General features: G+C 53.6%; 17 protein-coding genes across 18 annotated transcripts; 8 read left to right on the top strand and 9 right to left on the bottom strand.

The window, feature by feature from the left end:
- Positions 1-10,370: 10,370 nt before the first annotated feature.
- IUM83_11845 (Pectinesterase) lies at positions 10,371-11,351 on the bottom strand (the record flags this gene model as incomplete). Its single annotated transcript, XM_067936431.1, has 1 exon — positions 10,371-11,351. The coding sequence occupies one exon, from the start codon at positions 11,349-11,351 to the stop codon at positions 10,371-10,373; it is 981 nt and encodes a 326-aa protein (XP_067792084.1).
- Positions 11,352-13,574: 2,223 nt separating this feature from the next.
- On the top strand, positions 13,575-14,592 carry IUM83_11846 (CMGC/CDK/CDC2 protein kinase; the record flags this gene model as incomplete). Its single annotated transcript, XM_067936432.1, has 2 exons — positions 13,575-14,366; positions 14,455-14,592. 2 exons carry the CDS (start codon positions 13,575-13,577, stop codon positions 14,590-14,592), a joined length of 930 nt encoding a protein of 309 aa, XP_067792085.1.
- Positions 14,593-15,165: 573 nt separating this feature from the next.
- On the top strand, positions 15,166-15,993 carry IUM83_11847 (Kinetochore protein mis18; the record flags this gene model as incomplete). The annotated part of the gene is made up of 1 exon (XM_067936433.1): positions 15,166-15,993. The coding sequence occupies one exon, from the start codon at positions 15,166-15,168 to the stop codon at positions 15,991-15,993; it is 828 nt and encodes a 275-aa protein (XP_067792086.1).
- Positions 15,994-16,162: 169 nt separating this feature from the next.
- IUM83_11848 (ribosomal protein L17) lies at positions 16,163-16,869 on the bottom strand (the record flags this gene model as incomplete). Its single annotated transcript, XM_067936434.1, has 4 exons — positions 16,163-16,250; positions 16,328-16,417; positions 16,501-16,698; positions 16,805-16,869. 4 exons carry the CDS (start codon positions 16,867-16,869, stop codon positions 16,163-16,165), a joined length of 441 nt encoding a protein of 146 aa, XP_067792081.1.
- Positions 16,870-17,118: 249 nt separating this feature from the next.
- IUM83_11849 (NAK/BIKE protein kinase) lies at positions 17,119-18,850 on the top strand (the record flags this gene model as incomplete). The annotated part of the gene is made up of 2 exons (XM_067936435.1): positions 17,119-17,522; positions 17,605-18,850. 2 exons carry the CDS (start codon positions 17,119-17,121, stop codon positions 18,848-18,850), a joined length of 1,650 nt encoding a protein of 549 aa, XP_067792082.1.
- A 227-nt stretch (positions 18,851-19,077) lies between these two features.
- On the bottom strand, positions 19,078-20,856 carry IUM83_11850 (putative glucosidase; the record flags this gene model as incomplete). The annotated part of the gene is made up of 2 exons (XM_067936436.1): positions 19,078-20,613; positions 20,743-20,856. 2 exons carry the CDS (start codon positions 20,854-20,856, stop codon positions 19,078-19,080), a joined length of 1,650 nt encoding a protein of 549 aa, XP_067792211.1.
- Positions 20,857-20,937: 81 nt separating this feature from the next.
- On the bottom strand, positions 20,938-21,297 carry IUM83_11851 (uncharacterized protein; the record flags this gene model as incomplete). The annotated part of the gene is made up of 1 exon (XM_067936437.1): positions 20,938-21,297. One exon carries the CDS (start codon positions 21,295-21,297, stop codon positions 20,938-20,940), a length of 360 nt encoding a protein of 119 aa, XP_067792210.1.
- Positions 21,298-21,637: 340 nt separating this feature from the next.
- IUM83_11852 (putative glucosidase) lies at positions 21,638-22,312 on the bottom strand (the record flags this gene model as incomplete). Its single annotated transcript, XM_067936438.1, has 1 exon — positions 21,638-22,312. One exon carries the CDS (start codon positions 22,310-22,312, stop codon positions 21,638-21,640), a length of 675 nt encoding a protein of 224 aa, XP_067792239.1.
- Positions 22,313-24,407: 2,095 nt separating this feature from the next.
- Positions 24,408-24,914, bottom strand: IUM83_11853 (Secreted protein F2; the record flags this gene model as incomplete). The annotated part of the gene is made up of 1 exon (XM_067936439.1): positions 24,408-24,914. One exon carries the CDS (start codon positions 24,912-24,914, stop codon positions 24,408-24,410), a length of 507 nt encoding a protein of 168 aa, XP_067792209.1.
- A 4,751-nt stretch (positions 24,915-29,665) lies between these two features.
- Positions 29,666-30,175, top strand: IUM83_11854 (Diacylglycerol kinase; the record flags this gene model as incomplete). Its single annotated transcript, XM_067936440.1, has 1 exon — positions 29,666-30,175. The coding sequence occupies one exon, from the start codon at positions 29,666-29,668 to the stop codon at positions 30,173-30,175; it is 510 nt and encodes a 169-aa protein (XP_067792208.1).
- A 349-nt stretch (positions 30,176-30,524) lies between these two features.
- On the top strand, positions 30,525-31,560 carry IUM83_11855 (ATP synthase F1, gamma subunit; the record flags this gene model as incomplete). The annotated part of the gene is made up of 2 exons (XM_067936441.1): positions 30,525-30,562; positions 30,690-31,560. The coding sequence occupies 2 exons, from the start codon at positions 30,525-30,527 to the stop codon at positions 31,558-31,560; spliced, it is 909 nt and encodes a 302-aa protein (XP_067792207.1).
- A 440-nt stretch (positions 31,561-32,000) lies between these two features.
- Positions 32,001-33,613, bottom strand: IUM83_11856 (Mitochondrial Carrier (MC) Family; the record flags this gene model as incomplete). Of its 2 annotated transcripts, XM_067936442.1 has the most annotated exons (2): positions 32,001-32,007; positions 32,172-33,613. In XM_067936442.1, 2 exons carry the CDS (start codon positions 33,611-33,613, stop codon positions 32,001-32,003), a joined length of 1,449 nt encoding a protein of 482 aa, XP_067792206.1. The 2 variants fall into 2 exon arrangements, with proteins under 2 accessions (XP_067792206.1, XP_067792205.1); XM_067936443.1 differs by lacking the exon at positions 32,001-32,007 and having other exon boundaries at positions 32,114-33,613.
- A 2,542-nt stretch (positions 33,614-36,155) lies between these two features.
- Positions 36,156-37,495, bottom strand: IUM83_11857 (uncharacterized protein; the record flags this gene model as incomplete). The annotated part of the gene is made up of 2 exons (XM_067936444.1): positions 36,156-36,682; positions 37,444-37,495. 2 exons carry the CDS (start codon positions 37,493-37,495, stop codon positions 36,156-36,158), a joined length of 579 nt encoding a protein of 192 aa, XP_067792158.1.
- A 191-nt stretch (positions 37,496-37,686) lies between these two features.
- Positions 37,687-38,204, top strand: IUM83_11858 (uncharacterized protein; the record flags this gene model as incomplete). Its single annotated transcript, XM_067936445.1, has 2 exons — positions 37,687-38,066; positions 38,162-38,204. 2 exons carry the CDS (start codon positions 37,687-37,689, stop codon positions 38,202-38,204), a joined length of 423 nt encoding a protein of 140 aa, XP_067792157.1.
- A 218-nt stretch (positions 38,205-38,422) lies between these two features.
- Positions 38,423-38,668, top strand: IUM83_11859 (TKL protein kinase; the record flags this gene model as incomplete). The annotated part of the gene is made up of 1 exon (XM_067936446.1): positions 38,423-38,668. The coding sequence occupies one exon, from the start codon at positions 38,423-38,425 to the stop codon at positions 38,666-38,668; it is 246 nt and encodes an 81-aa protein (XP_067792204.1).
- A 20-nt stretch (positions 38,669-38,688) lies between these two features.
- Positions 38,689-53,285, top strand: IUM83_11860 (Iojap-like ribosome-associated protein; the record flags this gene model as incomplete). The annotated part of the gene is made up of 4 exons (XM_067936447.1): positions 38,689-38,773; positions 38,838-38,926; positions 48,881-49,012; positions 52,911-53,285. 4 exons carry the CDS (start codon positions 38,689-38,691, stop codon positions 53,283-53,285), a joined length of 681 nt encoding a protein of 226 aa, XP_067792111.1.
- A 2,716-nt stretch (positions 53,286-56,001) lies between these two features.
- On the bottom strand, positions 56,002-56,931 carry IUM83_11861 (neutral zinc metallopeptidase; the record flags this gene model as incomplete). Its single annotated transcript, XM_067936448.1, has 1 exon — positions 56,002-56,931. The coding sequence occupies one exon, from the start codon at positions 56,929-56,931 to the stop codon at positions 56,002-56,004; it is 930 nt and encodes a 309-aa protein (XP_067792112.1).
- Positions 56,932-60,948: the final 4,017 nt, after the last annotated feature.

Here is a 60,948-nt window from a genome sequence, read left to right on the forward strand (position 1 = left end):
GACAATGTTGTAGTTGCCACAGTCAGGATAGGTGGTCAGGTCAGGGCACCGACCCACGAACTGCTTACTACCGGCATTGCAAGCAGTAACGCCGAAGTTGTAGTCGGTAATGTCACCGGCCGTGCCAGCCTGCGTCTCCAAGCTGTTGACCTTGTAGACGCAGAGGAACGTGGCGACGCCGGAGCTGTAGGTGCTCACGTCGCCTACCGCCGAGAGTAGCAGTGTGGTGTCTGCGTCAGTCACGGTGGCCTGGGTCCACGCGTCTGCTTGAGCGCCCGGCACACTCAGGCTCACGAAGGCCAGAGCGAAGACGGAGGAAGTGATGGCACGCAGGTACGCCATGGTGGGGTTGAGGAAAGTGGTGGTCTTGGACTTGAGAGGATGCGAGGAAGTTCGGGAATGAAAATACTGTGGGGCTGTTGGTCGCTGCTACTTGAGCAAGGTAAGTTGAGCAGCATTTTGACAATCCTGCCTGGGGTAGGTGCCACCCGCCGAGTATCCAGAGGTGCCTGCGGATCCCGCATGTGCACTATGGTACTCCAAATTGGAGTTGTTGGAAGGAATGGAGTCCAATCTGTGCATTGCTTCCAACAACTGCTGTTTTTCCAAACGTCTGCAGCAAATATGAATATAAGTAATGGGTCTGAGGAGGAGAACCTACCTACCTACTGCAATCATGGCATGGCGATTGTTCTCGTCGTTGGACACGATACCTGCTGGAAAGCGATACATGAACAACGTATCCATGTAACTTAAGCATATCCGAACGGTAGGGTCACGTTTCGACAGTCTGTTTCTACAAGAAACAACTATATATTCTATACATACGAGATGAAGTCTATCGACTGAATGTGGTTGGCTGGTGTGGTCGCTGATTTCTGTGACTGCCAGCCTATACGTGATCGGTATACGATGCAGCAAACTGGTGGGAAGTAATCGGGCTACCGAAGCATCCGCATCATCCTGTTGCTCTCACAACGTCGGTGCCACCCTGCTTACTCGGTTCAAATCGTGGGTATGTAATGATCGTTGCTCATTATGTACAATAGGTTATAGCAAGCAAGTGGTACTAGCTTAAAAGCGTCCCAGGGGAGATCGCAGCTCGAAACGTTTCAGAGCATCTGATCAATATGGAAATGCTTGGAAAATATTTTTTTTTCGCGCATTGAATATGCTAAAAACAAAACTGTATCAGTAGAATTCTTCCAAACCTGCAAGTTTACAATTTACTTTACGTTGTACTTGATATCAGACCTTATAAGTTAAGTGAAGCGAAGCGAAAGTTCGCAACATGTTTCTCCAAGGCGATCCAAGTTGTGGTATCTAGATCGTTACCTTCGGGTTGCGGTGGCTTGTGCAATCCTAAACTTTGAAACCTTGAAACTAATCCAGCCTTTTTGAAAGGTATAACTGTAAAATATTACCGTACTAGTATTAGCAATTCAATAATCACGCTGAGCAAATAGTGGTGAATCGACTGTATTGTGAACACACTGAACTGCATTTGGATGACAGCGTAGATGCTCCGAGGCAATAAAGGATGCGATCAGGAAAATTCACTTGGAAGTTGTTCAGTCGTGGCGGAGGAATCGAACTTCAGGGGGCGTTGACGTCGCCATTGCAGTGAAATTCTAGACGCAAGAGGCCAACGCTACATGTAGGCGATTGTGCAACTTTGAAAGACGAGGGCGTCAAATGGTTTCGTATTGCTATCATCAAGTACGCGAAAGTACAGCACTACTATGTCAGACGTAACGTTAGTGAGTCGAGACATCACGATCCGTTTGGTGCGAACTCAGCTCACGAAGTCACATCTTTGTGTACATGAATTGTGGTCGATGTAGATCAGTGCAAACGTCTCGATCTCGCGCATGGTCACCGCGATGGGGGTGTGGCCGACACGAGATTCTTAATGCGATATGCGCTGTGTTTCCTGCGGCGAATCCTCCGTCGATGTCTGCTGAGACGTGCGCAGTGTTCTCTGCTGTGAATCCTTCGTCGATGTCTGCTGAGACTCCGGCTTGCTGACCGTGGTCACCCTCGGCTTCCCGGAATTCGGTGAAACGACAATGTTGTAGTTGCCACAGTCAGGATAGGTGGTCAGGTCAGGGCACCGACCCACGAACTGCTTACTGCCGGCATTGCAAGCAGTAACGCCGAAGTTGTAGTCGGTAATGTCACCGGCCGTGCCAGCCTGCGTCTCCAAGCTGTTGACCTTGTAGACGCAGAGGAACGTGGCGACGCCGGAGCCGTAGGTGCTCACGTCGCCTACCGCCGAGAGTAGCAGTGTGGTGTCTGCGTCAGTCACGGTGGCCTGGGTCCACGCGTCTGCTTGAGCGCCCGGCACACTCAGGCTCACGAAGGCCAGAGCGAAGACGGAGGAAGTGATGGCAGGCACGCAGGTACGCCATGGTGGGGTTGAGGAAAGTGGTGGTCTTGGACTTGTGGGGATGCGAGGAAATTCGGGAATGAAACTATTGTGGGGCCGGTGGTTGCTGCTACTTGAGCAAGGTAAGGTGAGCAGCATTTTGACAATCCTGCCTGGGGTAGGTGCCACCCACCGAGTATCCAGAGGTGCCTGCGGATCCCGCATGTGCACTATGGTACTCCAAATTGGAGTTGTTGGAAGGAATGGAGTCCAATCTGTGCATTGCTTCCAACAACTGCTGTTTTTCCAAACGTCTGCAGCAAATATGAATATAAGTAATGGGTCTGAGGAGGAGAACCTACCTACCTACTGCAATCATGGCATGGCGATTGTTCTCGTCGTTGGACACGATACCTGCTGGAAAGCGATACATGAACAACGTATCCATGTAACTTAAGCATATCCGAACGGTAGGGTCACGTTTCGACAGTCTCTTTCTACAAGAAACAACTACATATTATATACATACGAGGTGAAGTCTATCGACTGACTGTGGTTGGCTGGTGTCGTCGCTGATTTCTGTGACTGCCGGCCTATACGTGATCGGTATACGATGCAGCAAACTGGTGGGAAGTGATCGGGCTACCGAAGCATCCGCATCATCCTGTTGCTCTCACAACGTCGGTGCCACCCTGCTTACTCGGTTCAAATCGTGGGTATGTAATGATCGTTGCTCATTATGTACAATAGGTTATAGCAAGCAAGTGGTACTAGCTTAAAAGCGTCCCAGGGGAGATCGCAGCTCGAAACGTTTCAGAGCATCTGATCAATATGGAAATGCTTGGAAAATATTTTTTTTTCGCGCATTGAATATGCTAAAAACAAAACTGTATCAGTAGAATTCTTCCAAACCTGCAAGTTTACAATTTACTTTACGTTGTACTTGATATCAGACCTTATAAGTTAAGTGAAGCGAAGCGAAAGTTCGCAACATGTTTCTCCAAGGCGATCCAAGTTGTGGTATCTAGATCGTTACCTTCGGGTTGCGGTGGCTTGTGCAATCCTAAACTTTGAAACCTTGAAACTAATCCAGCCTTTTTGAAAGGTATAACTGTAAAATATTACCGTACTAGTATTAGCAATTCAATAATCACGCTGAGCAAATAGTGGTGAATCGACTGTATTGTGAACACACTGAACTGCACTTGGATGACAGCGTAGTTGCTCCGAGGCAATAAAGGATGCGATCAAGAAAATTCACTTGGAAGTTGTTCAGTCGTGGCGGAGGAATCGAACTTCAGGGGGCGTTGACGTCGCCACTGCAGTGAAATTCTAGACGCAAGAGGCCAACGCTACATGTAGTCGATTGTGCAACTTTGAAAGACGAGGACGTCAAATGGTTTCGTATTGCTATCATCAAGTACGCGAAAGTACAGCACTACGATGTCAGACGTAACGTTAGTGAGTCGAGACATCACGGTCCGTTTGGTGCGAACTCCGCTCGCGAAGTCACATCTTTGTGTACATGAATTGTGGTCGATGTAGATCAGCGCAAACGTCTCGGTCTCGCGCATGGTCACCGCGATGGGGGTGTGGCCGACACGAGATCCTTAATGCGATATGCGCTGTGTTTCCTGCGGCGAATCCTCCGTCGATGTCTGCTGAGACGTGCGCAGTGTTTTCTGCTGTGAATCCTTCGTCGATGTCTGCTGAGACTCCGGCTTGTTGACCGTGGCCACCCTCGGCTTCCCGGAATTCGGTGAAACGACAATGTTGTAGTTGCCACAGTCAGGATAGGTGGTCAGGTCAGGGCACCGACCCACGAACTGCTTACTGCCGGCATTGCAAGCAGTAACGCCGAAGTTGTAGTCGGTAATGTCACCGGCCGTGCCAGCCTGCGTCTCCAAGCTGTTGACCTTGTAGACGCAGAGGAACGTGGCGACGCCGGAGCTGTAGGTGCTCACGTCGCCTACCGCCGAGAGTAGCAGTGTGGTGTCTGCGTCAGTCACGGTGGCCTGGGTCCACGCGTCTGCTTGAGCGCCCGGCACACTCAGGCTCACGAAGGCCAGAGCGAAGACGGAGGAAGTGATGGCACGCAGGTACGCCATGGTGGGGTTGAGGAAAGTGGTGGTCTTGGACTTGTGGGGATGCGAGGAAGTTCGGGAATGAAAATATTGTGGGGCCGGTGATCGCTGCTACTCGAGCAAGGTAAGGTGAGCAGCATTTTGACAATCCTGCCTGGGGTAGGTGCCACCCACCGAGTATCCAGAGGTGCCTGCGGATCCCGCATGTGCACTGTGGTACTCCAAATTGGAGTTGTTGGAAGCAATGCACAGATTGGAGTCCAAGCTGTGCATTGCCTCCAACAACTGCTGTTTTTTTTCAAACGTCTGCAGCAAATATGAATATAAGTAATGGGTCTGAGGAGGAGAACCTACCTACCTACCTACCTACTGCAACCATGGCATGGCCATTGTTCTCGTCGATGGACACGATACCTGCTGGAAAGCGATACATGAACAATGTATCCATGTAACTTAAGCATATCCGAACGGTAGGGTCACGTTTCGACAGTCTGTTTCTGCAAGAAAAACTACATATTCTATATAGCGATGAAGTCTACCGACTGACTGGTGTGGTCGCTGATTTCTGCGACTGCCGGCCTATACGTGATCGGTATACGATGCAGCAAACTGGTGGGAAGTAATCGGGCTACCGAAGCATCCGCATCATCCTGTTGCTCTCACAACGTCGGTGCCACCCTGCTTACCCGGTTCAAATCGTGGGTATGTAATGATCGTTGCTCATGATGTACAATAGGTTATAGCAAGCAAGTGGTACTAGCTTAAAAGCGTCCCAGGGGAGATCGCAGCTCGAAACGTTTCAGAGCATCTGATCAATATGGAAATGCTTGGAACATTTTTTTTGTTTCGGGCATTGAGTTTGCTAAAAACAAAACTGTATCAGTAGAATTCTTCCAAACCTGCAAGTTTACAATTTACTTTACGTTGTACTTTATATCAGACCTTATAAGTTAAGTGAAGCGAAGCGAAAGTTCGCAACATGTTTCTCCAAGGCGATCCAAGTTGTGGTATCTAGCTCGTTACCTTCGGGTTGCGGTGGCTTGTGCAATCCTAAACTTTGAAACCTTGAAACTAATCCAGCCTTTTTGAAAGGTATAACTGTAAAATATTACCGTACTAGTATTAGCAATTCAATAATCACGCTGAGCAAATAGTAGTGAATCGACTGTGTTTTGAACACACTGAAATGCATTTGGATGACAGCGTAGATGCTCCGAGGCAATAAAGGATGCGATCAAGAAAATTCACTTGGAAGTTGTTCAGTCGTGGCGGAGGAATCGAACTTCAGGGGGCGTTGACGTCGCCACTGCAGTGAAATTCTAGACGCAAGAGGCCAACGCTACATGTAGGCGATTGTGCAACTTTGAAAGACGAGGGCGTCAAATGGTTTCGTATTGCTATCATCGAGTACGCGAAAGTACAGCACTACTATGTCAGACGTAACGTTAGTGAGTCGAGACATCACGATCCGTTTGGTGCGAACTCAGCTCACGAAGTCACATCTTTGTGTACATGAATTGTGGTCGATGTAGATCAGCGCAAACGTCTCGGTCTCGCTCATGGTCACCGCGATGGGTGTGTGGCCGACACGAGATTCTTAATGCGATATGCGCTGTGTTTCCTGCGGCGAATCCTCCGTCGATGTCTGCTGAGACGTGCGCAGTGTTCTCTGCTGTGAATCCTTCGTCGATGTCTGCTGAGACTCCGGCTTGCTGACCGTGGTCACCCTCGGCTTCCCGGAATTCGGTGAAACGACAATGTTGTAGTTGCCACAGTCAGGATAGGTGGTCAGGTCAGGGCACCGACCCACGAACTGCTTACTACCGGCATTGCAAGCAGTAACGCCGAAGTTGTAGTCGGTAATGTCACCGGCCGTGCCAGCCTGCGTCTCCAAGCTGTTGACCTTGTAGACGCAGAGGAACGTGGCGACGCCGGAGCTGTAGGTGCTCACGTCGCCTACCGCCGAGAGTAGCAGTGTGGTGTCTGCGTCAGTCACGGTGGCCTGGGTCCACGCGTCTGCTTGAGCGCCCGGCACACTCAGGCTCACGAAGGCCAGAGCGAAGACGGAGGAAGTGATGGCACGCAGGTACGCCATGGTGGGGTTGAGGAAAGTGGTGGTCTTGGACTTGTGGGGATGCGAGGAAGTTCGGGAATGAAAATATTGTGGGGCCGGTGATCGCTGCTACTCGAGCAAGGTAAGGTGAGCAGCATTTTGACAATCCTGCCTGGGGTAGGTGCCACCCACCGAGTATCCAGAGGTGCCTGCGGATCCCGCATGTGCACTGTGGTACTCCAAATTGGAGTTGTTGGAAGCAATGCACAGATTGGAGTCCAAGCTGTGCATTGCCTCCAATAACTGCTGTTTTTTTTTTCAAACGTCTGCAGCAAATATGAATATAAGTAATGGGTCTGAGGAGGAGAACCTACCTACCTACTGCAATCGTGGCATGGCCATTGTTCTCGTCGTTGGACACGATACCTGCTGGAAAGCAATACATGAACAACGTATCCATGTAACTTAAGCATATCCGAACGGTAGGGTCACGTTTCGACAGTCTGTTTCTACAAGAAACCAGAGGTCGAAAAAAAATAGTGCAATACAATAAATAATCAGTTTTTTCAATATAATATTTTATTACTTGGGTATACTGACCTCAATACAATATAAAATTGACTCAATTATTGGCAATAAATTTGTAAAAAGTGCCCCACTGGCAAATACCGAAAGTCTAGCCAATAAACCTCCAGTCTATAGGCCAGGGTCACTTGAGTGCAGTATCACCGCTGGCGCAACACTGTGTGCGCCCTGGCTGCCGGGCTATAGAGGCTGCTACGTATTGCTTCTTCGAGTGTGACCCCGTCCAGGTGTTGTGACAGAACCATGGGCTCCAGATTTTCGATGCTCCCTGGGGTGGAAGCTGCTGATCTTCCCGTACGACCGCGATGTCCATGACGAATGGCGCCATTTTGGTGAGATCCTTCTATGGCGCATCTACGCAGCCATGTGCCTCCGGAACGATATTTATTTCCACGTGTGCGTGCGATCAGCCCATACATTCCCCGTTTGAGCTGCTCATTTGACACCACTACCAGCACCTCTATCACCGATCAACCGAGTTTAATCTTAATAGTGACGGGATCAGGACAGTTTTGCGCCTGGGGTTCCCTGAACCTGTTGATGGCGCCGTTCAACTCCCAGCTAGCACCAATAGATTGAGCAAATTGCGATCTCAACTCCTGTATCCCTCTGTAAAGTGATATAAGTTGTACCAGTTCTGTACTAATACAATATAAATTGCGGCAATTTTTATTATTGTTTAGCTTAAAATTGCAGTTTTTATTAGTGGCAGCCGGTCAATATCATACTGTATTGGCGGACCTCTGCAAGAAACAACTACATATTTTATACATACGAGATGAAGTCTACTGGCTGAATGTGGTTGGCTGGTGTGGTCGCTGATTTCTGTGACTGCCGGCCTATACGTGATCGGTATACGATGCAGCAAACTGGTGGGAAGTAATCGGGCTACCGAAGCATCCGCATCATCCTGTTGCTCTCACAACGTCGGTGCCACCCTGCTTACCCGGTTCAAATCGTGGGTATGTAATGATCGTTGCTCATTATGTACAATATGTTATAGCAAGCAAGTGGTGCTAGCTTAAAAGCGTCCCAGGGGAGATCGCAGCTCGAAACGTTTCAGAGCATCTGATCAATATGGAAATGCTTGGAACATTTTTTTTTTGTTTCGGGCATTGAATATTCTAAAACAAAACGTTATAGGCAGAATTCTTTCAAACCTGCAAGTTTACAATTTACTTTACGTTGTACTTTATATCAGACCTTATAAGTGAAGTGAATCGAAAGTTCGCAACATGTTTCTCCAAGGCGATCCAAGTTGTGGTATCTAGCTCGTTACCTTCGGGTTGCGGTGGCTTGTGCAATCCTAAACTTTGAAACCTTGAAACTAATCCAGCCTTTTTGAAAGGTATAACTGTAACATATTACCGTACTAGTATTAGCAATTCAATAATCACGCTGAGCAAATAGTAGTGAATCGACTGTGTTTTGAACACACTGAAATGCATTTGGATGACAGCGTAGATGCTCCGAGGCAATAAAGGATGCGATCAAGAAAATGCACTTGGAAGTTGTTCAGTCGTGGCGGAGGAATCGAACTTCAGGGGGCGTTGACGTCGCCACTGCAGTGAAATTCTAGACGCAAGAGGCCAACGCTACATGTAGGCGATTGTGCAACTTTGAAAGACGAGGGCGTCAAATGGTTTCGTATTGCTATCATCAAGTACGCGAAAGTACAGCACTACTATGTCAGACGTAACGTTAGTGAGTCGAGACATCACGATCCGTTTGGTGCGAACTCAGCTCACGAAGTCACATCTTTGTGTACATGAATTGTGGTCGATGTAGATCAGCGCAAACGTCTCGGTCTCGCTCATGGTCACCGCGATGGGTGTGTGGCCGACACGAGATTCTTAATGCGATATGCGCTGTGTTTCCTGCGGCGAATCCTCCGTCGATGTCTGCTGAGACGTGCGCAGTGTTCTCTGCTGTGAATCCTTCGTCGATGTCTGCTGAGACTCCGGCTTGCTGACCGTGGTCACCCTCGGCTTCCCGGAATTCGGTGAAACGACAATGTTGTAGTTGCCACAGTCAGGATAGGTGGTCAGGTCAGGGCACCGACCCACGAACTGCTTACTACCGGCATTGCAAGCAGTAACGCCGAAGTTGTAGTCGGTAATGTCACCGGCCGTGCCAGCCTGCGTCTCCAAGCTGTTGACCTTGTAGACGCAGAGGAACGTGGCGACGCCGGAGCTGTAGGTGCTCACGTCGCCTACCGCCGAGAGTAGCAGTGTGGTGTCTGCGTCAGTCACGGTGGCCTGGGTCCACGCGTCTGCTTGAGCGCCCGGCACACTCAGGCTCACGAAGGCCAGAGCGAAGACGGAGGAAGTGATGGCACGCAGGTACGCCATGGTGGGGTTGAGGAAAGTGGTGGTCTTGGACTTGTGGGGATGCGAGGAAATTCGGGAATGAAACTATTGTGGGGCCGGTGATCGCTGCTACTCGAGCAAGGTAAGGTGAGCAGCATTTTGACAATCCTGCCTGGGGTAGGTGCCACCCATCGAGTATCCAGAGGTGCCTGCGGATCCCGCATGTGCACTATGGTACTCCAAATTGAAGTTGTTGGAAGGAATGGAGTCCAATCTGTGCATTGCTTCCAACAACTGCTGTTTTTCCAAACGTCTGCAGCAAATATGAATATAAGTAATGGGTCTGAGGAAGAGAATCTACCTACCTACTGCTTCATGGCATGGCGATTATTATCCGGATATCGTCGTTCGACCTGGAAAGCGATACATCCACGAACTATTGATGTAACTTGGAATATTCGTAATGATGACTGTGTCACGGCACTCTGTATCAATGTCAGCAGCACCTCACAACACAGGTGTTCCCAGCCAGCCAAATCGCAGACGACCTAGTTACCGAATTAATACTTCGTGTATCGTCATTTTCGTTCTCGTCGATGGGTTTTCGGTCCCGAAACAGTGAGAAAAATGAGCATCAGTCCAGCTACTGCACGTTCTTGCAGCAAAAGCGCTATAATCGAAACGTATCCGGCAAGCGTACTCACTTGACTAGTTGAACATAACAGCACATTGCATGTAAGAATGCACAGATTGAGTCTTCAGCTACGCAGCCAAATCACCGAACTTCTGCTGTTCCTTTGAAAAGCGTACGAATCGGTTTTAGGAACGCCGACAACGAGTGAACTGGAAATATGTGAAAGTCTACCGTGTGTAGCCTGGAAAAGCTCTGTACAAGCTCCAGGAGAACATCTATTTGACTTTACCACTGATGAGGCCTTCGCCTGCTACAAACTTGAAGACTCTTTATGCCCTCACAAGAACATGGTGTCCACCCACCACTCGGTCTTGTAGTTCGAGCCAAGGGTGCTTTCGATAGTCACGGGCCCACTCAGTCGTCCGCTGAAGCTCACTCGCTGAGTAGTAGCCGCACCACGGCCTGTGTTGTTGAACTCCCTGAAGAAGATGTTGCTCGTGCTAGCGTCCCACGTTTGCCAGCCTTCGGGGTTGATAACATTGCCAAGCAGACTGTTCTGCCAGACAACACGCGCATAAGGACGCCACGGGCGGCCTAGGTACGCAGTTTGACGGCCGGATCCGTACACGCGCGCCTTGTTGAATACGTACTCCGACGGGTTGGAATTTCCCGTGTTGCCGTTGGCAGTGATGCAGCCCGCTCCAACTGACTCAATATCACAAGACTCGAACCACGCCATGGCCTCAAGACCGAAGATAAAGTCAACAGCACCACTGATGAACGATCGAGCGTAAAGCTCTCGGCCCTTGTTCGCGCATAGGGTATCCTGATAGCCCATGAACTTGCAGGCGTAGAAACCGTAGGTAGCGCCGTCGACGTACGTAGCCACTGCCTGCCCGACGTTGCCCGCGGTGTTAGCGACGTTAATATTGTACACTTTCACACCACTGTCTGACTTGAGGTACAGCGTGCTAGCTACCACGTTGGGACTTTGGACGTTGGCGGCGAGATCCTTCTGCGCCATTGAGTGGGTGATCGTAACTTGGTTGGCGGAGTACGACATGGTATTACACGTGTAGCCCTGCACCACGAGTGGACCATTAAGCTGTGGAATCGCTACTTGTTCGCGGTAGGTCCCCGGGAAAATGAAAAGTGTCTGCTCTGCCGTCGTGTCGCTCAGTTTTGCCGCGCCCTGCGCTACCGTCTTGACACTGCCCGTGTAAGACCCCGAGGCATCGACGACGATGGCACCACTTGGGGGCTGGGTGCGTGTGTGGGATCCACTGCACGAGGCTTCGACCGCGGCGAGAACACTCATCGCGAGCAAGAGGACTGATAATGCAAATGCGCGCATCTCCTTTCTTGGTCCTGTCGAGCTGAGTTGGGCCGAGCTTGTTTGAGTGTTGAGGAGGAAAACGAATAGTGACCGGTCTCCAGACACCTTCTAATACCGCGGCAGTAAACTATGATACTAAGCCTGCTACGAGATTCGCTGAGGCAGCGAGCTTACGTTGCTTGTCTATTTGTCTCGTGGTATGTGCAGACATTGCAGAGCATGTTGAAGCACGTGACGTGTAGCTTCTTTCCGCTAGCGAAATGGGGATGAGGAAGATAGGTTTTGTCAGCTACTGAGTATTGCATGCTAAAGATAATTTTGATATACGGAGAGCTTTCTGTACTTGATCGCTACCATATGAAGTGTTTACAAACTTCATATGCTGCTCGTCAACAGCATGGTGAAGGTCAGGTGCTGGTATTGTAGCTTTTCATTGTACTAGCTTTCCCAAGCGAGAAGCAGTACATACCTAGCTGGTCAATACGGAAGTACCTGCAAATAATAATTTCTCGCATTGAGTAGATTAACGTAGTACAGAAATCTTCCAAATTTGTAAGTTTATTTTTTATTATGGCGAGAGTCGTCTAACTAAATACGGGTTAATTTATTAATATACGATCTGCGCAATCTTTCTTGGTGTAGGAGTTATGGTATGAGTGCTCAAATATTTCTTCAACTCGTTGCTAGTTACGGGCTGGTAATTGATGTCCATGTCCAATTAATTGTCTCGAGTGCCATTCGCACTTTCATTATAATGTATTTCATACTCATACACACAGTAAACGTAGTACCTTATGAGTCTATCAGTGGAATTCATAATCTTGAACCTAGTGCGCGTGAGTCGAATTGAAGACCGATCTCAATGAAGTCGTGCGGAACAGCTTTAGTTTTGAGAACACGAGGAGTAGTTCTGGGAGGAAAATGAGTACTTAGTATAACTGACCAGTCTCATATGGAATTACATCATTTGTGGCAGCACTGACTTCTGAGGAAGGCTGTCTTTTCTTGAGCTTGTGCTGCTCCACACTGGTGCTGCTTCATCGACGAACCGAACGTTTGGAGGCGAAGTACAGACACGGAACTCCTACGTAGTCCTACTTTCCTACCTCCGTCTGTGATCTGCGTTCCTATGGATAGTTATTTAATATTAGATACCGCAAGTCCTGTTTAGGGGGTCCGTCGGTGAGCATGTTGCGCCCGCACCACCACTGCACCTGTCTTCCGTTGGTTGTTGCTCGTCATTCCCAAAACTTAATGGTGAGCGCTCTATTGCACCACAAACAGCTCCCTGCAAAAGAAGCGTAGTTGTTTGTGAATAGGTTACTTGCACTACGCTGGTTTGTTGCAAAAGAAGCGTATTATAAGTATACAGTTATGTCATCTCCATCGTTCTGCTGGTTACAGCTGTATCTACAGGACTGTGTGCGGCAATGAGAAAGAAAAACTAATGAAAGTTGCACAGAAAAATGGTGCAGTAAGGGACGCGACCTGTTGCAAGACGCAGATATCCACAGGAGTCCCGGTGGCTGTCACAAGACCGCTCTTTCCACCTTGTCACTACCTCAGAAGTTAGCTCGTGTAGAAACCAGGCTGAGGACTTTCAGTGCTTTCCAAGCTACATTGATACATGTACTAGATGACCTGTCCCAGTACGAGTGTCGGTATAAATCGGGGAACACCACCTTGCAAATACGGTGTTATTAACTCACTCGCCAACGAGCCGATCTCCTACGCCCGTTGCGATGGGTGTTGGCACTATTTTAATGCCAATCTCGTGCCAATGCCAAGCTTTCGATGTGCAGCCACTTCAACCTGGAAATCTAGCTCAATCTGCAATCTAGGACGTTCCTTGAGCAGCTTGTCTCAAAACACGGTGAACCATATTCCATTTTCCGATGTTCTGAATCGCATAGTGAGCCCAAGTCAACTCGCGGTCAGGTGTTCAGCCACGACAGTCCTCGATTCTTGGTGGCCTCGAGGACTCACTCGCCCTGCCGCACTTCCCTTCCGCCGCCGCGCGCGTGCACCAGCCAGCCAACGTCTCTAGCTCCCAACGCCGGCCCAAGACCCATCGCACACCCGCTCTCGTCGCTCCAACGGCGCGTTTTCGCCCGCAACAGCTAGACCGCGTTTAACACCTCCTAACCTGCAACGCTTTTAACTTCCCTTAAAGTTGGAACTTTAAGTGAACAACTTTAAACCAACATGGAAAACTACCAGAAGGTGGAGAAGGTGGGCGAGGGCACCTACGGCATCGTGTACAAGGCCCGGGACCTGACCACGGGCCGCATCGTGGCCCTCAAGAAGATCCGCCTGGAGCCCGACGAGGAGGGCATCCCGTCCACCGCCATGCGCGAGATCTCGCTGCTCAAGGAGCTGTCCTCGCACCCGAACGTCGTGTACCTGTACGACGCCGTGTACCAGAAGAACAAGCTCTACCTGGTCTTCGAGTTCGTGGAGCAGGACCTCAAGCGCTGCCTCGAGAAGCTGCCGGCCAGGATGGAGGTGTACCAGGTCAAGAGCTACCTGTACCAGTTGCTGGCGGGCATCGCCTTCTGCCACGCCAACCGCGTGCTGCACCGCGACCTCAAACCGCAGAACCTGCTTATCGACCAATACGGCAACCTTAAGCTCGGTGACTTCGGGCTGGCCCGGGAGTATGGCGTCCCGCTGAGACGCTACACGCACGAGGTCGTGACGTTGTGGTACCGCGCCCCAGAGGTGCTACTGGGCGCGAAACACTACTCCACGCCCGTGGACTCGTGGTCCATTGGGTGTATCTTTGCCGAGATGGTCAACAAGCAGCCGCTCTTTCCTGGAGATTCGGAGATTGACGAGTTGTTCAGGATCTTCAGGGTGCTGGGCACCCCCAATGAGGCGCTTTGGCCTGGGGTGTCGACGCTGCCCGATTACAAGACGTCGTTCCCGCAGTGGCGGCCGCAGCCGCTGTCCAAGGTTGTGCCGCAGCTGGACCGCGTTGGACTCGATCTGCTTTCGGTGAGTTCAAGCCCAGATTTTGTTGTGGTTGGATTGTACTGTTTGGTGCTAACTTTCTTGTTTGGGTGTGTGTTTATACTTGATGCAGCGTCTTCTTGTGTACGACCCCAGCAGCCGCATTTCGGCCCGTGCTGCGATGTCGCACCCATGGTTCGCCGACCTGCACCCGCAGTACGCTTCCTTCCGCAACAACGGCAATGGCAACGGCACTCAGACGTTCTTCTAAGTCTGGATGGCGTATGGGCTATTGCGGAGGAGAGCGTAAAAGAAAACCAGAAGAAGAAAAAGGAGACCACGATGCACACTTTCGACAGCATCAACACCAACAGCCAACAGAACAGATTCAAGCGGTGAGGCCAACAGCCACGATGTTGCTTACCCGCCACGGATACATGACGACATAACAGCAGCAAGAAGGACGAGATCGACGGGCTTCGCTTCGACTTGCTGGGGTATATCAGGACTCAGCTGGGCCATTTTTCACGTATGAGTGGCATAGATTTCGACGGTTCCACGCGGAACAACCGAGGACGCACACGCAGAGCAATAGGGCTCCGTCGGCGACCTCACTAACCACAAACAAAGACACATCACAGAGCGTCCTCCTCGGACGCAACCATTTTTGCCAAAAAAAAAAACGAAAGTGTCCATTCCCCACTGCATAGTTGCCCTTTTCAATCCAGCCAATCACATCTTTTGGCGCCATCGTTCCCAATCTCCAGCATACAAAAACCAAGACAAGCGTGCGACCCATGTCAAGCATGGCACAAAACTTCACCAACAAACGTCACCAAACAGCATGAATGGAGCTCCTCGTAAACGCCACCACGCCGAGCGCGACGCGGGCGTGGAGATGTCCCGCACGCCCTCCCACAAGAAAGCGCGGATGCTAGTGACGCCACAGACGGCGCCGCGCGTCGCCGTGAGCAGCAGAAGCCACAGCAGCAGCCACTTCCGACGACATGCAGTCGCCAATCCGGAGTCCGAGGAGATCGAGGAAGAGGACGAGCTGGGGGAGGAGGCAGTGCAGGAAACGCAGAGCCAGGAGACCGAGGAGGAAGAGGAGGTGGCCATGCCCCTCGTGGTGTTCCAGTGCAGCACCTGCCGCTCCATCTTCGGAGACTCCTACGCCTTCGTGTGCTCCACCGAGGATCTGTGGCTGGTGACGCTGAGCCACGTGACCAACGTGGCTCTGGCCCCGGAGGTGCAGACGGCCAACACGGGGCTGGACGCGGGCAGTTCGTACCACGAGCTGCTGTGTCACAACTGCCAGGCCGTGCTGGGCCGCAAGTATTTAACGACGCCCGTGGCGTTGGACGGCATCAGAGACCTCTTCAGCTTCTCGACGGAGGCCATCACGTCGTACACGCTGGGGGACCCGATGCAGCAGAGTGAGGCTGGCACTGATCAGAACATGCAGCAAGCTGCGGCGGCCTGCAATGCCACGATGCAGAAGCTCGCGGCTGATCGGAATGAACTCGCGAGGCTGAGAGACGAGATGGAGAAGGTCAAAGGCCTCATGGTGACGGTGGACGACCGACTGGCACACCTGGAAGGAGCGGAGTCCGAGGAGGAGGCAGACCCGGAGCACGCAACAGAGGACCAAAGCCCAGGACAGACCCGTTGACTGTAGCATGAAGGCGTTTAGATATGTTTTTCGGCGTTGATTGTCTTGTCTAGCGGGGGGTGGGTCGTATGGAGTCTCGGCAATCAAAAAGACACTTGCGCAGAGCTTCACCGACTGAAGCACTGTGCACCAAGTGTCGGCATCTCGGCCTTCCTCACACATCCAGAGCTTACTGCGTAGCCTCGGCCTGGGCCTCAAAGGCCGCGCGCGCAGCCTCGATGCCCGTGGGCGGCTTGGCCTTGCGCATCTCACCGGGTCTGCATCAAAACCCCACCACCAACCGTCAGTACAAAGCCTCCAACCTCTCCTAGTAGCAGCTACTGCAACTGCGTACCGGTCCACGTATTCAATGACAGCCATCTCGGCGCCGTCGCCCTTGCGGAAGTCGGCCTTGAGGATGCGCGTGTAGCCGCCCTCACGCAGCCTGTCACCACCAATACCATCACCTCCTAATTAGCACTGGTAGTCTCCTTTAAACCTCCTCTAAAAGCCTCAAGCAACACGCACGTGTAGCGCGGGCCCACGACGTCGAAGAGCTTGGTCACAGCCTCGGGCGTGCGCAGGATGGACTGCGCGCGCTTGCGGGCCGGCTCGTCGCCCTGCTTGGCCAGCGTCACCACCTGCTCCGCCACACGGCGCAGCTCCTTGGCCTTGGGCAGTGTCGTGCGGATGCGCTCGTGCTCGATGAGCTGCGTCACCATGGTGCTGCAGAGCGAGAGGGCACCGTTAGAGGCTGATACTGAGGGGTCTAGGGCGAGTTCGGCGGCGAGAAAGCCATGCATCTGTGCGCGAGAGAGATGGGAACACGTACCGCAGCATGGCCTGGCGGTGGGCCGACGTGCGGTTGAGCTTGCGGAAGGCGACGCGGTGCTTCATCCTGCAGCAGAGTGGTCAAATGCTTCCTGTGGTCACGAATGCGTCCCCCTGACGGGATAATGTTGCACGAAGGTATGGTGTGCACCACACTGGATTGGAATGTTGCTGGAAGATGGAGATACCTTCGTGCGACAGTCCAAGTTGAAGTTGTCCGTTACATCCGCGCACTGAAGCGACGCCCCAAGGTCGCAGTGCCATATTTTCCGCCGCGAGCACAGGAGTCGAACGCTATCTTGAGTATCTGTCGGTATGGGCAACGTGCAGCAGCAAGTCGGCAAGCGCATGGTGGTGGGGCGCCACGAAGTGGAGGCCGTGCAGTATCTGGGCGAAGGGGGCTCGTCCTTCATCTTCCTGGTCAAGGATGTGCGCGCGCCGCCGACCGCAGTGCCGCTGGTGCTCAAGCGCCTCGTGGCGCACAACGAGCAGACGGCCGACTGGATTGCCAGCGAGATCCGACTGCACCAGCGGCTGAGCCACCCGCAGGTGGTGCAGTTCGTGTCCTCGCAGACCAGCAAGGCCAGGGGCGACAAGAGCGAGGTCTTCATCCTCATGGAGTACTGCCCCGGCGGACACCTGCAGGAGAACATGGTCAAGATGGGCACCAAGCGCTTCGCACAGCACGAGTTGCTACGCACGTTTAGGAGCCTCTGCGAGTACGTAGTGAAGGAGAAGGTAGTAGTTTTTTTTGGTATGTGAGTATTGACTGACAACGTGTTTTCCTTTTGTTGGTTGCAGGCCGGTCGCTATGCTGCACGCGCAGAATCCTCCCATTGCGCACCGCGATCTCAAGCTTGAGAACTTTTTGTTGGGAAAAGAAGGCGTGTACAAACTGTGCGACTTCGGGTCCTGCGTGGAAGGTCCTCAGTCACTGGCAACCAAGGCGGATCGCATGCGCGAGTCCGACAATGTGTCGAAGCGTACGACCGCTATGTATCGCTCCCCTGAGTTGGCTGATGTGGAGGGTACCGCCATGTTCGGCTCGGGTGAGCTGACGGAGGCTGTGGACGTCTGGGCTATGGGCTGTGTGCTCTACAGCATGGCGTTCTTCAAGTCGCCGTTCCCGCTCGAAGGACTGCGCACTGACCGCTACACAATCCCATCAAACTCGCCGTACTCGCCGGACGTTCACGCCATCATTGCTCGCATGCTCACGGCTGACGTTGAGAAACGTGCGACCATCGAGCACATCATGGACTGCATCGATGAAGTGGTTTGCGGCCGTCCACTGCCGCCGCTACCTGGAGCATCGAAGAAGAAGAAAGAGAAGGCCAAGGATGAAGCTGAAAAAGTATCAGCAACCAAGAAGACTGAGGCTCGAAAGGAAGCGGTGGCTAGCAAATCGGCTGATGCGGGAGACCTGCTTGGCATGGACTTCAACCCCACCATTTCGGACAGCAAACCTCCAGCCGCGAAGGCTGCAGCACCCAGCGCGTTCGATACGACTTGGACGGCACCGACAGAAGGGTTTGCTGACTTCGCGAGCTTCCCGTCACCAACGTCTTTCGGTCAAAGCGGGGGAAATGACGCTTTTGCTCCTGGGCCAGCAAAAGTGGATCCGTTTAGCCTTCCTCCGAACCCCGTCAAGCAGCAAGCTCCTGCGGGTGCTCCAGCTACCAGTGTTTTCGATTTCGACGCACCCCCTGCTTCGTCAGCCCCCACACCACCACCAGCTATGGTGCATCATGCACCAGAAGTGGACCCGTTTGCAGAAATTGATGCTCCGCCTCCTGCTCTGCTTTATGGTGGCATGCCGAGACAGCGCATGGGTCAGCAGCAAATGGGCCAGCCTCACATGGGCCAGCCTCACATGGGCATGGGTCAGCCGCACATGGGCATGGGTCAGCCGCACATGGGTTTCCAACAGCCTCAGCAAGGATTCCCCGGAGGATTCCCAATGCAACAGCAACAGCAGATGCCTCAGCAAATGTGGGGTGGGGCTGCCCCAGCTAACCAAGGCTATCACTCTTCCAACCCATTCTAGACCATTACAACAATGGGCAGCCTGGATTCCATTTGCATATCTTGAAACAACATCCATAATTCTCGACAAAACTAAACGGATCCACCATTCTCCGTGTGCTTTGTTTTATCTGTATTCATGACAATCTTCACTTCGTATCGAGTGAGTGGCACGGGTGCAAGGCACCACGACCAAAACGCTAATCCAGTTCCCAGACTCGCTAAAATTCACAGCGACTCTAAATCTACTCACAGCGTGGCCGGGACCTCGATTTCAATGTGGTGCGGAGTCACCGTCGCCGAGTCGAACTTCATGATCCGCTCGCGATCCCCCTCGCTACACACCGCAGGTGTGCGCAGCTTCGCCGAATAGACGCAGGTGCTGGGCTCCTCAATGTTGAAAAGTTCCATCGGCTCCGGACCACACTCCAGCTTCACCGTTAGCGATCGGTTCGGGCCGTTCCAGCACTTCTGTCCATTCGAGAACTTGATCTCCTCAACAACGGGATCAACCGAGGCCGAGGCATCATCAGCGGATCCCTCGTCATCTGACGGTTTGGGCTTCTCGAAATCCTCCATCTCGCCAAGCTTGGTGTGGTCCTGAGTCGCCTTGCCGAAGAAGCAGATCTTGTACTGGTACTGGCCCGCGTCCGACTCCACGCACTTGTCACGCAAGGCGAAGAACACGTGGTCGACGCCGTAGTCCTTCTCCAACACCTTCTGGGCGTCGGACAGTTCCTTCTCCTTCTCCTCCAGCTCCTTCTTCGTGTCTTCGTGCTGCTTACGGGTCACCAGCGCTTGACTGCGTTCATAGCGCTCGCTAGCTGACAGCTCCTCGTACAGCTTATCAATAGGGCGCGTCTCCACTTCAGGCAACGTCAGGTCTTCCTCCTCCTTCTGCTCCTCGTCAACAGCGACGGGTGCCTCCGTCTCCGGCGCTGCAGTTTCAGCAGCTTCCCCCGCTTCAGCTGCCTCGGCCGCCTTCTCCAGCGCCTCCTTGGCCTCCTGCGCCTTCCTCTCCTCTTCCTTCTCCTTCTCCTCAATGAGTTTCTCGATGCGGCGCGTCTCCTTCTGCCTCGCCTCATCCCTCACCTTAAACTCCTCGTCCTGCTGCTCCATGGGCGTCTTGGGCAGCTCCTCATCACCCTCACGAGCCGCCTCCCGCTCCTTGCGGATGATCGGCAGCAGCTCGTGCTTGGCCGAGACGCCGCTGCGTCCGACCTCCAAGATAACGGCGGCCAGCTGCTCCTTGGACAGCTCCAGCAGCCCCAGTTGGCTCAGAATCTCGCGCTTGCTGGCCTGGACGCGGCTCTGCTTCTCCTCCCGCTCCAGCTTCTCCTCCTGCTCCTTGCGGGCCTCCAGCTGCTCCGCCATGACGCGCAGCGACGCGGCCGCGGCCTCCATCTCCTTCTGCTTCTGCTGCTGCTCGTCCCAGAGCTTCTGCGCCTCCGCGGCCAGCGCCACGCGGTCCTTGAGCCCGGCCTCCACCTGCTCGATCAGGCCCTTCTTGCCAGCCCGGAAGCTCTCCATGCGCGCGGCGCAGTCCGGAGCGCAGCCGGCGCCGCTCGCGTACTCGTCCGAGCCGTCGCAGCAGTCGCAGACGCCGTCGTTCACGCGCGAGGTCGGCACGTCCGCCGCGAAGAAGCCGGCGTTGGCGCAGTGGAACACGGCGGCCGTGTGCGAGCAGGCGGACGTGCCGGGCTCGTCGCTGCCGTCCGCGCAGTCGCAGTAATTGTCATTGATGCGGGACAGTTCCAGGCGCTGCAGACCGTCGTCGCAGGTGAACTATATGGTGTATGATATTGGCAGTGTTAGAGAATTATCGGCAGGAGCGTTTAGGCTAGTGTTAACACTAGCGTAAAAACAAAAAATGCAATAGGAGACGGGGGGTTATGGTAGGGGGTGGATACGTACGCTAGAGGCGGCGCTGAGCTTGAGCTGCAGTTCCGGAGAGATGCCGCGCCAGTCCGAGGCGCGCACGCCGAGAGAAAGCAGCGCCAGCGACGTCGCGAGGCGCTGGAGAGCCATGGGCAGCGAGGTGACGTGTCAGCAAGTTGGATTCTGGCAAATACGAAATTAACGCTTGGATCTGAGCAACTTATTGGGCTGTTAAAGCAACTTAAACGTGAAATAGGCAACTTCAAGCTCGATGCCATACGTTGTTGGTGACGCCACCTGCTGGTCGACTCTCTGCTGCTCGAGCGCGGCAGCTTCCTTGTCGGTCAACTCTTGGAACCTGTCCTCGTTCTCCTTCTCGGCCGCCTCGGCTGCCATACGCTTCATCATCTCCGCCTCGAGTGACGCGAGTATCTTGCGGTTCCGCTTGCGCGAGGGTGACCAGCCTCTGCCAGCCGCGATGAGGTTAACGTTGCCCCGAACGAGGAAAAAGCGAGCAGCAACGCGCTGTGGCGTGGAGATCCATAGTGCAGCACGAGCAGCAGCGTTGCCAGCATTCGCAGCTGGAGGCATACAGGGCCACTTCAACTTAGTGTCGATTCGAGTGGTATAATGTACCGCTTGCCGATAATGGGTACACTGTAGACGAAGCTTCTCAACTGTAGACAGCAACACTGTTGCTTGATATTGATATTATGGACTTGCGCTGTCTACGGCTGGCTTCCTGCGGCCAGCTCTTGTATCTACGACTAAATACTTTATACTTTTTAGGCTATATACTTACTATCTATCGATTTGGGCACGCGCAGGGCCTGCGCTAGAAAAACTGTGCGTCGGACACGTTCGGGAACTCGGTATTCGCGCCGCCCGGATCCGGATCTGCATCGGGGGAAGCCGCGGCGGCGCCGCGCCTTCAAACGTTCACGAAAGACGGCGAGCGGAAGAACTGCGGCGTGCTGCAGTGCACGGCCGGGGCGGCGTCGCTCTGCTCCTCGTCGCTGCTGAACAGCATTGCCTCCAAAATCTCCAGGTCGTGTTGGTCGAACAGCGGAATGCTCGGCGCCGGCTGCTGCTGTTGTTGAGGCTGCTGCGGCTGCATCTCCACCGTCGGGTACACGGGCATGTTCATGCTGATCGTCATGTTGGGCGGCGACATGGGCTTGACGCCGGCCGGACAGCGCATGGCGCCGACGGGGCTGCGCTGCATCCTGTTGTAATGGAAGTTCTGTCCTGCCGCCATGGCCGCGGCGTGACTGTGCCTCATCTGCATCTGCTGCTGCCGTGCCTGAATCTGCTGCATCTGCTGGGCCTGTTGCTGCCGCTGGAGCTCCTTCTGCTGCTGCTTCATGACGCGGCGCCGGTGGTCCAGGCGCATCTGGTTGCGGTTGGCCTTCTCGCGGTGCATGGCGCAGAACTTGTGCAGGCCGCCGCTCTTCTTGTGCGTGCGCTGGTTCTCGCAGCGCTTGCTCGAGTACTGGCAGCGCAGCTCCTCGGGCACGGCAGGTGAGCCACCGCTATTGCTGCTGCTGAGCTGCTCGGAGAACGAGCTCTCCATCAGATCCACCACGCTGGGGAACTTGTCGGTCATGTTGATTTGTATGGTCTGTTGTTCTTCGGTGCGAGCTGTCGCTGGCACTGGGCAAATTGGGGTGTGAGCTGCTGATGAGCTCGAGCCGTGCCTCCTCAAGAGCGCCGTAGGACAAGTGCCGAACCGTAAACACCGAAAGGAGCCCTCGTCATTACCTCGAGAGACGAAGAAGACGCATACAGGCGGCGGAACGTCACGGTCGCCGCGATATCCAGCGGAAAATTTGCGCTGCGAAAGCGGCTCTTTCCTGCGCTGTGACTGGTCCAAATCCAGCTGGCGAATGCATGAGTGATGGTCCGCGCCTGTCGACCAATGGAAGACCTCGAAAGCCCCGCTAAATGTCTGGAACTTCGTTGTGTGCGCCACACCATTTCGCACTGAGAAAATTCGAGATGCAGAACGCGTTCCCATCTTCCGCCCCTGTCGCACTGGCGACGCAGGTTGCCACAGCAACATGCAGGCGATTGCTCGGGCTTGCTATTCATGTAGAGCCAGCCGGTATCCGCAGTATGGGGTGCTGTATGGGGTGCGTGGAATGTTGGTGGCAAGCCGTTGGCACTTTGTTACGAAGCTTAACGTAACTTCAGCGTGGCATTGCCGATACAAATGCAAGCACAACGCAGAATAATTTTTGCGGTGCTGGTCATGGCGAGGCAAGCATCTTGAGATTTGGACGAGAGTTTTGGGACGTGGCATGGTGCGCTCTTCTCGTGTTGGCAGCACGGTGAGGCTCGCTTGACTCCATGGCTGCGGGCTCACCTATCACCGCTGCCAGTGGAGCAAAGGTATATTAAACAATACACGTCTCGCAATCACCAACATCCTGTTAATATTTGGTTCTGGAGGCTTGACTAATGAGCTTTTAGTATAGTACAGAAGTGTCATGTCTCATTATCGAGCGATTATTTGGTCTCACGGTTTGGTTAATGGATTTTCCGAAGTGATCCGGAAATTTTCCAAAGCGGCCTCGCACAACTTTCACTTGATGGCAGTGCGGTACCGCCGCCCTGCAACGGGTGGCCACGCGGGCCTGATGCAGACGGTTCGGTTGCTGTAGTACTCGCCGCCGAAGCCATGCTACGCCGGCTCGGCGAAGCCATGTCGTCACGGAAGCCCACTTCGATGTCACCAGAAGTATACAAATCGCGCCGCGGCCAGTTGGCTGGCTGTCTTCGTTCGGGGTGATGGTCCGACGTAGAGCACTTTATGACGATAGGAACGATGCGGGCCTCACTGCATGAGCAAGGGTGACCAACCAAAGCATGGACCGACTCGTTTTGGGGCGGTGCCACTATCCACCGCTTGGCAGTTTTTACGACCATCGGACCGCGAGCCAGAGCAGAGACTGAAGTATCCGATTCGCGTGCGGGCTCGAACATGAATGAGTCAGCGGTGCACTCATATATGATGGTCATGCTCTTGCTAGAGCGTTCGGGGCGCTCTCAACTGGCGAAAGTATCCATGCCATTGGATACCGCTCATGCATGCATCCATGTGCCGCAGGCCTTCGTGCTTTGCTGTCATGTTTGGCCAATGCGGTCAACGGGCGACGGATCTTACGAGTGCTCGATATCACTGCCGATATTTCGCGCTACGATGGTCAGTTCTACTCCGACCAGCCCCAAACGCCTTCCAGCGCAAGCAGCGCGATACGACGACAGCGAGCAGCGGAGACCGGCGGTGGATATGAGAGGTGGTCGGAGCCGTTCCTGGCAATAATGGACGTCCGGAAAAATGCAGCGGCTTGCTGGGAAGCGAGCCCGTCCCAGCAGTAGTAGAAGTCCTTTTGCTTCGCCGCTGAAGGGCTGTGCGAGGAATCGCTGCGTGGTTATCGGTGGTAGTATGGGCAACCTCGAGAGGGGGCTGCTTGCAAGTTTCGAGAGAAAGAGAGAGAGAACATTTCTGCTAAAACCGCGAACTTCCTCTGTGTTATCACTGTTTAAGGTAGAACATGCAGGCAAAACCCCTATGCAGTCCCCGGCAGTCACCGCGGTGCCTCGGGTGCGTTTCTGTTGCTCGCGGCGCTAATTTACTCTATGCGGGATGATCAAACGAAGAACAAAATGGACAATGCGGGCGGTAGCTTGCTGGCGGCCTACAGCGACATATTGCCGGAAGGCATGCCCGGCGCAGGGTATGTCGCGCCCATGGGCACACCCATCGGGTAGCCCGGGTATGCCATGCCCTCGCCGGGGCTCACGCAGCCATCGCTGTCCTCATCGTCGAAGAGCATGACCTCGAGCATCATCACTTCCTCGTGCGAGAGGTTGCAGATCGGCTCCTTGGGCTCCATCATGTTGGTGGCGGCATTGTACTCCATGGGAATCTGGGCTGCATCCATGAAGCGTTTCTTGCGCTCGACCATTTGCTGGCGAATGAGCCGGCGCTTCTGCTGCATGCGCTGCTGGTTCACGTTGGCCTTCTTGCGGTGGAAGTCGCAGAGCTTGTGCAGGTCGCCGTTGTCCTTTACGGCACGGTGGTTGTTGCAGAGTTTGCTCGGGTATGAGCAGCGCACCTCCGTGGGGAGCAACGCGACGGCCTGCTTGTTGCCGTCTGCCGAGGCGGCAGCGGTAGTCGGGGCGGCAGCGTTGTTGGTCGACATGGTCCGCTTTTCTTGGCTGTTTGAGTTGTGGTAACCAGTTCTCGTTGGTGAGACTGGTTCGCTCGTGCGTTTGTTTGTCAACTGCGCGGTCGGAGGCGAATTGAATAGTGATGGCCCCGCTTCAGTCGTCCACTGCCCCGCCTTATTGTTCTGGGCGCTACGCCGGCCGCACCGCTTCCTTCGCGTAGACGGGAGTCGTGGACGCAAGTTGGTGCCGAGCCGGCCACACAGAGACCACCGCTACTGCACCAAGAGTAACGACGATGCATCGACCGATCCTCTGGGCCGCCTTGAGGCCGAGCGTACTCTACTGAACCGGTCGGTGGCGAGCTTCCTCGATTTTTAGGCGGTCAAGTTGTCGTCCGGAACGATTCTTGCTCGCCCACAGCGCCTCGACGGAAGTCACCGGGGCGTGAATCCGGATCATTTTTAGGGGTCAGCCGCAGTGCAGCTCCGAGTCGGCTATCGCGATAGCGTTGGCGGCATTGCCAGCGCTTCTAAAAAGAAGTCCCTCGCATCGAAGCGGTGTAACGGAGACTGTCGCCGCTTGCCGGATTGAAGCTACGCCGTTGCGATATCGGCCGCCAGGTTGCTCGCTGGCAAGTGCTCAGCGCGGTGGCAGGCACGGGGGCCTCGAGCTGCCGCGAATATGGGCGGGGCCTGCTAGGGTCTATCTCCTTTTCGCAGACACTGAAAAGTTTAGCCCCCTGCCACGTGCGCGGAGGTTGGTCAACAGCCTCAGCCTGAGCCAACGACTCGTTGGCAACGAGTGGAGCTCTGTCGAGCACGCACCGGCTCACTCTGCTATGAAGGACTCGTCTTGGTTGTGCTGGAAGGTCAAGCAAGTGACAGTTTGCCTTCGAACGCGCCACACCAAGAGAGACTTGACCATGTGGAGTTAAGGATGGCGTGCAAAGGGGTCCGTCCTAATGGCTTCTTAACTGCCGGGCTGCTTGGGGGCTGCAGGGCCAACTGTGCGGGTGCTAATGCTACAGTCCGCCGCCACGTCGAGACTAAGCTTGTTGAGCAGAGCACGCGGTGCCGCCGCACAGTCCACGCAATAAAGAGCAGCCGTGTGCCTCGCCATTTCCCCGCTCCCAGTTCCCGACTCAAATCAGCGAAAGCCAAACCGAGCCACACGCCGATTTTTTTTGCGCAACGCGACAACGAGTATAATTGCTCTCGTGGCAGCGGACGCGTGGGCACCGCAGCGCCAACTCGCGACCGGAGGAAGGCCGCAGTGCAGAGCAATCAGGAAGCCCATGGTGGCGCCTTGCACCACTGTACCAACAGCAGCAACAGCGCTCGTCCTTTCGTGGTATTCTCTGAATCATTACTGCTTCCAGCGGGTCCTGAACGATTCGGAGTCCGCGAATGCGTGCGCAGCTAAGATGTCTGGTCAGCCAACTAGCCGCGCCAACGCGAGCGACAGCCCCATTGGGCTGCATGTCCGGCGAAGACAGGGAATCCCTGAGCCGTTTTGTCACCCCACTGATAAAAAACGCACGAGGCTCTCTACTTGCTGCCAGTTGTTTGCACCTTCGCCAGTAAAAGCAGCGTGAGGTCGAGCGGGTGTTCTCGATACGTACGCCTCGTTCACCGAGCTAGCATTCTTCGATGCCCGTCTTGCTGCATGGTTGCCAAAACTGGTTGACGATCGGGTTCAACCGGATAGCCCCGCGCGACGAAGCAGCGATGAATACCGCAGCGGGAAGTCGGGTTAGCGAACCTCGCGCGAAAGGGTCCGCTCGCATTGTGCATACCTCGTCGTCGCTTCGAGGGCGACGCCGTTACTGTTCGCATGAGCCTTGGCCTCCCTTCAGTTCATCTCAGGTCGTTCGCAGGCGAAGCCGGTAAGTGCCCGACCTCATCGGCCTCATCGAGCAGAACACAGCTCGGTGGCTCCAACCGTTACCTCCGTCATGATACATGTAACAAGCGTCAGTGAGGCTTCTTCAACTTGACGCTGGGTCTTTAATCTTCTTTTCTGCCTCATGAATGCAGGGGTGTGAACGCGCACCATGAGCACGGCACCATGTGTAGTCCTGCGGCCGTGCGAACCACGGCCTCGGAACCGCTGGATATTCTGCAATGCAGAACCTGCATCAAGGACGCTCAAACTCAAGCTGCAACTTGACTTCTGAACGGATCCGTTTGTCCGCCTCTGATTGGTTGGTCCACTTCAACTTGACGTCGTATGGTTGCAGTAAGTCCTTCATTGCGGAACTCGATCATGTAAGCTTAACAAGAAGATGGCACATGCACAGACCAAGGCGAAATGAGAGTACTATGCGTGCCTTCCCTTGGCTTGAGATCAAAAGGGTGGAGTGCGCGATTGCACGAACAACGGATACAGTATCGCTAGTTGTGGGCCGTGCCTTTCTGGAGGAGACCGGGCTCGAATGAGTTCGGAGGAGCCGCGGCCCCATGACGATCACTCGCTTCCTGCATGCAACTAGTATGCCAGAACGCGGAGCAGCTTCTACCACGGCCTGGCGATTGCACTGAAACCGCTGGAGGATACGCGCCACGTTAATGGAGACTTGCGGGTCTGGTTTTGCTCCTCGCCATTCACTTCACTTCACTTGCACCCGCTCAAGCTCAGATGGTGCAGCTTGCGGCACAGTGCAAACCGCAGGTACATATACATCCGGCGCCGCATCGGGTGAGAATTGGCTGCACGCGTACCACATAGGGCTTGCTAGCCGCGTCTGCTTAGTTGAGGTTTGCTCTCCTTGTGGCGCGGCAACATGACACAGTTCGTCAGATGAACATTTTCGCGCTGCAACAGAAAGCCTAGGAAGGGTTGAACGGTTTGGGATAGCCCAACTGCATGCTACAGAGTGTTCGGGGTTATGAATGCGGTGTGGCTTTCTTTAGACCTTCATCATCGCGTATACCTCAATGAGCACTTCTTCATCCCATGGCGCTGGATGCTCAGAAAATAGCACCATTTGATTTGAGGCGACTTCTATTTATTGTTGTGAGCACGATCCCTTGCTGGTCGTTGCCATCCTATCCGGCGAGAGGAGCAACTCGTGATCTTCACACTGCAAATTCCCGCTAATCCATCAGCTCGCACGGCTACAATAATGGCGGCATCAATTCACGCAACTACTCTCACGGACCCGGCAAGCACTTCGTCCATCTTTGAGATTCTTTTCAAGCAAAAGGAATGCCTTGACAAACCGCAGGAAGAAGACGCGCCGACTTTAGCCAAGAGCAAAGAAGAGGAACCACAGCTTTTGCTGCCTGTTAAGCAACCGACGCTGCTTGCAGACCTCCACCTACTCCAGCAACTCACACAGCAGCTTCAGACTGCTACACTAAGAACTGCAAGCAACAATCACGAGGACGACGATGGTGTGATGCTCACAGCAGCGAAATCCGAGACAGAGAGTATAGCCACTCTCTACTGCCGCCGCGCAGCAGCACTTTTGGAATTTGTCGACTACGACGTCACCACGACGGTGCCTCTTGATATTTTAGCCTCCAGCTCTTCTTCGATCACTGTTCGCGATGAAGCAAACCAGCCAGCACCAATGCTGGAGGCCGTTCGACAAGCACTTCAAGACGCTCAAGCTGCAGCGGCACTTTCTTCAAACAGCGCAACAATTGCTGAAGCACATTTGCTGTCTGCAAATTGTTCGCGCAGTTTGGGAGAGCTTTCGCATGCGCGCGCATTTGCTGCTTTGGCTGCCGCAGCTTTACCGGCAAGCACCGCAATCACAAGCTTGGCCGAGCAGCTGGACGTGGAAGCTCGCGCCGACAATGCAGATCTCTTACCCAAGCTTCGGCTCACTCCAAGAGCATTTCCGACATCAACTAGTATCAACAGTGCCTCTGCTGATGCGGAGCAGGAGGAGGACGGGAACAACAACGACCAACCTGAGCAGCGGGCTTCTAAGCAGTCCGTAGTAACTTCGTTGCTTTCAGCTGGAACACCAGCAGAGCAAAGCTCGTTCTGGCATAAGGTAGCACCTCATTTCCAGATCCTTGAGGAAGCCGCGAATTCGACTTGGTTGGAAAAGTTCGAACGACTCATGCACCAAAACGTCCACCATCGCTGCGCCCAGCCATCTGAGGTACGCCAATTGGATGCGGCACTTCAGGCTGCATTTGCTGCGTTAGCTTTATTGCTCCAAAGTAACGCCGCGTGCGCAGTTCTTGGACTCGATATAAGAGATGATGCAGCCGCTAGAACGCTCGAGAAACTCCATCAAGCGGCTTCGTCATCGCCACAAACGTTAGTCCAGAACCGCACTGCAAGGAAGTGGATTGCGTGCACATGGGCCCCCGTCGTACGCCTCTCTATCTCGTCCGCTTCGATTTCGCCCCTTATTGACTTGTCCTGCGACGTACTCGTGATGCTGTCACGTTTACTCCAAGCTTCAGGAAGCTGGAGGCGATGCACTGCGATGGGCCACAGCTTGGCATACGCGGAGCTGGGCTACGATCTCGCGAAAATTCTTGGTGGCAGCGGAACCGACCCTGCTGCTTGGACACGTTTGGAAATGCAATGCGCCGAAGCCTTTGCAACGAATTTACTGATGAAAAACTCGGGACAGGATGAGGCCTTGAAGACATTTCGAGATGCTCTCCAGGGCGCTCTTTACGTCGGAGACCAGGAGTACGAGCTCCGAGCTCGACTGCATGTAGCTAAAACGCTACGACTAATGGAAGAGCCCGAGATTGCACACGCCGAGCTCGTCCAGCTTCTAGAGCGTAGTCGAGCTCTCAGCGATACACACATGGAAGCGATAGCGGAGTACGAGATGGGCGAGCACTTCGTACAGCAAGAGGATCTGGAATCTGCGCAGGAACACTTGCGAGCGGCACAGACGCTGTGTAACCGCACGGCAAACTGTGGGGATTCGTGGCGTCCGCGGTCCATTCAGCAGGCGATCGCGTTCTACGCTCGTCTGCGACCAATAGCTCGCCGCGGGGCCATGCGCTGCAGCGTCTCGACTCTGCTTCGCTGCGTCTCCGATGAACAGGAGGGCGATAGCGATCAGTCTGAAGCGGAAGACGAGAGCCGAGATGCCTGGAAGCAAGAGGAGGAAGAGGAGGAGCCCCAGCGCCCCAAGGAGCGGCGCCAGGCCTTCTACCTCAAGAAAACGTCCCCGCAGCCGCGCTCGTTGATGAGCACGCTCATGAGCACGACGGGCGGGAACTCGCTGAGCGGACCAAAGCCCAAGCGCACAATGGCCTGGCGCGAGTCCGTGTTCACCACAGCCTGGCCCGCAGGCTCGCAAGTGTAGACGGTATATACTAATCAAAGCACACAGTATTTTTTTTTCTTATAAACATTGTTTTTCAGCAGCGATCGCGTGTCGTCAAGTGCATGGAGCGCGTCAGACACCGAAGAGTGCAGGTCGTTGAAGTTGTTTTTGGTGTGGGCCACACTGTCTCCACGCGCTTTTAACCAACCACACACCGTCTTTGCCCCGATCTGACATCTAACTGGCCGAAACCCGTCCGTAACATCAGCCAGTCGGATCATCGGAAACCCGCTATCGCGTTTGACAGGGAAGGGGGGAGCCCCTCAAACGAGCGGCTCTGAACCACGGAGACACCCAGATTCGCCGCCCCGCAGCAGAGCAACAAGTCATGATGATCCTCGTGAAGACGTCGGCGCCCGTGCTCAAGTGCGTACCCCTGCAGCCCCTCGCGCCGTCTCCTGCAGACGCTGCAGCTGCTTGTAGGGAGGCTCGAAACTGTGGCGGTAGATAGGTCTCTCTAACGCTGGCTCCGTTGGTGGCCGACTGTGTGCAGGACGGTGGGCCAGCAGGCCCGCGGCATGGCCACGGAGAAGCAGATCCTGCAGCGCATCACGGCCACGTCCAACATCGCCAAGATCACCAAGTCCATGAAGATGGTGTCGGCCGCCAAGATGCGCGGCGCCGAGAACCGCATGAACGCCGGCCGCCCCTTCACGGCGTGGCTGGACAACGTCAAGGGCGCGCACGACCGCACGGTGGAGACGGACGGCGTGGCCCCCGTGGAGGAGCTGGAGGGCGACAACCTCTTCGTGGTCGTCTCGTCCGACCGCGGCCTGTGCGGCGGCATCAACTCGGGCATCGCCAAGACCACGCGCAAGCAGGTCGCGGGCGTCGAGGACCGGTCGCAGATCTTCGTGATCGGCGACAAGGCCCGCGCCCAGCTGCGCCGCGACCTCGGCGACAACATCCGCGGCAACGTGACGGAGACGTACCAGACGCCCCCCAACTTCACGGTGGCCAGCGCCATCGCGGAGGCCGTCGTGGCCTCGGCCCCGTCCGACTCGGAGAAGGTGCACGTGCTGTACAACAAGTTCAAGTCGGCCATCTCGTACCTGCCGTCCGTGCGCTCGCTCGCCGTGCAGCCCGACTCGGACGCCTTCGACCTGTACGAGCTCGAGCCGGACAACAAGGACGAGCTGCTCGCCGACCTCAAGGAGTTCGAGATCGCCACCGCCATCTTCCAGGGCATGATCGAGAACTCGACCAGCGAGGAGTCGTCGCGCATGGCCGCCATGGAGAACGCCACCACCAACGCCGAGGAGCTCATCGGCTCGCTCACGCTCGTCTACAACAAGGCGCGCCAGGCCCGCATTACCACGGAGCTCATTGAAATTATCTCGGGTGCCGCCTCCCTGGACGGTTAAGCGCCTTCGTGATCCCGCCGCCAGTGCTGAATTCGGGCTGGCAGCGGCTCCGGAACGGATCGGACGAAATAAATCCTCGCGCCCCAGTGTAGCTAGCGGCGGGCGCGAGCTTCAATTCGAGGAAGTACGAGCAACAACAAGCGTGGTGTCGACGGAAATAAACAGCAAAACCATCTCCTCGACTGCTAGCATTTCCCTAGTTTGCACGTGCATGCAGGTTGCATTGACTCCAGTGTTGTGACGGCCGCAGTCACACTCGGAAGTGTAACTTGTGCGTCATCAGACTTTGTTAAACAAATCCGCAGCAACATACTACATGTACAGTAGTAGTGCACATAATGCATGATGTTGGAGAATGCATTTGATGATAATCAAGTGGGGCTGCTTTGCTGCTGGAGTAGCTAGGCAGAATAATGTTTGTAGGTTATGGAATAGGGGCGCTATCCGCTCCAGGTACAGGTGACGAAATAAGCATCTATCACCGCGCACAGTTCGAAACAGCGCGGACGTCGACCTGCGTGACCAGTGGAGCGCTTCGTGGGAATAGACTCGCTTAGTTTTTGGAGAAGTACTCGGTGACCTGGTCCATGACGAGCCACTGGATACCGTACGACGGGCACAGACGAGCAAGACGCGGCACGAGACCCTTGTACAGTGCGCTGACGCCCTCCTCCTTGGAGATGACGACCATGGCGTCCACCATGCCCTTGTACTTGCCGCCCGCGCCCGCAGCGGCCTCCTGCGCCATGAGACGCGTCTTGACCACGTCCATGGGGCAGTTGATGCACGGGCCGGGGATGGCACCGATCATACCCGTGAGACCGCTCTTCCACGCTGGCAGCGAGTCGCCGTCCTGGAGCTTCCACACGTGCTTCTTGATGAAGTTGTTGGACCAGAAGCTGCAGGCCTGGTTCAGGCCCTGACGGCCGATCGTCGGCGCCAGCCCCTTCCACAGCGCGAGCGGGCCCTCGTGCTTGACCACGGTGACGGCGGTGTGCACCGGGCCGCGGTACTTGGGGATCTCGCCCTTGACGATGTTCTGTCCCTGCAGACGCGTCTTGATGACCTCGAAGGGCGTGACAATCAGCACGGCCTCGGTGGCTCCAGCCAGGGCGCCGGCGATGAACTCGTTGGCGCCGCTCACCTGGCCGTTCTTGTCCGACAGCATGCGACGGAAGACGGCGTTGAAGTAGAAGCGCGTGCCGTTCTTGAGCACGACGTGCACAGTCCAGGGCGTGAAGCCCTTGAACAGGCCCTTGGGGCCCTCGGCCGCGACCAGCTTCCTGCCGCAGTCGATCATGCCGCGGTACTGGCCGGTCTTGTCGAGCTGCATGCGGGTCTTGGTCACATCCAGCGGCGTGAGGATCAGCGCCTCGATCACGCCCGAGAGCGCGCCGCCGAAGAACTTGACCGTGGGGGACACCTTCTTGACCTGGCCGTCCTTATCGGCGGGCAGCGGGACGCGCAGGCCGCCCTCGCCCACCTCGACGCTGGCCTTCCACCAGTTCTTGGAGAGCTGGCGCACGTCCGGATCCCACAGGAAGTGCTCGAGCGCCGTGGGGGACGCCATCTTGGAGCGCAGCAGCAGGTACAGGTGCTTGAAGTCGGCCTCGTGCACGCAGTGCGCGTCGCGCGGGTGCAGCTCCTGGATCATGCTGGTGGCCTCCTGCAGCGTCACGGTCACGCCCAGCGCCTGCAGGCCGTCCTGCAGGTCCTGGTCCACGAGGTAGCCCTTGTTCTCCTTGTCGAAGGAGCGGAAGGTCTGCAGGATGAGCTCCTCGTGCACGGCGTGGAAGTCCTCGTACGTGAGGCGGCCCTGGTTCTTGGGGTCCAGGCGCTTCATGAGCTGGCCCACGTCCTCCGCCGAGAGCTTGACGCCGGCCACCCGCAGGCCGCGCTGGATGTCCAGCGCGTCCACCTTGCCGTCCATGTCGACGTCCACGCGCGCGAAGGCCTCGCGCAGCAGCTGGTCCACCGTCACGCGCGAGTTGCGGCGCACGAGCTTGGCGCGCTGCTCGGCCTTGGCGCTGGTCTGCTGCTCCTGGCTGGCCATGATGTGGGGAGGCTCTGGAATGAGGTGATGGGGCGGAAGGAGGAGGAGGAAGAGGCTTCGGCTCGCGAGAGGGAGAATGGAAGTGGGGACCAGATCGTGATTCGAGTGTCTGGTGGTTCGCCCGTGCTGCTTCGTCTCGAGCCGTTTCGTTCGAGGTGAATCGTCGCTCCCCCCATCTCGCCCAGCGTGCTTGAATACTAAGAAAGGACTGGTGCCCACTGACGTGGCCAGCGGGATTTGAGCGCCATAGTGGGGGCGAGGCGGAAAAGTGGAGGTGCCGGCGGTCACCGCGTTTCTGACTGCGACGCAGGACGCGATGCAAGCGCACGCCGCGCCGTGGAGCGAGACTGTCACATGAGGGGGACGCTACGGGGAGGATTGAACCACAACTCCAATTTCTGGGGCCGCCACATCGTCGCGGCGTGTAAACGACTGCACATCCTGCAGGAAAGTTTTTCTGCTTGGAGCGCAGCAGCCGCGGCCTCGCGCCGCGCGCAGACCCCGCGGCGCACAGCAATCCACCTCGCGAGCGAGTGGGGCTTGTTGCCTGAAGGTGGCGGCCATGATGTCTCTGACTCGCAGCCTTCAACTCCAGGTACACGCACGTTTTGTCTGCTTCAACTCAAGCTACAGGCACGTTTTGTCTGCTTTAACACGGCCGAGGTTAACCGCAGTTGACGACCGCGGCGGTGGGGACCATTCATTGAGGTCCGGTTCCCGACGATCCGAACTGACGGAATTGGTCTCACCCATCATTAGAGACCCTCAACAATTCATATTGTCAAACTCAATACCTTTCGTTAGTCATCCTACAACGATTGCTGATTGGGCGAGCGCCTTCAAGAGCGATTGCGCTCGTCGCCCGCGTCGACATGGAGGAATTGCAGCTTGCAGCTTGCAGCCTTCCCTCCAGATGACCGAAGACGTCCGGACGGCCCGGGCGGCGCGTGCACGCTTCAAGCAGGCAAAAATGCTACGGGCGAGCACGTTGGCTTTGCGGCGCAAGTGGTTGGTCCAATGCACCGCTTGAGCGGCGCGCGATTGAAGTTGGAGCCTCGTCACAGGGTTGACTAAGCCGCTGTATCAGCTGGGGCAACGGCGTGTTCGTCACATCCTGCCTTTCGTGACCGCGGCGTCCATACAGCGCTGTTTGAAGCATGACGTAGAGCAGCAGGTGGCGGACAAACATGTTGGTTGGCGGGGGCGTGCAGCACACTCGCAAAAACTTCTAGGCAATAAAGGATAGGTGGCATCGCTGTCAATATTGTGCCCGCAGAGACTTTGTTGGTGTAGTAACGACGGAGGAGGAAGGGAATCTGGAATCACTACAAGCAGGAACCTGTTGTTAGTGGACAGTTGAAACAGCTCACGAAGTGTATTGCGGGTGGGAGACAAGACTATGGATGAGGAAGTTGGTGTGTAGTTTTCCGTGGATTTGTGTGGTGATTGCAAGTTCATCCATTTGCTGGTGTCGAGTCGATGGTTTTGCTGCCTGCGCTGCTGGCTCACGTTGGCTTTCTTGCGGTGGATGGTGCAGAATTTAATTAAGCAGGTCGGCATTGTCTCCCGTGGTACGGTGGTTATTGCAGTCAGCAGCTTTCAGAGTTTTTTCGAGTACGAGCAGCGCGATGATCTGCTAGGTGTTGCATTTAACCACGGCGGCAGTGGCAGTCGGCGAGCGCCAATGCATGAGCCGCTGCGAGTGCGAGTGCGGCTGCGCAACACGACACGTCGTATCGCTAACTTTGCTCGGTTGAGCGTGCTTAGCGCCTTGTGCAGACTCAGTCCCAACAACCGATCTCGTATTGGTGTCGTGGTCGATGCCGCTGGGAGGTTGTGAGTTCGAGTCCCCCGGGGATCGGGCTTTCGGCCGGAATAGAGCGGGGTTAATGGTGTGAACCCGCCCTAGAGCACGAGCTTGACATGGCTAACACCGTTAAAGTGGGTAGGCTCTCGATGACTCTTGACTCAGTTTCGACTCACTCTCGGAGTCAAACGCATACCTTAAAAATAGGGAATTCATTAGACCCCTTTGTCAGATACAGACTGATATCGATCATACACCAGTACTACCCCTTGCGTAGCGCAACTTCACTGCCTCAAATAGTACCCCCTAAAATCGGTGTCTGGGAGTGTAAGAAACTTCAAAACCCGCATTCTTGTAACTCACGCATATTATTAATACCAGCACTACGAAAATCTGATAACAAGCGGATTTCCGATCAGAAGAGTGTCGAGTCGGACAATCCATCAACTAGACTCGTTCCTACAAACGCCAGCATCTACTACATGCTGGCTAAGTACGGTAAGGTACACACGCCAAGAACACTGCAAGTACGCTAGACAAAACACGAATTGCATTCGATTGGAGTGTATCTCCGTATACAATAGACCAAACGCGAGTACGAAGACGCCAGCGACCGGAGGCATTCGTGGTGGAACGATCCGGAGCAGTCCAAACACAGACAGCTCTTGCTGCACAACCAACTTATCTCGAGTTGCCTTGCCTCACCTCAACAGACGCCGAGGACAGTGCACTCAATCATTCCACCAGGCGAAGCTGGCGGTACCTCTTCTGAGACGACGTGGCGCCCGCGTCAGCCGTGTCCCTAGCAGATGCACTTGCGGTGGCGCTCGCCGACGCACCGCCTATTATGGCGCCGTTTCCGCTCGACATGGACGCAGTGTTCGACGTTCCGTCTCCGCTCGTGACGGTGACGGTCTTGCTCGAGCACGGGCTATTGTTGCCGGCGTTCGCGTTGGCATTGTTGGTGTTGGTAGCGTTGACCTCAATGGTCGTAGTCGTAGTCGTTGCAGGGGCACTGTTCACGACAGTAGCGGGCGCGTTGTTGTAGACGGGGGGCACTGTTGTAGCACACAGCGGGTGGGGCAGCGTTGGAGCTGTTGACAGGACGCCCGGCACATCCACACTGACGTTCACACCGATGTCCAGCACGTTGGCGCCGCCGTTTCCCAGACCGACACCGACACTCGCGAGGCCAGGCACTCCGAAGTTGACGCCGGGACCCACGCCGTAGCCGTGGTTACTGCTCGGCTCCTCTCTTTCAGCTGCCGCATTGAATCTTGTGATATTGTACTGAGGTTTGTATGTTCATTGTTGAAGTTGAGAATCTGCGTCGACCCCCCTCCTCCCGCGCAACACGGTCACACTGTCGTTAGCGCAGCGGAAGACCAGGAGCGGTCCTCCAGGCGCACGTGTAGATTATACTTCGTTCACCACGGGGAAACTATCGCAACGTTTGCGAACGACTAGCGCACGTGTCATCGCGGGTATTGTGAGATGTACCGATCCAGCTGTTTTCCTGTCAGTTCGACAGCAAGGGATCGCTCAACTAACGGAAAATGCCAATTAGTGCACTGTATACAATCGAATTGAACACACTTCATTCTTAACAAGGTACACTATTAAGGAGGAGGTACACTATTGCCTAGGCGAAATCCTCGGAGTCCCAAATCGTGAACTCGTCCAGATTTTCGAGAAGATCCTCTTCAACATCGTTGTCATCGGAATCATCGTCGCGAGAGAGCCACTTGCGGCAAAATAGTTCTCCATAGGCGTCATGGCGACTGATGTGCCAATCTTGGTAACAGGGAGCGAATCCTGCCGCTGCCACAGACCGAGTAACAACGTCGTCAGGCACATCTTTCCAGGCTGTTTCCACCCACTGAGCAACGTCTGTAACTGGAGGCTGCTTCGGGTTTCCACCTTTCGTGTACTGCACGGGGTCCGACGATTTCCATTCGTTAATGATAGTCGAAAGTTTGTCCTGGCAGCCCTTGCTGGGACCTCTTGGTGCTCCTCGATCCACGTGACGACCCCTTCTTCTCCGACATGGTCTTGGCGAGGCGAAATCCAGGCATGGTGGCGTTGATTGGTTGGTGCAAAATTCCGTGACCAGTATGTGCCGGTGTCTCAAAATCAGATCGGTCCAGGGTTACAGCGTCAGAGCAATCACGGTACTTACCACTGTGCGGCATCCGCGGATTTTTTCCGCGTTCAGACTACATGCAGTCCTCATGGAGGTGAGGGGTGGTCGCCTCCGTTCATTAAGATGGTCAACAAGCGGGTCCCAAGGGAAGAGGCACAGGTGGACCAGTCCATCGGTCAGAGAGCTTCGGCCAAGTATTCTCGGGGCACTCGTTTGTCGCTCGGCGGCGTCGCAGTGACTAATCCAGCCAGCCTGGCACTGCTTCACTGCACGTGCTGCAGATCGGTCTACCACTTCCTGGGAGCTGAGTGCTATACATGCAGTGGGGACGATATCGCCCCCATCGAGGTGGCTGCACGGTCGGCGCTTGTCGGCGGTGGTGTCCTTCGTTTCAACATCCATGCAATGCCAGACGCCGTGTTTGGGTCGTTCGTCTACAGCTCCAGATTCGTTGCAACCAGTACCAACACTGAACTGCAGTCGGGCAGCTACGGCAAACTGGAGTAAGTGGCTACGCAGACACTCCATCATTGTCATCTGTGTACCTTGTGTGTGCTCATTGTAGTATTATATTCATTTATCGTCGTCATCGCTCAAGTGGATACAAAAGTCAACAACATGGTACCAGACCAATCCAATAGCCCAGTATTTCATCAGCAGCGTTCGCCCGTGAGCCACGAGCACGTGCAACAATCACAGCATTCGCAAAATTTGGTCTCCAGCGATGCTGCCTCGAACGACGAAAAACCCTTAGGCAAGAACGGGTTGTGAAGTGACGACGTGATCACTGCCAAGCGTATTCCGCGAGGCATTATGCGCCACATGAACGAGTTCCTGTCCGAGGCGAAGATGGGAGCACATGCGCATCGTGCGCTTCGTCGGCGTCGCGTGGGACTTGCTGCCGGACTTGTGCGTGGTGCTCGAGTTCATGGACGGCGGCGACCTGCGTTCGCTGCTGGATCGGTACATCGAGTCGGACCACCTAGTCGGTTTCGACCGCGAGAAGATCACCATCGCGCTGCACGTCTGCCACGCGCTCGTGTACCTGCACTCGCTGGCGCCGTCGATCACCCACCGCGACTTCAAGTGCGCAACGTCCTGCTAAGCAGCGACCTGGCGGCCAAGATGACGGACTTCGGCATCTCTCGCGAGCAGCTGGACCGCACCATGACGGCGGGCGTCGGGCCGTCGCGCTGGATGGCGCGTGGAGGTCATGCTCGGGGAGATCAACGACTACAAGGCTGACGTGTTCTCGTTCGGCGTGCTGCTGTCAGAGCTCGATGTGCATTCGCTGCAGTACGCGTTCGTGAAGATGAAGGGTCTGGCAGTCAGCTGTTGTCGGGACACGGCGATCCTGCAAAAGGTTGCAATGGGGATACTTGCCGTGGAGTTCTCGTCGTCAGGGCCCTCGTCGATAGCGATGGCTGAACTTGGTGAGGCTTGCGTGAGCGTAGACCCAAATGAGCGACCCAGTGAAGCGGAGGCGCTGTACAAGCTGCAGGCAAGTGGTGTCTCGAGTGGCGGGCTAGTTGGATCAGCAATACATGTCACCTATGTTAGCCCCTGTTTGCCATACATCGACCCTCGTATCAATGGTTTCATTCACCATCTCGGTTCAGTGCCGCTATCATGGATTGGTAGTAATATCTTCAAGTAATATTAATAATTCGGAAGACGATTTTAATTTTCTAATTGTATTAATAATACTAATTGGATGCGTGAAAAATTTAATAGTAATAAAATTAGTTACTAATAGTAAAATCAAACTACTAAAACGCCCTTACCACAGATTCCGTTCGCATTTCCTCATCTGATCGATCTCTACGTCGTTGTAATGAAGAATTAGCTGGCGTCGGGCTCGTTCATTGCTCGTGTGTACGCGGAGAGGGATCAATACAAACGATTCTGTCGAACAGACATGAAAAAATGTTGAGGAGCTACGGGCATCCTGAGCTCAGGAGGATTTGTAATAGCCAATCGGCCAGAACCCCAACATCGGATTTCCGCCACTCTGTTGCTTGAGTACGGATGTCAGATTCCGCGAGAGTAGCTTCATCCACCTCCGTAGCCTGACTCGACAGATATATCCCTTGACTGCTTGCTGGGGAGGGCTTACAGTCCAGTTGATCTTTATTCCTGAAGGTTGGAACGCACGCTGGACTGCATAAGATACGCATAGAGGTGACCGCATTTGATGCTAGCAAACCATGAACCCGAGTAGTGCTAGCCGTACCGTTTGGAAAGATCAGCCTCTTCCCAGCGTTCATTGCAGCAGACATGACGAACAGGATGACCGCAGATGCATCAAGGCGCCGCTTCCGTCACATCACGCAAACAGTAATCGGCCTTGGGGCACCTCACCGGACCCGGTTGCAGTCTCCAGGGAAGAAATCGGATAAAGAGCGCGAGGATACGACAGAGCAGCTTGGCTATCACCCATTGCGCGCATCCTTTGATGATATTGACCTTGAACTTCATCCTAGAATTTAGTAGGAATTTTAGTAGTTTTTAGTACTAATATCGTGATTTTTATACTAATTATATGTTAGTACTAACGATTATAATAGGAATGTATTATACTGCTTATAGTAAAATGCTACTAGTAGTGTGTAGTACTTATTGCGATTTTACTACCAAACCCTGGCCGTGGATTCCACTTGACGCCGGAAAATCTATCGACGATCAATTCGGCTGGAATACATACTGTAGCACACAAAAACTGCAAAATAGGGATATTGCGAAATGCTCATCCACTTCTGCCGCAGCTCATCATGGCGGTCACGCACAAGTTTCATCTGGCCAAACTAGGCAATCCATCATGGCAGTTTCATCTTGCCGAACTAGGCAATCACCGGCGTTCCGCACCACAGCGCTCTTATGTATTATACATCTCACCCAATTCTACTAGCAACCATCGGATTCATAGCTCAGTCGAACAGGCCCTCCCGGTTTAAGTGGCAGCGATCTAGTATTAGCGACTCAATGTAGTATCATAAAATGATACCATGTAGTATCATAAAATGATACCATGTAGTATCATAAAATGATACCATACTCCTTTTCGCACGCTCACCGCAAAATTCAGAGCTGTTCCGGGCGAAGCACGGCTTTGTTGGGATAATCACAAAGCCGTGCTTCGCCCGGAACAGCTCTGGATTTTGCAGAGCGTGCGAAAAGGAGTATATGATAATACAGTCAGGCGCTAATACAACTGTAGATCGCTGTCACTTAAACCTGGAGGGCTGTTCGATTGAGCTATCAATCTGCTAATAGAATTGGGTGAGATGTATAATACGCAAGAGCGCTATGCTGCGTGACCCCGGTGATTGCCTAATTTGGCAAGATGAAACGCACTATGGGATGATATGCGTTAGTGCGATTGCTACAATTTCTGTCTAGCAGAAGGACAGGGAAAAGTTGTAGCTAGGTTAGACATCTACCGTAGCCTCACGCTTCCAACGTGAATGCCCCTGTGCATGTAGTTCGGAGCCCCTGCTCCAAGAAACTTTTCATTCTGAAATATACCTCGTTCAGAGGACTCAAGTCTCCGACGCTGTCGACTCTTCTCGGTGGTCTTCCTTTTCAAACCTTCAGCAGTTCAGTGTTGGTACTGGTTGCGACGAATCTGGACCTGTAGACGGACGACCCAAACACGGCGATAATATCCGAGTGAGTCTGGCATTGTGTATACTTCCTCCGGAAGGAATTAATTGCAAGTATGATGTATGACAGAACCATAGGTTTTGGTAGTCGTGATTTTTGTATCATTATCGATTTGGAGGGGATAAAATACTAAGAAGGGACATTGGTATCGGGGAACAAGATGGAGCTTGCCCTGTTCGAGTTGTGCAGAAGCTCCACTGCTCTGTTGTAAAAGTTTCTGCCGATCACACGCAATCACTTCTGGCAGCATACCCAGCTTCCTTAGTTTTGCCTTGTTCATGTGTGGCAGAGCATACGTGTTATAACCGCTGACTTGCAGCATGCTACGCATGCAGTTTTGAAGCGATATGAACGCGTTTTCCTGCGTTTCCTTGGTCAGGGAGTCGTACGCTCGATTGACAGCTTGAATGATGTCCTCGGTTCCACGCAGTGGGGCTCGATTTTGAGAGGACTTGAGTGAGGCGAATAGGCCCAAGTCCATCACGTTGGTATCAGGTGAGTGGGGGGTTGGCAAAAGAGACGACTTTCAAGTTACGCATGGTGACGGTGCCCTTCGGTCGATTTCGACTATTTTTTTTGCGATGTACTTCTCGACAAAAGGCCAGATACCTAGTTTGCCATCCCAGTCTACGTTTCGATGCGGGTCGAACCTATGAAGTCAAGTTGAAGTCAGTAATATCGGTATAGAAAGGGTATATAATCACCAGAGTAACCTTATCTTGGACGTGCGACGGCAGCCAAAAACATAGTCTTGGGTTGCTATGGAGTTTTCTGACAGAGAGTTCTTCGTCTTCTAGCATTATAAACGAGCGTTTGTCTTTGTCTGAATTGAACCACTTTTCATCTACGTGTACAACGTTATACGGCGGCTCAAACATCATTCGTGACTCGTCGACAAAGGACAATGCAAACTCGATGCGTCGAAGATTGTTCTTGTCGGTCAGACAAGGCTTGATCCGTGAAGAACGTGTAGGGACCTCTCCCCCCTTGAGTAGCTCTCCCACCATGTACTTGGAGAGACCTGCGGCTGCGGCAGCGCGCCGAATCACGTGTCGATCTTCCAGAGGAACCGACTGCAGCTTTTCGTTAGCTTCTTCGCGGGTTTTACGCTTCCTTCCGCAATTCTTCGCTTTTCGGCTCTTACATCCATCTATAGGGGTCCCGGAGGCTCGAGCTGCGCAGTACACATTCCAGATTCGGCTAATTGTGGTGGGAAGACAGTCCCAACGCTTAGGCCGGTTCTCAACCGAAGCGTTTTTCTCGACGCGTGCGTTACAAGCGTGCCCTACCCCGTATGCTCGGTTGAGAATGAAACTGACCAAATTTGATTGGCCCAGTGTTTGATCAATATTATCCAATCATTGTACTGTTACTCTGTGTGATCTACGTGTGGTTCACGACTCAACAATATCTGAAGCGCTGACCAAGACTCCCCCGTCCGGCAATGGGGAGCGAAGCTGGTCCAACCTACCAAGCCCCTGTAGTATCTCTTGAAAGCTGAATCTCTAAGTAGCGTAGAAGCATGCACTCGCCACGAAATCCGCTCTCGAACTGTTGAATTTTTTTTTCGTGCTGCTTGGTGTCGCTTGATGGCTACCAAACAAACCAGAAGGCCGCACAGCTCATCTTCAGCTTTCCAACGACGCCGTTACCTTGCGGTGGGGGTGAAGCGCGGGGGAGAAGCACGTTGAAGTCGGACCGACGCCATGTCAGAGGAGGGGGAGTGCTGTGAGGGGGAATGCAAATAATGCAGTGCACTGATTGGCCAAAAGTAGTTAACGCTTGCCAACGCATGGGTTGTGCAGGATCATTTTTGTAACGTCCTGTTAACCAATCAGATCACAAAGTGTCCGAAAACGCATGCGTCCGCCTCGGTTGAGAACCGGCCTTAGGCCGGTTGAGAACCGGCCTAACCGGCCATCAGATCACAAAGTGTCCGAAAACGCATGCGTCCGCCTCGGTTGAGAACCGGCCTAACCGGCCTTAGGCCGGTTCTCAACCGAGGCGGACGCATGCGTTTTCGGACACTTTGTGATCTGATTGGTTAACAGGACGTTACAAAAATGATACTGCACAACTCATGCGTTGGCAAGCGTTAACTACTTTTGGCCAATCAGTGCACTGCATTATTTGCATTCCCCCTCACAGCACTCCCCCTCCTCTGACATGGCGTCGGTCCGACTTCAACGTGCTTCTCCCCCGCGCTTCACCCCCACCGCAAGGTAACGGCGTCGTTGGAAAGCTGAAGATGAGCTGTGCGGCCTTCTGGTTTGTTTGGTAGCCATCAAGCGACACCAAGCAGCACGAAAAAAAAATTCAACAGTTCGAGAGCGGATTTCGTGGCGAGTGCATGCTTCTACGCTACTTAGAGATTCAGCTTTCAAGAGATACTACAGGGGCTTGGTAGGTTGGACCAGCTTCGCTCCCCATTGCCGGACGGGGGAGTCTTGGTCAGCGCTTCAGATATTGTTGAGTCGTGAACCACACGTAGATCACACAGAGTAACAGTACAATGATTGGATAATATTGATCAAACACTGGGCCAATCAAATTTGGTCAGTTTCATTCTCAACCGAGCATACGGGGTAGGGCACGCATGTAACGCACGCGTCGAGAAAAACGCTTCGGTTGAGAACCGGCCTTAGCTAGGTCAATGTAAGTTCCCGATGGCAGAACGAGATCGCTACAGCGAATTAGAAGCTCATGAATGATGCGTTGGCGTTCCTTCTCCGTGAAGTTGGTCCTAGACACAGTCATCGGTCGCAGAGGTGCTTGCTGTTCACGTGGCGGAAATTGTTCAAATGAAGCGGCCGAGGCGTTGTTTTTGGTAAGACCCTGCACACAGTAGTGGTGTATGGTTGGTATCCCCGAATAGACGAAATATAGACGCGTCCACTCGTCCATTCCGCGGAAAATTTGGAGAAGACTATGCAATTTCATCTTGGTCAACGTCTAGATACAGCATTTATTTCCGGACAGAGGATGTATGTTGAAACGATCGGCACCACCGCCGACAAGCGCTGGTTATGCAGGCACCTCGATGGGGACGATATCGTCCCCAAGCGAGCGTACTGCATGCATGCCACTCAGCTCCCAGGAAGTGGTAGGCCGATCCGCGGCACGCGCAGTGCAGTAGTGACAGGTTGGCTGGATCAGTCACTGCGACGCCGCTGAGCGTCAAATGAGTGCTATGGAGCATCCACTCCGCTGTTCGCTGTCGTGCTCACCGCTGGCACGCCATCTCGCGCACCGCAGCGCCTTAGCATCTCGTTAGACATGCGAGCCCAGCGCTACGACAGCGGTCTCTCTTTCCACTCTTTATCTTTGGCTGGGACCCGCTCAGTCGCAGCGGAGAGTGCCAGCTCAGAAGCAGGAAGGATCGATCAGGAATTCCACCCGCCCAGCAGCAGCAGAGACAACAACAAACCAGCGACGCTGGCCGTCGTCGCCGGCAACGCCACCAACGTACGACCGCGACAGCCACGTCGACTGCTTCGGGGGACAAGTTGAAGCCGCGGTGAGACGAGTTCGGGGACCCATCTCTTCGTCTTGGATCCACTATGGCCTAACGCCCTCCACCAGGTCACCCCAAGCACCAGAGATTGATAACCAGTTAGTTCCTTGCTCGTTCCTCCTCGAGCGAAAAGGGGGACCGAAATATACACGCAAGTCTATCGAGGAAGACGCGAAAAAGATCGCGGCCCGAGCCACGAGCTGGGGTCTACGCCAGCTCCTGCGCCAGAACGGTCTGGAGCCTGCACAGCGCTTCAGACGCGATTTGGCGCTTGAGGGGATTTACAAATACACACGCGCGCCCGAGCTCTGCCAGCACCATGGGACCCGATTCAGAGAAAACGAGATGGTACACTGGGACTATCTGCAGTTGAGTGACAGGTTTGGTGGAGACCGTTATGTACTGATGATGAAGAACGGCTGAGTCACTATTGAGAGCTGTTTGTCTGCAGCAGTGCAAATGCTGATGTCGCAGCAGACGCCTTGCTCTCATGGCACAAGCGGTACGACTGACCGAAGATGCTGATGTCGACCAGGGCTCATATTTCGGGAACGAGACAACCAGGATCTTATGTGGACGGGTTAAGGCTGAACAATGCTTTTCTTCCGTTTACACGCCTTGGGAGAATGGAACGGTTGAAAGCCTGAACAGGGATCTACTGCAAGTATTTCGTGTGATGCTGATGGAATATCACCTCGACCACCACGAATGACCCTATCAGCTGCTGGTAATCCAGGAAAATCTGAACTAGACTCCGGTTCGCTCTCTGGTTGGCAAGTGTCCGATGGTGCTTTTTTTTGGCGCTGCCACTGCCATCGGCGCTCGGCATCATCACCCGTCCTGAGCACAATGACGCCACCACCACAATCGACTAAATCAATGTGGCTGACTCACTAGAGAAAGTGCAGTCCTGCTTGCTTGCAATGCACCGCGATGAAATCAATGTGAAAGAGAAGAAACGCCTCAACGACATGGCAACGGCAAAATGAGCTACGGCCAATTTCGACGTTGGAGATTATGTGCTTTGGTCTCGTGGAGATGAGTGTCTTGCCTACAACAAGTTGTTGGCGCAACGGGTAGGTCCGTTCGCAGTAACGGAAGCTCGTCCACACTCCTTCATGACCCGACACTTGCTCACGAGGACCTACGAAGTTCATGGCTCACGGCTTTGCTTTTACGCGAATTCCTCACTGAATGTGACAGAAAAAAATCCGTGACTTTGGGTCAAATCAAGGAAGGCTGCTGAGCGCCGACGGATTCTCAAGTCATAAGTACAATGCTGATGTCTTACGTTGGGAGCTGCTCGTTAATTGGACAGGTCTACAACACATAGAGGTTTCGTGGGAGCCGCTGAAGTCTCTCAAGGCTGAAGTCCTGAGCAATGTGCGTGGGTTTGCAAGCTCAGCCGGGGAGGACTTTGTAGAGGCAGTCGAGTAAACTTGCTCAAGATCGACGTCGTGCTTTAGGGGGCAGTGTTGCCAGGACAAGATTGAAGCACAAGTCTGTCTTGATCAAGCAGCAGATCCTGCCGACCTTGACGTTTTTGCGGCAAAACCGATTATGCGATTATGGAATTCGTTCGATTTCGCGGCTGTTTACGAAGGTATGGTATTGACGTGGAACAAGCCCTTCGCACTGGGAACTGGTGGTTCCGACCATTTAGCGTGGCTGGTTGTCTAGGTCTGTGTTTTTCATTCTACTTTTTTAATAACTTTGTTTCTTCGCAAACAAGGCCGGATATCACGAAATGGGGATGTTTGTCGGCGAGTGTCGTCTTTCGTCTTCTTCGCTGCGCTGCCATGGTCAGGTGCTGTCGGCGCCTGCAAAGCGAGGGGATCGGGGGAAGGGGATATTTTACTGCTTAACCATTTCAACGCATCGACAAACGGCAAGGCGAAGTTCGAGAAGACCGCATCAGCCTCAAAATCAGGTACTAGGGTACACCGCAGCCACACACCCAGAGCTACCCAGAGAAACTCTCTGCAAGATCCGATGAGCGCACTCGGCCTGCTTCATGGACAGTGCCGCGCCCGAAGTCTCTTATTGGCGGCGCAGCCGTGATCTGAGCAAATCGGTTAGCTTCCACGCAACGTTAGTCCCTCAGCAGGCTGCTTGGAGCTAAACTCCTCCGTGGATTTGAAGCTCCACCAAGCAGAGGAAACGCTTCGCCATTTCGGATTCGAGAGCTGTACTAGTAAGAAGAGCAAGATGCGCTCGCGGCAGGCTAGACAAGGTAGGCGTGCGGTGCGTACAATAAACCAATGGTGTGTGTGTTTACTCGGGTCAATCATTGTGCGGCAATCAGTGCCGTAGCTCCCGTGTTGTGAACCGGTGATGCGAGGAATAAAGCAAATTGGAAACTGAGAATTGAAAGTTAGCTGCGTTCCGTGATCCCAACGTTACACTATCTGCATGCATGCACTAGAGAGCACCTGGGGCTGCCTCCTTGACTGGGTTCGCACCCAAGGTTGGGTGTATATCCAAGTTGAGTGGCAGCTGGCTCCAACTAGCTGCAAGAGACGCAGACACACAAACGAAGATCACAACACAGCATGAAGGCTAAGGAAGGCGAAGCTCCAGGCGAAACAACGACAGCACCATCGACAACGATGGCCGGTGCGTCTGCTGAAGCGCTCGGGGCTTGACTGGCCATGGATCTAACGCTGCGCTTGTGTGTGTGTGTGTGTGTGTGGGTGGGTTGAGACGACGTAGAGCAAGTCCGAGCGTCCCACCTGCTGATCAAGCACAGCGGCTCGCGTCGCCCCGGTGCGCACAGGACGACAATCACCCCGACACCCGTCAAACCCGCTGCTGCATTCGATAACACGAAGAAAAAGGGAAGACAGCTGCGCCGAAGCCTCCTCGGGGAACGACTAAAGCAGGGAAGAAGACACAAAACAAACCCATCAAATGGAGCTCGACGCTACGCTTGTGCTGCTTGCCAGGCAGGCTCTGAAATTCAAGATGGCCAGCAATCAGCAGACACACAGCAAGGAAGAAGGGTCAAGACATACGAAACTTGAGTTGGAACTCTTTGTCGGGCGTTCTCGTCAGGTAAAAATTGATTCTCGATGCGGGGTGTGGAACTCGTTTCCGACGCGCCACATAGCGTTGTGCTTGTAACACAATATAGAGCGAGGCAATCTCCATCTCATCATCTTCGTCACTAGAATCTTCAGTGTCTGCAAGCAGGAGCAACCGATTTCTCCATACTGCCTGAAGACCCTTCAGCAACCGCTTCTTCTCGCTTGACGTCGGCATCTTGCGAATGGTCGCTTGGATCGAACTCTTGGTCCAAGCGCTTGGAGAGGTCTCAAAGTTCAACGGATTCAATAGGCTAATAATTGTCGAGCTCGCCTCTTGGAAACACGGCTTGTATCCAACTATGACTACCACTAATGTAGCATTCACTGCACTGGTTGCAGTCGCGACGCTGCTGGCCGCCGCCGTCGCTTTCCGGACGCGCTTACAGACGTACTGGAGCCCGCCGTCGCAGCGCTTAGCTGGGCCGCTGTGGTCCGGAAGACGTACCGCAAGCTTGGCTTGGAAAGCCTTTCGGATATTCGTGCGTTCTCATCTTCAGTAATGGTGAAATTTTATTGTGAGGACTAATTGCAGCGCAGGATGCACTTCCGATATACTGCAAAGACAATGCAAGCAACGGCTGCTGGAACGATCCAAGTCCGGTGTTGCTTCCCCTGATTTCTCACGATTACGTCTGCAGACTTCAAAGTTGAGTTTTGATCTCCAGGAGACACAGTGTAAGTGCCACCACCAATCTAACGCAGTCCCTAAAATAGGTCCGAAAGCAAGCGTTAAAGCGCGTTTTTGTGCCAGAAATGCCTCACGAGAAGAAAAAGCGAGCCGACTCTAGGTACCACAAGCCCGCCGATATGTTCTCGAGCGGCGGTTCGCTCAGTACGCAATTGGACGCCTAGCGCGAATGACTCACAGGACAGCTAGCTGCTATTACAAGCACTCAAAAGCACTCCCACATCTCGCATACAACTACAAGCATGCTCCCCTCCCAACTGGTGCGCCGAACCGTCCAGCTCCAGAGTCCGGTGTCACTCGGCCGCCTGGTGGCGCGACCGGCGCCCGACGTTGGTGTGATGCTCGAGCTCTCGCTGCAGATGTCAGTGCGGCGCCATCACCAAGACCTGCAACGTAGAGGACGTGCACGTGGCCGAGACGGAGGACGAGACGGCTAACGAGTTCCTGTGCGTGCGCTTCAACGCCGCCAAGATCCGCCGGTACAGCGCCGAGCTCGAGGTGGGCGGCCGCGTGATCGCGGGCGGTGACTTCTGGACACCCACGGACGCTGCCAAGACCTACGACCGACTCGTGGACGCACGGCGACGAGACCATCTCGCGCAACTTCGACGGAGGCGTGTGAAGCGACTGGAGGAACGAGGCAGACTACGTAGTGATAGCAGAAGCGCTGATTGTCGTACTCCGACAGGCGATGGTCCGAAACTACATCTATTCACCCAATTGGATTCCAAGAGATCTCTGGGAAGAAAAAAGCTCGGGTGAGATCTCTTGAATTCCAAGAGAATTTTAACCAATGAGAACGAGTCAAGGGTGATTTTCTTCTCTGGGAAACATGGCTTGTATCCAGCTCTGACTACCACTATTGCAGAAGGCGAGTCGCAAGCTTCGCTCGGAGTGAGTGCGCAGGTAGAGCTGTTGTTAGAGTGGGGTCTGGGCTGTTTCACTCACGTCGTGTTGCGGGATATCATACTCGTGGGTGAGTGTTTAGCTCGCTTTCATTGTCATTGACGTCATGAGTGTTTAGCGGATATCGTACCATTAAAGTGATATGACTAGGAGGGACTCATCATATGTCTTTATTGCGTAACATTTGCGTGAGTTTTCGTCTCTCCTTCAGTAATGGTGGGTCTCTGGTGCGCGAATTACTTGCGACATTCATAGGGCAGCACGCGGTTTCGCTACTTTTGGCGCGATGCGCAGGCTGAGGTGTAGCAGTAGGAAGCAGCAGCGGTGAGATCACGTGTGTTTCCCACGGAGAACGTTGGGATTGAGGTGAAGATAACCTCGTAGGTCACAACCCCCTTGTGATAACCTGGGACTAGACACTGAGCAACTACAATAGCACGGTTCCAGTAGGACAGTCGCCACTATGGAAGCTGGAGCCTGACCTTCGTCACACGCCCACTTCGCGTTTACTAGTGACCGTCCTTGTTGCTTAGACTTGATCCTTTTCAGTAGCTCTTGCACGCTTTCGCTTGCCAGACGCAGTGTGAAATAAGATATTGGAACGACGTTCAAAAGTTGTCGCGACGTTTGAACTGCGTGGGGCCAAGTGGTTTCGTTAATATTGCTGCCAGCACTTCCTCCGATGGGTGGTACTCCAAAGCAAATTCGCCATTCTCATAACAGCAATCGCTGCTTGATAGTCGTTATACAAACCCGTCTGCTTCTGACAGGGGCAAAGCTCTTTCCACAGATTGTGCGTCCATTTAATCATCGTAGAATACTCAGCAGCAACTACAAAGTCAGAACTGCATATATCGTCCGTGATCAGTCGCTGTTTGTGGCTCAAGTACGCGTAAGGGATATATCCCTCCATCTGCAACACGCAGCCAGTAATTCATCGGCGATCATCTCTTTCATTTCCTAGATCTAAGTAAGCATAAACCTCTATCTCCACGTCTTTTGAAGTCTCCACGCATTTACATACGCAGCAAACTGCAAATCTCACGTTTTGGTCTTCTTTGTCTGCACAAGTCCGTAGTCGGATGTCCCTATCAAATAGCGCAGTACCCTCTTCGATAACACCTGGTGTTCTCGTGTGAAGCAGTTGATATATGTTCCTAGCGTTCGCACAGCATTCGCACTATCTGGGCGTGTGTACTGCACCAAATATTGTACAGAGCCTACTATCTGTCGGTGATCCACCTCAGGATTCGGGTTAACAAACTCGGGTTCTCGCTCCGGGTCCCTGGAACTGGAAAGTTGGCACACACGTGCTAGTGCGGGCGCTGCGGTAACAGGTCCATCGCTCTCTGTTCCGCTGTCGCGACCAAAGCGCACGAGCATGCGCTTCTTCCAGTCTATTACCGTATCATGCCGTGGCTTGCACGGCATAATCCGGCTCATTACCACGTCGAACTTATTGTCCAGGTCCAGGACGATGAAGTGTTCGACGAACACTCGTTGTTTGTACGAGAAACGCACGTTCACGATGCGCTTCTCGGTCTTCACGATGGCACCTGTTGCCAATCGCACTTCCAGAAGACTTCAAGATATATGTACCTCCTCGAAGTCAAGACTCGGCAGGCTCCGTAGTCGAACAACATTGTTCGATGCGCCCGAAACCATTGTGCTTTTCAGCTAAGTTTGGCGAGGTCGCACGGTTCCGTAAAACACTCCAATACAAACTCAAGTCATTTGACCAATCGCTCCGCACCACATGCAAGCTCTGATCGTGTTTAGTAGATGTGATTGTGTGCAGAAACCAACAATCAATAGTCACTGCAAGTGAACCGGGGCGATTGGACTCCGGCGATTCAATCAATCACCCCGGCGAGTTTGGAGTAGAACCCACAATACCAAAGCTCGAAGAGAGCGAACGACTCTCTAAATCTGTGACCTACCGACTGAAGAGACATTCTCGAATTAGCTGAGTCTCCCTTGCCATACGCGTAATAGTTCGGCAGCCTTCCTCTGGATCACCGAGTTCATCGTTCCAATCAATTTCACGTTCATGTCCGTCGGATCTACACTCAAATTCGTCACTTCTTCCGCACTGCATCTCGGCCGTTGCGTTTTGCCCACGAAAGCGAACACGAAATTCGCTTCGACCGCCGGCTCAGCTGTCTGCGGCAGCCCAATGTTATCCAACCCAGTAGGTGTTGGCGGGCCGCCTGGTTTAAATCCTTCGGCTCGTAGATATAGTGGAGATCAGCCGACACCGCCGACTTGTGCACCGATATGCGGACGAACTTGGAGAGTTTCTCGAGCCGCTGGAACATCTCGCAGCGGCCCACGTCATGGGGCTGCTTGCAAAACTTGCATCGCCGGGGACAGAAGTGTGCTGAGTGGCTGTTACTTCCACACGCTGCGCATGGACCGTAGAGAGGACGCTCGTCGAAGTCGCCGCCTCGGCGATCTCGGCGGTCATAAGTTCGCCTGTCACGGGTGTCATCTCGGCAATCCCAGCGCTGGAGCTCACCTGACTCATCTCGGCGAACTGGCCGTTGGAGCTCCCTCGACTCCTCTCGACGAGCTGGGCGGCCACCCTTGCGTCGCTCCGCCGCGCTGCCTCGGCCTGAGGACTGGTCCCTCACAGCTCCAGCGTTCACGTAATTCTGGCCCTTGTCGGAGTCGGCGTCGCTGAAGCTGCTGTAGTCACCTTCACTGCTCGACGACTCATACTCGCTGCCTCGTCGACTCGACAGGCGCGAATCGAAGCGGCGGTACAAGTCGTCCACCGCCGCATCCACTGCGTTGACTCGGCGGTATCGATTCTCGTCGCGGCGACCGCGTCGGTCGTCTCGGTGACAGCGTCGATCGTCTCGGCGACTCTCTCGACGGTCACTCCGCCGAGTCTCGCTCCCTCGACTGCCGATCATACGGTCGCGTTGCTTCTTCCTCTTCTCACCGAGTAATTTCTTGTTGATGATTTGCTCCACTCGCTGAATGTCGGCGAGTTGGAGTGTATACAACAAGTCCATGACTTCGTCGTCACTGCAGTTGAGTAGGAACTGCTCGACGTGGTCGATCGCAGCTGCACCGCCCATCTCGTACCAGATCTTGGCGGTGGGGGCATATCCGTTGAGCCGGATGAGGAAGTCGCATATCGGATCGTTCGCCTTGCGTGTAGCCGAGTAGTATCGAGTACGCGCTGACTGGTCGAACTGCGAGCAGTAATAATCGAGGAACGCCTCGCTGAGTAGGCTCCAGCGTTGCTGAGTCTTCTTCGGCAGCTGGGGATACCAGCTCTTGGCTGCTCGACCGAGACTCAGCGAGAATGGCTCGCACCACGAGTTTTGAGCTGGCGAATCCCTTTCATCTCATAGGTGAAACGCTTCAGCCACTGCAAGGACGCATCTAAACGGTATCGTTTGCCCTCGAACTCGGCGATCTTGTCGAGCGAGAAGTGGGTACGCACTTCGAGACACCTGGAGTTAGTCTGCTTCTACAGCTTGATGTTATCGGGCTGACCCGGTGGAAGCGTCGGCTGCGCGCCGCGTTCGGCCTGGAGCGGGCTCTCGGGGCCAAGCAGACAATTGCTAAGTGGATCGCCGACTTCGGTGAAAATCCAAGCAAAGTCCTTCTGCCCCGTACCCCGGAGACGAAGACGACCGAGAAAGCCAAGAAGTTCCGGTCGTCTGTGGGAACCCCGTACTTCGAGGACTCTCACATGCTGACGTCGAAGAAGGTCAAGCCGAGTCGAGGTTACTATGACCACCTGTACGACCCCAGCGACGAAGCGGAACTCGGCGAGGATCCGAGGGAGATCCCGAACAAATCCTGCTGGCTCAGTTACGACGGCGTGGGCTGGCTCGTGCAGCGATAACCCAGACCAGAAGGTGTTAGAGTTCCGAAGAACAAGTAGGTCTTTGTGAAAAAGCGAAATGGACAAGGTGAAGTGTACAGATATCACACGCGAATCACTATCAAGGGGTGCCAGCAAAAGTATGACGTCAAATTTTGGGAGATTTACGCTTAAGTGAAGGCTGAGTCCGGGACCCTCTTCTAGTATTGGAACTGGGCCTGGTGTACTGGTAAGTGGACTTTGTTACCTCATTTTTGAATGGACCACTGGGTGGAGTTGACGTTTATATGGTACAACCCGACTATTTTGATGATAGCCCGGGCCGTGTGTGCAAACGCAAGCAGAGTCTCTATGGGTTGAGGCAAGCGGAGCTGGTTTCAAACGCGCTAAAATGGATGCTGGTGTATATGTGAGGACAGTGGAAGATAATAAAGTTTGTGTGACTGTGTACGTTGGTGATCTTTTTATTGTTGGTACTGATACCGACATCGAGATAGTGCTGGGTGAACTCAGCAGTGAATTTAAGATTAAGGATCTCGGTGAAGTGAAGCTTTTACTAGGAAAGGAAATCACATACGTGCCAGGACACATGCCGATGATTTCACAAAAGGACTACACAAAAAAACCTAGTTCAGTGCAAGATGGATAAGTGCAAAGCCCGTTCCTACGCCCCAAGTGAAGGGATCTTCGGGGCGATCGAGATAACCGTCCTCGGGTGTCTTGTAGGGAAGAACGGTGTTCGCACTGACCCGGAAAAGGTCAGAGTGATTAATGTATGGCCAACGCCTTCAAGTGTCAAGGAACTGAGACAGTTCCTTGGTCACGTACTTGTGCAATTACGTGGAGGATTACGCGGACAAGATCCGCCCGCTGTCACAACTTCTTAAGAAGGAAGCTGTGTGGAAGTGGACAACCGATTGCCAAAAGGCATTCGATGCGGTCAAGCGGGCTTGACTGAGGTCCCGATCTTGGCTGTGGTTGACCAAGATCGTCCATTCCACTTCGTATGTGACGCATCCGACTTCGCGATCGGATGTGCGTTGATGCAGCACGATCACGAGCGCCGTGATCGTGTCGTCTATTACCAGTCGCGTTAGCTGAAGGCAGCTGAGCGTAATTATCCGGTACATGACAAGGAACGCCTTGCCATGAAATATGCACTTGCGAAGTTCCGAGTGTATCTACTTGGAAGTAGACCATTCGTGGTCTACACCGACCATGCATCACTGCGCACCGCAGTGAAGTCGCCACACATATCCCAAAGAATGGTGAGACGGCTCTCATTCTTTGCGAAGTATAACGTCCGGGTCGAATACAAGCCCGGAAGATTGAATGTGGTGGCCGACGCGTTATCACGTCGGCCGGTTTATGCAGAAGCTGCTGACGTCAATGCCATTGACGCCATGCGAACGAGCACATCCACGTCGTCTCTGTTGGACGACGTGAAGGCCGCGTACGCGCACGATGCGGACGCGAAACTCTTGCTGGTCTATGGCACAGCACCTTCTGATATGGCTCGTCAGAAGCTGCTCAAGCACCTTCGACCGCGTGCACACCGCTTTCGAGTGCACGACGGATTACTGCTTTACAATGCAGTCGACGACAACGCGGATCGCGTTGTCGTGCCGAATGACCATGACCTGCGATTCAGGATCATGTTCGAATATCAGGACGCCCCGTCTGCGGGACATCTCGGACGTGAGAAGACATACATCCTTCTCACGCGTGACTTCTACTGGTACCACCAGTATAAGTGCGTGCGCAAGTACGTCCGTGCTTGCGAGGTATGTCAACACGTGAAGCCTGCGCCATTCGCGCAGGCTCCATTGCAATCACTCCAGCGCGCGGACGCGCTGGAGCAACTCCTACATTCGGGTCCCCAACTTGACCTGGATATTCGAGGCGGTCTACAAGACTGTCGTGACTTGGGTCTTCTGGTTCACCTGCTCCTGTTTCAGGGCGGCGAACTCAGCGCCCTATAGACGCTCCGCGACGGCCACCCGGCAATGGAGAGGCGCTCGTTGATCAGTCGGGGGCTGATTATACCCGGGGCGAGTTCCCACCCCCGGCTCAACACGCCGTATTGTTGAGCGGATTGTTGACCATAGTATCCCGAAAACGAACCCTTTAAGAAATACGTTTTCGTATTCGCTGGAGAGGATTCCCTCCCCATCGAGATACATGGGAACCGCGGAACGTCTTGCTGGAGGACGTTTCAGAAATAGTGAGGGCGTACGAAGACACGACAACAGTAGTACGAGCGCTGGCGCTGGCTCTGCTGCTCTGTTTCACCGCGTCGCCCTTCAGGGCATCACTCCCTCGGGCGCCGGCGCGGTCGACGTCCGTGTGGTGCCCCGCCCAGTGAGCTGGTGCCGCTGCGTTCTGTCAAATGGATTTTGTTTAAATGTGTGTTGTGCAAATGTGTTTTTTTGTGTATTGAGTACGTAGATATGTGCTGTCATCCGGAAGTCCAAACTTCAGATAGTTGACATATCAGAGTGACGGGCGAGGGACGGGGTGGGGACGAGGTGGGGAACGCGTCTCCCTAAAACTTCCGATAATGCGTCTTAACGTAGCCCAACAAGTACCGTGAGTTACGTGTTTCCGTGACACCTAAATTCTGGTAATCAAGGGGTTAAATTGTAAAGGATTTTCTTTACGCAAACAGCAAATGTATTTTAGTAGACCACCACGACTCATTAAGGATTCGTTTCCCTAAGCTAAACCACACAAGGGTTTAAAAGATGTAGCGGGACTTGATGTTTTCCAACACACTGCGCAGCAGCCAGCCATCTCCGTCTGTGAGCGTTTTGCTCTCGTCCATAATGCAGGCAGGGAAGCTGGCAGGCTTGTTCTCGGCCACGTACATCTCCGGCAGACCGAAGCCGTGGCCCATCTCGTGCAGCAGTACCGTCATCTGCTCCTGGTCCATGGTGTCGAGCATGTCGCCCACCGAGACGCGTTGGCCCCAGTCACCGCCCGCGCCATCGCAACCGGCTTTAATGGTTGGCGAGATGTCATCAGCCCCATGCACTTCCGACGGCCACAGCGACATGTCGAAAGGCTGGCCCTTGCATCCGCTCGTGTCGGCGCTGGCAGCCTGGCCCAGGTGCTTGTAGCACTCGTCGGGACACTGGGGACTGCCTGCGCCGTCGAGGATGCCCTCGTAAATCGTTCCCAGAGAGTCGTCGCTCCAGTCCAGGCTGGACTTGTTGTACACGGCGAAGCCGACGACAGAGATGCTGATCTTGTCGTACGGCCAGCACTCGTAGCCAGCCAGCCAGCGGTTCCAGAGGTTCATTTGCTTCTCGAGCATGGCCTGGAACTTGGACGCCACGGCCTTGGTGAGCTTCCGGCTCTTGGAGTCCCAGCGCACGCAGTAGTTGAGCTTTCCCTTGCTGGTCACAATCTGGTCGAAGATGTGATTGTGGAAATCTGGCACTTCCTTGGTCATGGTGTTCTTCCAGACCCAGTTCACGTCCTGGCGGGTCACGTAAGTGGTGGGGTCGCCGGTGATGCACTTGCCGCTGCCCGACGTGATCTTGCCAAAGGTAGCGTGGTTACCGGCGACGCCGGCCGCCTCCGCACCCGAGCCAACGAAGGCGACGAGAGCAGTCAGCAGGAGGTGCTTGATGGAGAAAGGGGAGGGTTGAGCACTTGACGCCATGGTAGAGAAATGGAGACTGATTGATTCAACTTAAGTGCACGGGCCACAGGTTAACCAGGTGGACTGCGAACCTGCGAACTTGTTGCGAATCGAAACGACCACATGTTGTCTTGTCCAGGACGATTTGTCCTAACAAAAACAACGAGATGTATATAGGAGACAGATGTTCGCGAGGGTTTGCCGTCCTTGACCTCCGTTTCGATTTTACATCTGCCCTGCATACTAGAGTAGATTAGGACACATTAATCAATACAGTAATGTTCCAACTCGTTGACACGTGTGAATGAAGCGCATTTGCGGTCATGCAGGTAGTCGTTAAAATAACATTTATGTTATTCCCTCTTTTATGGTTGTATCGTTGTATTATCAGCTTAATAGGTTCTCTGAGAGTGACGCAACCAGCTACGCATACAGTATTATAACGAAACTGGATGAGGTTCATGTATTATACTACATATGCATACATAGAGTGGGCATGTTATGACTGGGCGATTTGCCCAAAGTATACAGGTGTCCCCGCTGAATCTGCAAAGGTGGGACCATAAAAAACTGCGAGGTTACAATATCCGCACAGGTTGCGCATAGGCGCTAATGTACTGCTTTTTAATGAAGAATGTTACGGATCGACAGACATGTAGGTGAGTTTGCGCTAGATACGATGCCAGAATGCATCCAGCAGTTCCTGATAGTGGCCGGAGTTACAGCATTCCAAGCCTGTCTGATTGTGCGCCATCTCGCACACCAGGACCTTCTCACCCAGCGTCAGGCGCACGTACGCCTTCTTGTTAACTTTGGGCTGGTTCGTCATGAAGACTTTAAGTAAATGGAGTTGGTTGTGGTGCACACTGCATGTCCTGCAAGATATAATGTTCATTGTGGGCCTTTCATTTTACAGCAACTCGATGTTTCCCGCAGAGAGACATTTTACCGCAATGGTCTTACTAATTCAGTACATCTCACCAGACAGCAGTGGCGAATCTTGTGCACTGGCAGACTCCCGCACACCCTGTGTTCGCGGTAGATAGCAGATGGCAGTTGCAGAATCAGTGTATATTATACACTGATTCTGCAACTCCCATCGGCTATCTACGGTGTTTATATCAGATGTTGGAGTCACCATGCGCTAATAACTTGGTCTCAGTTTCATATAAATACCAAGCTTTTCATATAAGTACCAAGCTGAACTGTACCTCCGTCCCAAGTTGCTTGGGGATAAGAGCACGTTACACAGCACTTATCTTACCATACACTGCAGTACATCTACAAAATGAACATGCAAACTAACAAAAAGTGTTCGGTAGATTACGCTTCATCATAGAATCGCTTCCAGCACGCACGAGTAGGAGTGGACCTGGTGGCAGATCGATCGCTCCACTTGCAACACACTGGAAAGTACAGTACTGTACGTAGTCCGTTGTCCAGGCGGTCTCGCAGCATATTTTCATGTCGTCTTGTCGAGTTACATGTAGTACTTTATTACGCAGACGTGCACATCACCCATGCGGCCAATCTTGAACTACCAGACTTATGTCCGACAGCTGACAGGACGCAACGTTCTTATCGACAACACGGTGGACAGTACCTGCACTTCAGCTTCCGTTCAGAATCTAAACACATCTATTAACGGATTTCACCGATTACAAACCCTTCACAAAAAAGAAACCCGGTCTCGTTTTAAAATTTGAATCAGAAAGTATTGTGAAAAGCAATCAGAATGTCTAATCGGATAGTAAATCGGCTGATTTAGTGCCTTATTTAGAGACGGGAACACTTATTTATTTCGACCCATCACTTATTTAGAATTGGGTACCCCTAATTATACTCGGTCTTATGGAGCATCGCGTCAAAGCTATTTTAGAGTCGGAATCGATTTGGTCTCTAAATAGGCTGAAATGTCAGCTCCAACCTCGGCATTCCGAGGAAGTCCGCACAAATAAATCCACCGAGCAAGCGGCTATGCAAACACTAGCCAAGATGTCAGTCAAAATAGGAGGAATCAACAGGACGAGCAGAACCAGCGTCCGTGTCGAGGACGCGGAGTTTTGCTTCGACCCAGAAGGCAACTTTGATGACCTCTACGCGAGAGCGGAAGAGCGCATCGTAGCCGCGCTAGCTGCTTTCGATATTAGAACGTTGCGCCCTGATACTAATCTCTACGCTAAGCCAAGTCAAGGCGCCACTCAGCAGGGCTGGGTGTTTTTATCCACAGCTCTCCATCGAAATTCTGCGGCATACATCGTGTCTCCGCTGTCTCTCTCCCTCACCACTCTGTTCTGACAAGATGGCTTTAGAGCCCAGTTCCCAACTCCTATTTAAGCCGACTTACTCAGATTAGCACCCACATTAACTTCCTATTCAGTACAAATTACCACGTATCGTTTTTGCTCACAGCCCTGATTTACAGAGCTATACGGAGTGACAAAATCACCGGTTATCACAATAAAAGCCCCGCACATAATATAAACCCGGTGCAACAGTTGATATCGAACGAATGGCAGAGGTGAGTGCTTTTTTCTTCAGCCACCAATGCACCGAACCAGTGGCACGCGCGTCGCTGCGGCTATTGCAATTGCGACGGCTTTTATAGAATGTCAACCAAGCAGTCGACGGTCTGTAATTTGTCAAAGCTTGGTCTCGTTAAGGTCAAAAAGAAAAGTGGTATTGCAACTTAAGGTCCGTACTTTCTTGTACTCTAGACTAGCTACTCACTTCATGGCCACTCCTTGTTGAATGCAAATGTTAATTGACGGGTCGCGCCGTAAACTTCACCTTGAAACCGTCCCGTAAACTTCACCTTGAAACCGTCCCGTAACTCGTCCCGTAAGTCGTCCCGTAAGTCGTCCCGTAATACGAACCTCAACATTTATAAATTACGTGCTCCGTAATAAATTACAAAACCAGTAATATATAACGCAGTGCGTTACACGATCCCACTCGCCAAGAAACAAGAGATTATCAAGTGGGTCGAAGGCGAGGGCGTCCCACCCAGAGCAGTCCGTCACTTCGGCAGGCTGGGCTTCCGGGCACTGTTCGACTATGCGTGAGATAATCATATCTGGAGCTCGTTAAATACTATGCTCGACGAGATAATACACACGATACTTGGAGTATTGTAGCACAATCAACAGTGAAAAATAGCACATTCTAACCTCATACATTTGTAGCGGATGATTTTCCCTGCAGTTGTTACGGAGTGAATCTGAAAAAGTATTCTTTGCTGAGTTGGAGTTATTTCTCTACGAGTGCGTCTCATCAAGGCACTCACATACACAATTTAGAAGCCCCCCCCTCCCAAATGTGATTGTTTTTTGTGGGCAAAAGTCAATAGTGCCCCGGGTACTATTCGGTGAAATCCGTTAATAGTACTCTACGTTGACCACCCCAATCCGGCAAGGGCACACGCGGCGACAAAGTGGTGCAGTACAGTGCAGGTCCTACTGTAGAACTTGTTGATTACGACAATATGTAAATTCCGACATTACATTTTGACCAATGACGTTTAATCATATAGAAAAGCCAAATTACCAACCCTTTCGTGAACAGAGCTTATTGACTTGAGTCTCTATGGTATACAATCTACCAAGGGGAGCAAAATTGCCCCCCTTCATAAACTACGGTACTCCTCTCGGTAGTGTCTCTTCGACACAGTGGTACGGGGATGGTGAACGGGGGCATTTTGCCCCCCCCCCCCCCCCCCACCTTCATAAACCACGGTACTCTCTTGAATTAAAATCCTAAATAATTTCATTGACTAATAAAGGCACACACTCGATCATAATTGAAAGCGAACCACAGTGATTGGCTGGAGTTACGATGCTTTGATCGCGGAATGCCTCCCGATCCTCGAAATATATCGCGTAAATTACGAGTCCCACTCGCCACCAACTTCAAACACTAGCGCGGGTGCTCATCGACGCTGTCCGGGCACGAATGTTGACGATTTCGCGCCATTACCTAGTTGAAAAATAGTAGATAATTGTAGTGGGTCTAACTTGACTCACTACTTTAGCTTACACG

The sequence above is a fragment of the Phytophthora cinnamomi genome (assembly GCF_018691715.1).
Source record: "Phytophthora cinnamomi strain GKB4 chromosome Unknown Contig37, whole genome shotgun sequence".
In the NCBI taxonomy this organism is placed as follows: Eukaryota; Oomycota; class Peronosporomycetes; order Peronosporales; family Peronosporaceae; genus Phytophthora; species Phytophthora cinnamomi.